This window comes from Chenopodium album, chromosome 24 (genome assembly GCF_948465745.1).
Source record: "Chenopodium album chromosome 24, dcCheAlbu1.1, whole genome shotgun sequence".
NCBI classification, from domain to species: Eukaryota; Viridiplantae; Streptophyta; class Magnoliopsida; order Caryophyllales; family Amaranthaceae; genus Chenopodium; species Chenopodium album.
In genome coordinates this window covers 27,042,763-27,114,851 of record NC_137857.1, presented here as the reverse complement: position 1 = coordinate 27,114,851, position 72,089 = coordinate 27,042,763, and the positions used below count along the sequence as shown (strand labels likewise).

At 34.9% G+C, this 72,089-nt stretch overlaps 4 protein-coding genes and 1 non-coding gene across 6 annotated transcripts; 1 reads left to right on the top strand and 4 right to left on the bottom strand.

The window, feature by feature from the left end:
- Positions 1-1,767: 1,767 nt before the first annotated feature.
- On the top strand, positions 1,768-3,165 carry LOC145610722 (uncharacterized). The gene has a single exon (XM_081666023.1). It carries the CDS (start codon positions 1,768-1,770, stop codon positions 3,163-3,165), a length of 1,398 nt encoding a protein of 465 aa, XP_081522149.1.
- Positions 3,166-17,597: 14,432 nt separating this feature from the next.
- LOC145612159 (prefoldin subunit 6) lies at positions 17,598-30,999 on the bottom strand. 2 transcript variants are annotated; one of them, XM_081667533.1, is made up of 6 exons: positions 30,798-30,999; positions 30,640-30,710; positions 30,419-30,543; positions 28,651-28,711; positions 18,689-18,756; positions 17,598-17,679 (listed from the first exon to the last, which is right to left on the bottom strand). In XM_081667533.1, the coding sequence occupies exons 1-5, from the start codon at positions 30,874-30,876 to the stop codon at positions 18,700-18,702; spliced, it is 393 nt and encodes a 130-aa protein (XP_081523659.1). In that variant the 5' UTR covers positions 30,877-30,999; the 3' UTR covers positions 17,598-17,679; positions 18,689-18,699. The 2 variants fall into 2 exon arrangements, with proteins under 2 accessions (XP_081523659.1, XP_081523658.1); XM_081667532.1 differs by lacking the exon at positions 17,598-17,679 and having other exon boundaries at positions 18,361-18,756.
- A 9,459-nt stretch (positions 31,000-40,458) lies between these two features.
- On the bottom strand, positions 40,459-44,655 carry LOC145610721 (zinc finger BED domain-containing protein RICESLEEPER 2-like). The gene is made up of 5 exons (XM_081666022.1): positions 44,432-44,655; positions 43,078-43,123; positions 40,790-42,796; positions 40,588-40,690; positions 40,459-40,514 (listed from the first exon to the last, which is right to left on the bottom strand). The coding sequence occupies exons 1-5, from the start codon at positions 44,653-44,655 to the stop codon at positions 40,459-40,461; spliced, it is 2,436 nt and encodes an 811-aa protein (XP_081522148.1).
- Positions 44,656-47,853: 3,198 nt separating this feature from the next.
- LOC145612236 (protein BIIDXI-like) lies at positions 47,854-55,157 on the bottom strand. Its single transcript, XM_081667614.1, has 3 exons — positions 54,741-55,157; positions 49,357-49,866; positions 47,854-48,583 (listed from the first exon to the last, which is right to left on the bottom strand). The coding sequence occupies exons 1-3, from the start codon at positions 54,823-54,825 to the stop codon at positions 47,997-47,999; spliced, it is 1,182 nt and encodes a 393-aa protein (XP_081523740.1). The 5' UTR covers positions 54,826-55,157; the 3' UTR covers positions 47,854-47,996.
- A 14,338-nt stretch (positions 55,158-69,495) lies between these two features.
- On the bottom strand, positions 69,496-69,602 carry LOC145612846 (small nucleolar RNA R71). Its single transcript, XR_014106760.1, has one exon. It is a non-coding gene; the product is annotated as a small nucleolar RNA R71 (small nucleolar RNA).
- Positions 69,603-72,089: the final 2,487 nt, after the last annotated feature.

Sequence of the window (72,089 nt, the reverse complement as noted above, 5' to 3'; positions counted from 1 at the left end):
TAATTTGGTTTAGGCTAATGTGATTTTAATTCAAGTGATCGCCAATAATAGTCTTATTTGTGCATTAATATTCAACCAACATAGATAAACAGGGTAGGTTTAATATAATGTTTGCATGTTATTCGAAAAGCGCGCATGAATACGAGCAGAACAAAGTAGAGGCCTATTTTATAGGGCGGGTCCTTTCTTTTGTAGATTGGATTCGTACCCTCATCCCCGGACCCTGTTTGGTTCAAGACCTTATGGAGTAGTTGATGGTCCTTTTGGATTGTCTTTTGGGTTTACAAGTTCCTAAAACTTGTTGGCGACTCTTTTTGCTCTTTGTCTTTCCCTTTGGAACGCCACCGTACTTTAGTGTATGATCACAGTGGGGTTCAAGTTTGGGGTTATCGTAATGCTTGAAATATTCCTTACACTAATATTAATACGACGAATAAGTTAATTGAAAGCATTTTTATTAATTTATTCTAATATTAATACGACGAATTTGTGTTGGACAGCGTCCACCAATTCTTGAGAACTGGGAACATTCTCAAAGAATGGAATCAATCCCTGCTAGTGCTAATCCCAAAGGTCAAAGTCCCAGAGCTGGCTAATCAATTCAGACCTATTAGCCTTTGCAACATGATCTACTAGTGCATCTCTAAGTGCCTTGTCAACAGAATCAAAGTCATCCTGCCAAAGCTAATCTCAGAATACCAGCATGCCTTCATCCCAGGGAGATATATGGAAGATAACATTCTCCTAAGTCATGAACTGATGCATCTTATTAACTCAAAGAAGGGGTCAAACTTCACGACTGTAAAGATTGATATGTCAAAAGCTTATGACAGGGTGGACTGGCTCTTTCTTCTTAAAGTCCTACAGGCTTACGGCTTCTCTTGTCACTGGATCCGAATGATCTCGCAGTGCATTTCAATAGTGAGTTACAAGACAATCATCAATAGGAAAGCAACAGATCACTTTTCCCCCAATTGTGGGTTAAGGCAAGGGGACCCACTATCCCCTTACCTCTTCATTTTTTGTATGGACATTCTATCTAGAATGTTATCTTTGGCAGAAGACATCAACCAGTTTAAAGGTTTGAGGGTCTCTAGAAGGTCTCCCTCCATCTCCCACTTGTTCTTTGCGGATGATGCCATGCTTTTCTTCAAAGCAGACGAAGGATCGTGTAAATGCATCAGGGACATTCTACACAGGTTTGGTAAAGTTTCGGGCCAACAATTAAACCTCCATAAGTCCTTTGTCAAATTTTCCCCATGTGTTGATAACAATACTCGTTTAGAGCTGAAAAGGATCCTGGCTATGTCTGAAACAGATAATATGGGGATCCATTTGGGGGCACCGATTGATATTCAGGGGAAGAAGAAAGATTTGTTCCAATACTTAGTGGACAAAGTTTCGGATAGAATAGTCTCTTGGGCAGCTATGCGTCTCTCACAAGCTGCAAAACTTGTCCTCGTCAACACAGTATTGGTTAGTATCTCGGCTCACGTTATGAAATGCCTTAAACTCCCCCAGAGCATTGCCAACAAGCTTGACTCGCTAATTACTAGATTCTGGTGGTCAAATAACGGAAATAAGGGTATGCACTAGGTAAGTAGGACCATCACCCAGCTCCCCAAAAGCATGGGAGGACTGGGCATTAGGGGTACAACAAGTCTAAATGATGCCCTCCTGTTTAAACAAGCAACAAGGATGCACCTAAACCCGTAGTTACTTATTTCTAGAGTGCACAAAGGATTGCAATCTTGCAGCATTTGCTCAATGGCTAGCAAATATATCAGGGTGGGAACCCCCTCAATGGGAAGAGCTAGCATTCAAAAGGTCACTTGTGCTTTCAAAGAAGGTTTTGCTTGGAAAGTTGGTAACGGGGAGGATATTAAGGCCACAAGTATGCCCTGGGTTAATGGGGAAACCCCAGTTGCTAATTCAAACCAAACTCTAAGGGCCTCGATGAACTGGAAGGTAAGTGATTTTATTGACAGGAATACGGCCACTTGGAAAGCGGGAAAGGTAAGAGAATGTTTTGATTGGGATAGTGCAAGGAATATTTTGGCCATGGAGTTACCCTCGAAAAGGGAGGATGACTTTCTTTATTGGAAATTCCATCCGTCAGGAAGATATACAATTAAAACTGGGTACTACTATCTCACCAAGGGTAATGATTTAGGCCAAGGGGCTAGCAATGATAGAGATCAGAAGCTCATAAAACTTATTTGGGGAATGAGCATCCAGCCAAAATGGAAGATCTTTTTGTGGAAATTGTATCATGATGGTATTGCGGTTAAGGCCAACCTAGCCAATAGAGGGATAGAGATAGACGAGACCTGTGGCTATTTTGGGGTGGATTTGGAAGACAGCCAACACCTTTTTCGATTCTGTAATCTAGCAAAGGAGGTCTGGGCAAGAAGTGCCCTGGCAATCTGCTCTGATATTACTGGATTCACTTCCTTGAGAAGATGGATCCAATACTTTATCCTGCTGTTCAATAGCGAGGATGGTAAGTATAGTACCCGTATTGTTTTGTTTATTGCAACATTATGGGGACTGTGGAAAACTAGGAATGCAAGAAGCTTCAACGACGCAACGGGGGGAACAAGTATGGTGATGGAATTCATCAACCAGGCAATGCAAGATCATGAAACCTTCACCCAAGCTGTAGACTTGCAGCATAATAGAGAGAACGAGGTTATTGATGGGCCTACCCTTCCTCCTGGTTTTAATTATATTCAACTAGGAAAGGAAAAGGAGGGTTTTGACAACTTCATTGTTGAAGTTGATGGCTCGTGGGATAAGAGGACTATGAGGGCAGGGATCGGGTGGTCATCAAAGGATAATGGTGGCATAACACATGAAGGGGGAAGACATGGGGCTGCGAATTCCGCTCTTCAGTGCGAAGCTTGGGCTTGCTTGGAAGCTTTGAAATGGGCCCACATGAAAGGTATGCAGGGAATTCTAGTGCTTTCAGACTCGATCTCTCTTCTCAAAAACCTTCAAGACCAACTAGGTAAGGACATTGAAATTTCATGGATGATAAAAGAAATAAAGGAAGTTGGAGCCTCCTTCAAAACCTACACCGTTCTGAAAACCCAAAGAGACCAAATCCAGAGGGCGAATGATATTGCCAGAAACTGCCGTATTAATTTGCTTAATATTTCATAGGTTTTTGTTCCTTTGCTCTTGTCAAAAAAAAAAAAAAAAAAAAAAAAAAAAAAAAAAAAAAAAACACGACGAATAAGTTAATTGAAAGCATTTCATGGATTCGAACAAAGAAATTTCTTCAATGGCATATGAATTTCTTGTTTCAAAATCAACACACACAATATATGCCTTGATTGCGATATATGTGCACTTGCAATAATAAGGAGAGGAAATATTGTAATATTCATAATTTTGTAATAATTGTTCACATTATTTCAAGATAAATAAAATAAAAGTCATAATTTTTCACATCAATTTACAAAATTGAATCAATTCCTTAGTTATTGTAATTTTCTAAGAGAATATTTTTTATTATCAGAATTCCATAGTTTGTAATTCCTTGATTGTGATATTTTTCAATTGATATCATTATTTAAAGAATTAGTGTCATATTTTACATTGTTGATGATTTCAACATTAGTTTCCATTTCAATTGTGATTAAAATCATAATTTATTTATCTTTCCATCCAAGACATTGATTCAATTTTCCAATATTAGCATTATTGAGCTACAAATGATATAATTGGTATTTCAGAGGGACACATCAACCTCTCCCTTAACCTATATAATATAGCCATTCATTTCTCCAATTATATAGAGAGTACTCTTACAAAATAAGGTCAATCCTGACAGTTTTAAACAACTACGAGTAGCTATTAGATGTATCTAGAGTTTGGAAAAACAACACAAAATGTGACCAATCAATAGGAGAAAGATCTTTGATAACATCTAATATGGATCTAGGTTGATTTTCATAGGTTTGGTGAGCATCGTGAAACAAGTTGAATATGTAGAGCTATTAGTTTTCATATTATTAAAATATCTTTGAGTTGGTATCAATGATTGTTGTAGACAAAAGGTTGTATCCATTAGACCATGTACAGTCCAACTTAATTATTTTATTAAATATGTTGATGTAAGAAATCTAATATATATAAATAAAGTAGGCATTTTAAGAGAACATTTGGCGCGCCACATAAGCAAAGGTATTATTTCGACAAATTAGAAATTAGAATTGTATTTTATTTTAGAATTAAAAAATTCACTTGCCACCTAAGAAAAAGTAACGAATGATAAAAAATTATATTGACACCTAGATAAAAGTAACGAATTATATTTGACATCTAGAATTTTAATGCCACGTGGATTAAAACCACAAATCAAATTTTTGTATAAATTTTTTTGAAAGAAATTTATCTTATATAGTAATGGTAAAAAAAAAATTAAAGATATGCGCATAAGTTTATAAGATAAAATTTGATATGTTATGATTAAAATAAAAATTATTCTTTAATCATGATTTAAATTTTTTTAAAAAATTAAAATTTGGAACACCTATCATTATAAATACGCATCATACGATACCAACAAAATTTTATATCAATACAAATCCACATCAAGTGAATTTTGTGTTAGTTTTAGGTCACGATTTAATTCTTAGCTTGATATTTAAAATTCATGTTTAAATTTACATTTTTAAGTATTACTTAAATTTTGTTTATTGGGATACGTTACGTACGAGTTTCTAGCCTGTTTGACATATTAAACTTCTGCAAATAAGATAACTTAATATGTTTCGATATAGTCCTATTAAACGAGAAGATATTTTTTATGAACTATTTACATTAATTAAATTTTTCCTTAACCTCTTTAGTTTTTTTTACTAATTTATTTTGTAAACAAAAATAGAATTTGTGATTTAAGTGGCTTCATCAAGATATTAAATTAATTAAATTATTTTATTAATAAATTTGTTTATATAAGTGTTAATTTTTGTATATAGTTAAACTTTAATCATAAATTACTTTTTTTTTGTAGGTAAAATATTTTTAAATGAAATGAGAATTATTTCCCTAATATAGTTCACAATCCTATCCCAATATCTCAACATGAGGCACAAAAAAAAAAAAAAAAAAAAAAAAAAAAAAAAAAAAAAAAAAAAAACTGATTTACTGTTTTACATTAAAATCAATTGGAGTGTCGCCCAAAACAGAAAAATACACTACTCTTGATTATTTATACACCGCATTAAGTTGTATCTATCATTGATGAAATAAAGTAACAAATCGGATAGAAAAACACAAGTTTTAAACTTATTTAATTTAAAAATAACTAAATTCCGTGCATCACATAGGCAGCTTCAATTACATAAATTAGTAAAAAATATCTTTTTTAATAGTCAAAAAATAATTTTATCAAAATATTTATTTTTTAATTAATTAAAATAAAGACACATTATTACATAAAAATAATAATATCTTTTCTAATATAATATACAATAGTATTTTAATTAAAATATTATATGATTTAACTAAGAAAATTATCTTTTCTTAGAAATGTATAAAATAACCGTGCATCGCACGGGCTTACATCTAGTTATATATCAGATTAGACCAAATCAAATTAGATCTACACTACATAGAACTTTTTATTTACGTTTATTATTTTAGGTTAAAAATCTTTGAGTTTGTGATAAAATTCTGAAAATTAGCACAAATGTAACATGTTATTTAAAATACATTTTTTTTTTCCTAAGTACTGGTATGCAAATAAATTTAACATTTAACCGAATCAATTGCATAGTATACTACGGAGTATTATATTAACTAGATTCATTTCAAATCAAACCAGATGAATTGAACATCACAGTAGTGTAAATTTCGTTAAAAATTGAAGATGCGACGACATGATAATAAATTAGTAGGAGGCAAAGAAAGTGATAAGCCTGGGCTTTTTGGGTAAGAAAGGATGAAGGGCACTTTACTACAAGGAAAAGGAAAAGGACAAGCAAAACACTGAGGTTTTGTTATAGTAGGAGTTGTAGGACTCTCAACATTTAGTGGAGAAAAAGTAAAGATCTGATGTCTACGACACCAACAAAAGATTTGATGGCATACAACACAAACGAATAATTACCGTACGCTCTTCGGCCAAGTCACGCAGCCAGGCCAGCAACCCTTGTGTTAAGTCGTCAAGGGCAAAATTTGGTCACATATTTCCTTTGTTTGCTTTTAATTTTTATAATACTTCCTTCATTTTGTTATTTGCATTATTTTGATTTTTACGGCTTCCTAGGCAATTTTTAGAGTAGAAAGAGGTAGAGAGAAAAAAAAAATGGGGCCCATGTGATTATAGAGATATAGAGAGAATTAATTAGTTAAAAAGGAAATTAATGCATCTAATTAAAATGAAACTTTCTTATTCAGAAAGTGATGTATCTAAAAAGAAACGGAGGAAATATGTAAAATATGAGCGCATTTTGTGTGCAGCTGGCCACATTATGTGATCGCTAAAGAACAAAGTAATTTCTATAACACTGACCGAATAACCCATGTAGTACTACTGATCGAGGAACCTATATAAGTATATAACATTAACCGAGTAACCCCTATAATGCTGATAGATCGAGTAACCCCTGAAATACTAATTGATGAACAAAGTATCCTTCCTCTTACTTATTTCCTCTTTATTTACTAAAATTTTACAATTGTATTTTATTAAAAGACTACCATAAGGTTTTAAAATAAAACCTTTGAGATTGACTTCCTCTTCCATATTAGCATTTCTTTCTCTCTTTAATATAAAATGTGCGAAATATTAAAAACTTTTATAGTACTTGTGCAATGCACAGTTTACCAATCATATTGTTAAATTTACATATAGTCTAACAAATTCAATTTTACACTTCAATTGTCCCAAATTATTTGCATCATTTTAACTTTGTTTTAATGTTCAACTATCTCAATTTAACCCTCGCTTTTGCTAATATATGAAAACGACTATTACTATGTAGGTGGTGTTTGGTTAAATTCAATGTATATTTTCAAATATTCACTTTTATCTTTCTAATTTTAACAAAGGTAATCGTTAATGGTTCGGCCCACTAGCTCGATCCAACTTAGCCTGAAAAACCGGGGGTTTGGGCAAGCCTAGCTAAAACGCATTTTTAGTTCAAAACCTTTGCCCGGCTCGAGAAAAGCCCGACATAATTTAGTGGATTTGGGTACAAGATTTTATTAAAAGGCTCAACCTGACTCAATTTTTTATCGCCTCTACCTTCTAGTTTCCTTCTATTATAGTATACTAAGGCCCTGTTCTTTTGAGCTTCTGGGCAGAGCAGAGCAGATTTCAGCAGAGCAAAGCAGAGCAGAGCAGAGCAGATTGAAGCAGAGCAGAGCAGAGCAAAGCAGAGCCGAGCAGAGCAGAGCAGATTTCATTAATATTAATATTATTATTATTACTATTATTATTATTATTATTATTATTATTATTATTGTTATTATTTTTACTATTAATATTAATATTATTATTATTATTATTGTTATTATTTTTACTATTATATTATTATTATTATTATTACTATTATTATTATTATTATTATTATTATTATTATTATTATTATTATTATTATTACTACAATTATTATTATTACTACTGCTGCTGCTACTACTACAACTACTACTTATACTACTACTACTACTACTACTATTATAATCATTAAATTTTATTATTAAATATTAATTATAATTAATAATATTTATATTATTAAATATTAATTATATTATTATTATTAATTATTATTATTATCAAATATTAATTATGTTATTATTAATATTATTATTATTAAATATTAATTATATTATTATTAATATTATTATTATTAAATATTAATTATTATTATTATTAAATATTAATATTTAATAATATTATTATTATTAAATATTATATATTATTATTATTAAATATTAATTATATATTATTATTATTAAATATTAATTATATATTATTATTATTAAATATTAATTATATATTATTATTATTATTAAATATTAATTATATATTATTATTATTAAATATTTATTATTATTATTAAATATTATTTATATATTATTATTATTAAATATTAATTATATATTATTATTATTAAATATTTATTATTATTATTAAATATTAATTATATATTATTATTATTAAATATTAATTATATATTATTATTATTAAATATTTATTATTATTATTAAATATTATTTATATATTATTATTATTAAATATTAATTATATATTATTATTATTAAATATTTATTATTATTATTAAATATTAATTATATATTATTATTATTAAATATTAATTATATATTATTATTATTAAATATTTATTATTATTATTAAATATTATTTATTTATTATTATTATTAAATATTAATTATTATTATCATTAAGTATTAATTATTTATTATTAAATATACATTATTATTATAATAATTCAATATTAAGTATTAATTTTAAGCAGAGCAGAGCAGGCAGAGCAGAGCAGAGCAGAGCAGAGCAGAGCAGATTGAAGCAGAGCAGAGCAGATTTCAGCAGAGCAGAGCAGAGCAAAGCAGAGCAGATTTTAGCAGAGCAAAGCAGAGCAGATTTCAGCAGAGCAAAGCAGAGCAGAGCAGCTCTAAAGAACGGGGCCTAAATATTCTTTGAAGATTTGACAAAGCAAAAGTTTTTTTTTTAAAAAAAAAAAAGAAAGAAATTGTGGTTTTTGAGGAAAAAAAAAAGTACCATATTCTTTCTTTCAAAAAAATATGTCATGAAGTGACACGTGTCATTACTGATGTTTGTTTTAGTATTAAGTTATAGATAGATTCAATTTTCTTATTTTTAAAATTCTATTCACTAATTCCAACAATGTTTATTATATTACTGTATTTTTTTAAATTTTTGTTAGTAATTTCGTATATTCAAGTTTTATTTTTACAAATTAAAAGTAAAAACAGAAAAAATAATAATTAGAAAGATTTAATTCTTCTCTTTGTTCTTCATCGTCATTGATCTTCAAAAACAAAAGTCATAATCATGTCTAGGCCTGGTTATTGGGCGAGTCGGGTCAGGTTTGGTGCGGGTTGATTGCGGGCCAGGTCCATGTGGGTCGCCGGTCAATAATGGACATGCCAACAAACTATAAATTACGATAAATATCAGACAAATTCATTATTAAGTACTCCCTCTGTTTTTTTTATATGCATCAGTTTGACCGGCACATTTGCCGAGACGTTATTTTGACCATTAATATCTTTAATTGTGCATTAGTAAAAAAAATTGTAACAAAATTACATTATGAAACTAGACATTATAACAAATCTAATGATACATTATATAATAACATTTATTTATTTTTTAGAGGTGAAAAAATTAAGTCAACCATGGTATGTGAATAGTGCAATTGTCAAAGTGATGCATATAAAAAAAAACGGAGGGTGTACTAGGTAAGGTCTCGTACCATGCACGGTAATTTTCAATACGAGTAACTATTTTTAAAAGAAACATTGTATTATATTTTTTTACTTTCATATGTTATATTCATATTAATTAAATGTTGAAAATCTAAAAAATGGTAAGAAAATTACACCAAGAATAATCAACATGTGTCGTTCTTAGCAAGTATTATTGAAGTCAGGGCCGTAGAAGGGGAGTGCAAAGAGCCCCCTTGCACATGGCCCCCAATTTTTGGAGGGCCCATTTTTTTCCCTATTTTTTAAAATTTATTTTTTTAAAATAATATATTAGCAAAAGCCTTGTTGTTAACGCCCTACATTCAACATATTAACATTTTCCAATCCCCACGCTATTTTTTCCTCTCTTAATTCAAGTCACCTTAAATTCTACAACTTTCTATATTTTTCCATCAATTTAAATTTTTTTTAAGTATCAACATAATTACATCAATACAATTTCATGAAAAAATTGTATTGTCAATTTCTCTGTTCAAGAATTTTCAATGGAAAAAAATTATTTTTAACCAAACTCAAACGATTCTTCTACTGTAATATTGGCAATGAGCAATTTAATTTTTTTAATTTCCAAGATTTTTCTTATCGGAAGGTTATACTTCAATACGTATATACATATGGGTTACCTACTTATTTTCAACCATCTAATTCTCAACTCATACATAATTAAACAAAAAAATGAATTGGGAATTAAATACATAACTCATGTGGTCAAATCAGTCGTATTGATTTGTGAATTATTGATTAAGTGATTCCTCCTTTTGCCAACCTGCGTCTGATTTAAGGTAATATTTGGATGTTTTTGATTTTATTTTTATTTCTTTAATTTTTCTAGTTTTGATAATGTCAATTAATTTATTTAATTATTATGTCTAAATGTATTAGTTTTAAATTAATGGTGTTTGTAAAAAAAAAAAAAATGGTGTAATTGTTGTCACTAAAGGATTTTTTTTTTTACTTTTTTTATTTTATTTTTTATTTTTTATTTGTGAAGGTTGAAATCTTTTGAACCTAATCAAAATAACAAGAATTAAAATAAGTACAAATAGGGAAATTTGGTTTTGCGTAATCGAATATATAATTGTTATACAAAAGCAATTTCATTTGTAATGTATTGGGAAATTGTGTATTGCCTAAATTTTTTTAAAAAAATTATTAAGGCCCCATTTTAATATTAGAACAGGGCCCTTAAAATCATTGCTACGACCCTGATTGAAATATCCATACAGTACTAATTGATTGAAATTCTAATCATAAATTATTCAACAAAAAAACATCATTTAATGATTTGATATTTATTTGCATTTCATTATTCATTCAAGCTTATAATTCTATTAGACAACTAAAAAAATCAAGAAAAATTATATAATCTCGTTGTAATAAACGTATATAAGTAGTACATAATATATCTTTCCTACAAAAAAATAGTCCATAACAAATTATGTTAAGAGTATTATTTTTAATTTTTTTTTTTTTTTTTTTTTTTTTTTTTTTTTTTTTTTTTTTTTTTTTTTTTTTTTGCTTAAGCTTATGATTGTCAAAATGTTTTTTCCTTTTTTTGGAAAGATTCATCAATATTTTCAATTACACTTTTAGGAAATTAATACTTTGTATATTTAAAAAGATTTGTTTCTTAAATAGTTTTTTTTCAAAAAAAAAAAGAAAAAAAAAATTAAAGGACACACCAGGAGATGACACGTGTCATTACTGGTGTGTCTTTTAGTATGTAGTTTTTTTTGAAATAAAATTGATTCATAAATAATTCATATGACATCTACAAAGAGATTTAGATTTAACAAATACATAATAATTAAATCAAATAAAAACATTCCGTAAGCAAAGCTACGATCGTTGTTATTACTGGTGTGTCTTTTAGTATGTAGTATATATATAGTTATTTATATATGAATACGAAAATATTCTTTTTTTTTTTTTTTTTTTTTTTGGCATTAGCTATTTCTTTATCTAATAAATTAGCCAAACATTTTGACCCCTATATTGACCATTCCCAATAAGGGCTTTGTTCAATAAAAGGTCTTGTCCATTAAGAGCCCTTTAAGGTTGGTCATAACCCTATTGGACTACCCTACTCAAGTATCAGGTTTAATCATGTTAAATATGTGATGCTCAATCCTAGTTGGAGTTTAATAAGAGTTAGTCGGCATTAAAATTTGTTTGAAATTTTCATTATTTTCAATTAAAATTCCTTTATCTAATATGTTCTTTATTATTATTATTATTATTATTATTATTATTATTATTATTATTATTATTATTATTATTATTATTATTATTATATCTCAAAAACAAAAGTCATACAACCTACAATAAATTAGTGGGAAGCCGAGATACAATCTGGGCCCCCACTCCTCTAGCTATTGCAAATCCTACCCTAGTGAAGATATGAGCTGCAGCACGATCCTCAATGTCTTGCGTCGTCGAGAACCTCTGAATCCGCTTCAGTAACGCAACAGCCTCTTTCTCTAATTCCCCAAGCGAAGAAAAGGAGAAGGGAATGAAACCATATCCAATCGCCTGACATCGAGCTTCATACTTAACCCGCTTCCAATGAGCTGCATCAGCCACAACCCGCCCAGGAATGAAGTCAGATAGCCCTTATTATTATTATTATTATTATTATTATTATTATTATTATTATTATTATTATTATTATTATTATTATTATTATTATTATTATTATTATTATTATTATTATTATTATTAATGTCGGAATTAGGGTTCTTTATCTCACTCCGCGATCCATGGGAAATCAATGTGTTCTTCATCTTAATATTAGGGTTTTGTAAAACTCCATAATCATACCAATGCCTTCTCCAATTTGCAATCGAAAATTCCATGATTTTTGATGATCCTAACCTTCAGTTGAATAACAATTTGTAACTTGAATTACCCGATGGTAAAGGTTACCTACAAAAATATGTTTTTTGTAGTGTAATTGTGGTAATTAAAGGTACATCGAAAAATTAGAGTTTTCTCATTTGCCCCTCATCAGACCTTAAAGGACCAAAATGACCCAAAATAAAATCTTGAAAGAGCAAGTTTTGGCACGAAAATCGATATTTAAAAAAATGCAACTTCATAGCCGGTTTTCTTAAGAGGTGGTGATCTATATTTTTATTTATTTTTTTTTTTTTTTTTTTGTAGATGGTTAGGTTAAATCTAATTATGGTGTTTTGAGGGGTGGTAAATAAAAATTTCTCAAAATCTTTGTAACACTTTATATGTATTTATTTTATACTTATATGTGGTATAAACATGCATGTGTGTAATTTGATGATTAACTGTTCAATACAATGGCTTTATTAGGCGTAATTTTCTTTATCTTACAATAAGGATATTCAATAAAAATAATCTTAGGTTAGCAATAATATATTAAGTTTAGCTAAAATAAATTTAGTTCAATGTAATAATTTTTAATTATACTTTCAGTTCAATAATAATAATTTATTCAATAAAACTAATTTCAATACAATAAAATTAAATTAGTTTGACAAGAATACGGTGAAGAGAACATATATATATATATATATATATATATATATATATATATATATATATATATATATATAGGGGAGGGATCTGGTGAGAATAGCTTCATATGTGAAAATTCATACTTATATGAGAACTGATTTAAAATTTAGAACATGTGAGTAAAAATTTAGAACATGTGAGTAAAAATTTAGAACATGTGAATAAAAATTTAGAACATGCGAGTTAAAATTTAGAACATGTGACTCAAATAAAAATTTTGAACATATGAGTAATAATTTAGAGCATTTGTGTGAGTAATAAGTTTAGAACATCTGATTTAAGAATTAGAACAAGTGATTAAAAATTTAGAAAATTTTGCTTTATGAAATTTTAAGCATACTAGTAAAATTTAGAACATCTGATTTAAGATTATGAACATGTGAATAAAATTTTAGAACATCTGATTTAAGATTATAAACATGTGAATAAAAATTTAGAACAAACTAATATAGAATATAGAAAGTGTGAGTAAAGTATTTAGAACATACGAGTAAAAAAATAGAACATATGCTTTGAAATCTGGAACATATAATTAAAATTCTTAGAACACATGTTTTAAAATTAAGAACATATAAGTTAAAATTTTGGAACAAGTTATTTAAAATTTATGACATCAAACTTAACTAATTTATGGTTTAGAACATGTGAGTACTAAATTAGAAAATTTGATTCAATTTAGAACACCTCAGAAAAAGTTTAGAACATCAGATTTAAAATTTAGAACATATGAGTAAAAATTTAGAACATATATATATATCCTTAATCTTTCTTTTTGTGTGTGGTATAGTCTTATGTTTGATTTGGGGTTTACCTATGTAATACATTGACTTTCATTGGTTTTGTTTGAGTTTGGTAGAGCCCCTATGTTTACAAATTGTATTAATCCTACTAAGATTTGAATAGTTAAGTTGCTTATAATAGGGTTTGTTTAGTTCACCTTATTTTCACTTATATCAGGTCGATCTAATAAGTTTAGATAAGTTCGGTTAAGTTTATTTAAGTTCAATTCAGGAAAATTAAGTTTTGATAAAGGCTACCCAAGTACAAATTACAACTAAAATAAGTTTTAATAAGTTCAGATAAGTTCAGTTAATATCAAATAAGTGAAAATCAAGGAATAGAAAACATGATGATAAGCTAATAAGCTAGGATACACAATAAGAGTCTGTTATGTTCACCTTTTTTCAGTTATTCCAGGTTTAATAAGTTTAGAAAAGTTTAGTTAAGTTCTGATAATGTCTTCATGTGGATCATGTCTTCATGTGGTGAAATGTTATCAAAATGACTCTATAACTATTACGTAGATATGTTAAGCTTAATACATAGTATTACGATTAACTCGAAAGAGAAGGAATATATAAACTAAGATTCATGTGGATGTGCTTAGTCATCTCAAATGCTCAACTCCCAATCTATTGATTTGGAGAAAAGAGTGTAGACTTTATAGCAGTCATACTCACTGCCAAGCAGGATCTAATGGTCCCTGTTTTATTCTACGCTACTACCACTTAAAATGATGGGTAGAAATTTGATTACTTTCTTTAAATTCTGTCGGACTAAGCATAAATTTATCATGCCAATAGTACTTTCTTTTTTTTAAATTGCATTAGATGTTTCCTATCAAAAAGTCCTTTAGAAGACATACAAGTAAATAAATTTATTGAGCAAATTTTGGTGTAGTGCAGGTTGTGGTATCAAACCCTATTAGAAGCACTTTGAGGTGGGGATTTCCTCCCCCCTCCCCCCCCCCCCCCCCCCACACTCTTAAAGTGCCTAACTCGCGAACCCAGACCGGAAAGACTTGTGGATGATTTCGTCCCAATAAGGTTTTTCGCCTTAACAACCCAAAAAGAAATGTAAATCAACTTATAAAGGGGTTATTTTCGTTTTTTCATGTTATAGATTGGGGTTAAGATTGTAATTTGTAGGTTATCAGTTGAAAAATTTCGTCATTCTTCATTGCCATCGTTGAAGTTTTCCATTCTCTCTTCTCCATCATTCTCTCTTCTGCATCACTGTAATTCGAAGAGTTTCAATGGAGGAATCAAAGCTCGGAAGCACCTTCAATATAGGAGGATGACAAGCCCTTTCCCTTGCGGTTAACCATGTCTTTTATTCTTCAATTCTTTACAGGTTTTTATTCGAATAGCGGATATTCTTATGTCTATTACCACGGACACCCACTAGTTTATTACTTTTATGGTTTTTAGCATGTTACTTGTTAGAGTCATTTCAAAATTAAAGCTTTCGGAATTTAGGGCGTTAGTGAAATAGACACATTAATAGAATGAAGCTAAAGCCCAAAAAAATGGTCCGAATTTCCAAAAGTGAAATGTTTAGCTCAAGTAATTATCTAACCGGTTACAACTTACAAATAACTGAATAAGCACATCAAAGTAAGCACAATTACAACTTACAAATGGAAGTTCTACCTGTTTATTAAAAAAAATGTGTATTCTTCCTTTGGCAAAAACCTACATTTTAGTGTTATATCTTTATCTTCTTTTCATCCCCACCCAAATACTATACTATATTTTTATTATTATTATTTCTATCCACTCATATACCTTGCTTTTAAATAAACATTAACCCTACTATTTTTCTTGTATAATTTTTTAATACTCTAACTACCTCCACTTATCTAATTCAGGCCAATTAATTTGCCTAAAAATATATATCGGTCAAAGTGTAAAACTTAAAAAACAAAGACATAAATAGTATAGTGATATAAATAAGCATCATCAACAAACAAACATTTTTGAAAGGAAAATTAAATATCCTATAGGAATTTTCTACCATCTCTAGTCAATTGATAAATGTTCACAAGTCTTGTATTGTCTTTTTAAAAATGGTTTCTTGACTTCTTCCACTAAAAAAGAGGATCTTAGCCAATTATTTTAATGTGACTTCTAAATTTTTCTAAGGCACATATTTGGGAGTTAAAACTCTCAATCTTTATGGAAACATAAGTTTCAACACCTGGTGATTAAATTTTAACACAAATTAAATAGTTATTCTTCAAATATTATTATGTCTAAAGTTGGTAAGATCATCCATATTTAGAGTAATTTGGAGGCTTTACCTTTATTTTTATTTATTTTTATTTTTTTTTTAATTTTTTTTTTAATTTTTTTTTATGTCCACATCCCGCATTATGAAAACTTTTACATACTCTCTTGATCAAATTAATAGGAGAATTTTCTAAAAATAATCGCCAAATAAGGTATAACTATGACTTTAGGGGATAAAATATGTAAACCTAAAGAATATGGCGGCTTAGGCCTCTGTAAAGCTGAGGTGGTTCGACTTTTTTTGCTAAATTAGGTTGGAAAATAATCTCTGACTCAAACAAATGATCACTACTTCTCTAGATTCGTTATGTTATTACTAAACATCAAGCTTACAAATCCTTATTTGAGTGGTTCTAATAAAAAGATATTCAAATTCGCCCTTCCTGTTTCGTGCCCTTACATGAAAATTTGGTAACAATAATAGCTTTCTTTTCCGATTTGATAAGTAGTACTCTTCTGAAAATTCTACTTCCTCCATTTTTGCTTTCTTATGTCACTCAAACAACTACCCACCTTATCAATTTATCATGAATTTTCAATTTCCCCATTTTGTGTTGTCAACCAACAATACTTAAGACAAATTTGATGTCACAATTAACAAAAGTTACTAAAAAAATACCTCAATTTGAGTGTGATGATAATTTGTGACTACTTATAAAAATGTATCCGTACATTACTACATACGTAAAACTACTTTCATTTCCAAATAATTACAAAAGTGTTTATCTAGTGACATTTTTGTAAATAAGTCAACAACTTTTATTAAATATAGGTCCCACAAATATTGATTTATTTACAAAGGTGTCATGCTGATTGAAGTATTTTGTTGATTTATGTAATGAGATGCCGCTAGATAAACGGTTTTTGTTTATCATTAAGATTAATTAGGGCTCCCTCCAACTTGCCTATTTCATCAATTTCTAAATACTTACTATAAAACCTAATTTATCACATGACTACAACGAAGTGTTACCCTTGCAACTTTTAAATTTTCTTTTTCATAAACAAATAAAAATAACCCCCATTAACCCAGTTGCACGTTTGTTTACTCATTTCCTTGTACACCCTGCTACTTTCCAAACTCAAGTATTGCAAATACTTAGGGCCAAAAGGAGTATCGTTGCGGGGTAATTTCATAAATGACCACCATAGCCATTCGAATGCTACCTAGTCTGGAAGTGGAGCAACTGAGCAAGTGCTTGTCCATGATAATTGTACTGCACGGCCAAATCGTGCGCCAGCCTTTTACAATAACATTCTTGATGCGTTTTGGGATAAGGGGAGATAAGGAAGGAGCATGTAAATGGATGTCAAATGAGCTGACATATGATGTAGCCCCATGAAGAATATGCTTTACATGCTATAACAGAATGACCAATTTTGATTCACATTGGCTGTATAGATTATCATGGATGGAAAACGAAGGTACCAAGAATTCAAGGATTCAAACTGCCAATCATTATACGAGTTACATTCGATGTAAGCAGAACATCTAAAACATGGTGCTTCGCGAAGATGGAAACCAATTGGCTTGAGGTAGGGTTAGGAAATCCAGATTTGATTTCAATTCCTGAAATTGAAATCCTAACATTCAATCCCAATCATAATCTTTGTGAAAGAGTAGAATTTTGAGTACCACAAATTCAGATACAATCACCATGTTTGGGAAATGAGTGAAATTTCAAATCACCAATTATGCAGAGTATATAGAATTATAATATTAATAAATTTAAATCAAACAATGAAACCTGATGGAGTTGAATGTACTTGCAGCAAGTGACTGAGACCTGTAGTTCAGAATTCAGGAAATTTAGCTAATAACCTATACAAATTGATTCTGGGTCTAAGTAGGAAGTGTTTGTCGTTGAAGATGACCAGAATGATTAATCTGTAGATAATGTTGCTGTAATGTTGGAGACAGAAAAGCGGGAAAGGTTTAACAATGGCTGTTAATGGTGGATATATATGAGAGGAGATAGAGCAAGCTAGAGGTGACTGGAGAATGACAATATATTTAGAGGGATGATAGAAGATATGTAAAACGAGAAAATACAAGTGACTATCAGAATTTAAAATGATATAGGTTAATATGAATTATTGAATTTCAAATTCTTTTGGCCTCGTCTGTTCTGGGGAATTAGCTCAAATCCAATACCAAATTCTTTGGATTTACAAACATATGACATAGGCTAAATCCAGCATTTCGAATCAAATGCACATTTCGAAACAGATAATAAGTTTTAACACGCAATAACAAATGGGATGATTGTGTTTTTGCATCCTTTGGCTGTGGATGCAGCACTTTCTAACATTAAAAATATGGTTTGTAACTTAAAAGCCTCTAGGAAGTTAGTTTAGTGTTAATATACAGTAATACAGTCGCTGACTCCTATTATAAAAGTGAACATACTCATCACACAGGCTTTCAGATCTCCGAAAAATACAAAACTTGGAATAGCAACATTCCAATACGTAAACACTTAATAGTAATATACGAAGTATATTTAAAACATCCAATAAAAAGATAATTAAAAAAAATAAGTAACTAGAAAATAGTTTATCTGAAGAAAGACTTCAACCTGCTGTGTGACTATGCCTTGGCCTTCCCAGCTTGAACAGCTTGAATTTTTTGCTGAACCTTCATTATCTACAAGTAATAGAAGAGCCAGATAGAACGTCAGAGATGCCAATAAGTAATGACCATCCCACAAGAGGATTAATAGCTTCCTAAATGTAACCTTGGTACAATATCTCAGTACTGGCTAAATTATGTAAATTTCAGGAATCATAAACCATGTGATTATTAGGTTGATGAGCTACAAGTGCCAAGAGAATAAACTCATGTTAGAATTACATCAGTGCATAAATTAGTAGCAAAACGGACTGACTGCAGAGCTAACTAACAAGCATCCTAGAATCTGCATGAAAAAAATGACAGAAAAACCAGCACACCCAAACATTGATCCTAATCATTTTTTATTTTTTATCTTTTTGGCTCTTTCCAGTCTCACATGCAGATTTAGCCCCTGTCATTAAGTCCAATATTAGCTGCAAATCCTCAGATAGGATAAGTAGCAGAATATATTAGTAGCAGGAGATCTGGCGCAAGCAGCTTATGGCAAGCAAAAGCACTTTCCATACTTTCCAGCAGAAAGGTCATCTTAGGATCTGTGCGAGCAGCCATTAACAGCTCAAAGCATGAAAGACTGGCCCTGATCTAATCACCTTCAGCCAAGATGATTGACTTAGGGGATTCTTACATAGCAGAAATGTTTTTAGATCATTACAAAGTTAAACTATGTTCATTTGCTGCTTTAATCAGCTTATGTGCCAATTTATATTCACAAAATTAAATGTCTTAAGGTTTCCTCCCAAACCATCAGGAGAGAGTCGCTTCAAATACCCTAAACCAATGAGCTCTACAAAGTCCATACACTATTGTCAATTTGTCATCACATTCAGTGGGAAGCTCGGAACAAAATCAAAGATATCATTTCTTGTCCCCATATACATGTTAAAAGTAACAACATTAAAGCATGTAAATAATAGAGCCTGTTGAATTAGACATTCATTTCGGAATAAATAGATTGATAGCTTCTTTCATTGAAAGGAATTGATGATATTAATTTATGGATGATGATAATTTATGCACATGGGATATATCCTCAAGGTTAATGCAAATGCATGCACATGGGAAGTGGGCCAAAATATTGCTAGGAAAGTTCCTTCATGAAGGTCTTTAATTCCTACATAACAAGCAAAACAAACAACCTATTCCTCTCAATTCCTGATAACTCAACCACAGGGCAGAATAGCCAATCCTGTTCCCTTCCAATCTCTTCCCTTCTCTTCCATTCCCTTCCTTTACATGCAAATTATTACACATAACCAATCAAACTGAAAGGGACCTAAACCTTCTTTAAGAAGCAGACTTCTAGCTTTCTAGCACATTATTACCTACAATATATGCAATAGAAGCATAGCAATAGAACGAAGAAAGTTCCAACTTAAGCAAACGAAGAAGACTGTAATTTGATGTCAACAGCATGAAAGCAAAACTAAAGCCTTGAGTAGGTGATAGAACGAGCGGAAAAAAAAAGGTGGAATGAATTGTGAAGTATTTCAAGAATAGCAAAGATACCAGCTGGAAAACAAAGCCCAACTTCTCTGAGTTAGAATTAAAAAAAATGACTGACTGAGTGAGACACACAGGAGAGAGAGATAGAGATCCTAGACAAGCATCTTTCGAGGGTCTAGTGCCTACATTTAACAATCTGTATCAAAGAGAGAAGAGAAAAAAAAAATTCCAAAGTAGTTGAGACTTGAGAATAATAACAAAACAAGAATTGCAATTCTTTTTCTACCCAGAATCACAATAAGATAAGTAACATCCACCTTTGACAAACCATTAAATAGATGATGACTGATTGTTTTAGCTATCTTCCCATAACGAAAGACCCCAAAGTTCTTTGATTACTGCTATATTATTATGGAGGATGATTAATCTAACAGGTTTGCAGAAGATTCCCACCAACTTTGTGTTTGAAACAATGCTAATGGATTTCATTTATGAACATTATGTGGTCATGCTTCACAGGGTCAAGCCCTATAGCTTTCAGCACTGATGTCCACTAGGTTAAGCCTCCTGGTGCACACACACACACCTATGAACGTGTCTCACTGCCACCAGTCACCCTAATATCCCCCCCATCCATCTTCCCTCTTTTATCCGTTCTTCATTGATGCTGGAATCTTTCCCAAATATTAGTACTTAATATGAAAGGCAAAGAGTCAAAACTGACTGCAGAAGGTCCCCACCAATTTGTGGAAGGAGACCACATATTGATGAAAGCTTTACAGATATTGAATATGTGGGCATGCTTCACAGTTTAAATCATCTATCCTGCAGCATCATTGCAGCCACTGATTAAAAAACCTAACCTATGGAGAAGGCACAGAGAGGGCCTAGACTCATTACATCCAGCAATTCTGTATTTCTGGTCACTGCAAGAAATCCAGGATTCAAGGGCATTGAAAATCATGTGTCCAGGGTTCATGGAGTAAAGGATAATGTCCAGGACGTTTAATCCATTGAGAATGCAGACTTCTAATCATATCTGTTAAAGATGATAATCAACAATTGTGGGAAAGAGCCAAAAAAATAACCAACCAATAGCAAGAAAGCATTCTATTAAGATCCTATTTGGCGGTAGCATTTCTAGCGTTTTGACTAGGTTAAAAAACTACATAGAAACATTAAGAATAAGGTAGCAGTTTAAGTAGTGGCTAATGGTAAAAGTAGCGTTTTTCAAACGTTAAATACATTAGCATTTCAAAAGTAGCACTTAGTGTTTGAAAATTTATAGTTACTTTTTAACACCTATAGATGGCTTTTATTGTATTTTAATATCCAAACAACTACTTTTACCAAACACTAATACTCAACAGCTACTCTAATAGCTAACCATCACTCGCTACTAGTTGACACATGCTACTATGCTGCTCAACAGCTAAAAGCTACCGCTAGTTTTGTCAAACAAAGCCTATGTCTTTTAAAGGCATCTTAAAAGTGATGAATAAAAAGAATAGATATGCATTCAAATACTATTAGCCCTGTGCCCCTGTGTTACCTAAAGTCTCCAATTCACCAGTATCATTGTTTATGATGTAGCTGCATTATGGAATATAAGGTCCACAAAATAGAGAATGTTCAAGTTAAATCGATAATCCCTTATTAAAATATATAAAGTAGAAAGCTACTTGGAACCTGATTCAATAAAAGAAATCAAGGACTACTGATATTCTAAATTTCCTAAATTAAGAAACTGTTTCCACTAATCTTGAACGTCCAATAACTTAACATTCTTGTGCTCTGCATCAGATATGCATGATAGAGCAATGATTAGAAGGAAACTTAAAGAGGCAACTCTGACTTATCTTTGCAGAACTTTCATAAAATGTCTTACCACTCCATGTGCCATTTGCATATAAAATGTGGGGGGGGGGGGAAAAAAAGCTAACAATGAATTCTAAGCTAGATTTAAGGAGGAAGACTTGAAAGGATTTAAAATTGGATAATAAATCAAACATAAGCAAATCAAGTTTAGTGACATCACTAGCCAAGTACAACAAAGTTCCAAATTGAACAAGTCACCCAAACAAATGATAATTTAACATATTTACTACCCACAGTCAGATAGACAAAATAAAACTCTATAAAACACAAATTAATGTTGTAATATTGTATGGACAATCACACTATTATAATTCTGCTTTAAAGGAAAACCAAAGTAATGGGTAATTAGACCCATAATATCTCGATATTGATGACAAAAGCGCTGATGAAATTTATACAAAAACAGTTGTGCAAATGAAAGTAAATGATTAATAAAGCACTTTAAGTCTTTAACAAATAATCTCCCTCCTTCAATCCCCCTTCTCCCTCTTGTCACATCACACAACAATATAATTATAGAGGAATTTACTAAACAATATACTCCTCAGTTTTTTATTAGACGCATCACTTTCTAAAAATGAAAGTTTCAATTTAGATGCATCACTTTCCCTTTTAATTAATAAATTCTCTCTATCATTCTCCTATCACATGGGCCCTCATTACTTTTTCTCTCTATCTCTTTCTACTCCAAAATTACCTAGAAGTCCACAATTACAAAAGTGATGCAACTAAAAGAAAAGAGGAATTAAATTAAAATTAATAATTTTTTATTTTCTTTTTTTCAACCGGGGTGACTATCACGTTTGTCAACACACATCTTTGAATATTAATAATCTGTAGTTATCTACAAGTTAAATTTATGAAAAATTATACTTTGAAAGTGTTTATCAAGATGAACCCAAGTTAGGCAGACATGACTAGTTTTCATTGCAATTTACAAAAATAGTTAAATTTTTAAAAAAATTAAAAGTTTATTATTTTTATATAAACTAAAAAAAATAATAAATAAAAAAAAAAGTCAAAGGGGTGTGTGTTAATTGTATCAAAATGAAAATATGAGTAAACTAAAAAAACAAAGGTAGGATACAATTTGGAAAGTTCTGACCCTGAAAGAGGTGTATTACATTGAATTTGGCAAAGAGTAGTGTTTGGATTATAAAGCAAGATTTTATAAGGGAAATAATCTAGTAAATTCCCCTAAGAGTGATACAGTCATCAATTTGAAAAATGAACAAGAACGATAAGAGTCCTCAAAAGCAAGTATAAAATTCAGAGAAACTGAAAAGGTATTTCAGACTCATAATCCAATAGAGCCTTCCTATCCCAATAAATGTCTACAGAAATCTGTAGTAGGAAAACATTTTGTGAAGGCTGACTCATTGAGTACCACAATGCTGAACCAAGACAACAATGGAGGTTGCAAAACAAAACCTAACATAGCTGATATGATTCTACGTCAAACAGACTTCACAAAATCTAGGGCATTAATTTAGAATCGAATTGACCTAAACAAATCGATTTGAACACACGTTCAAACAATAAACCAAACTAGCATCGCTAGGTTAAGCAAATAAGCATCTCACCTACTCTCATAAGTTATTTCACAAAACTTAAAACTTTATTAATCACAATCACACACACACACACAAACTAATATCCTAAGGCCCTTTATATAGGCATATTAATCCTACTAGGTTTCCTAATTGCAATAAAACACCCAGTGGCAGACCCAGCGTTGTTCACGCTGGGTCACAGGACCTAGGAAATTCAAGGGGTATAAGAAATTTGAAAGACAATATATTACCTATGCTTCCCTATGGTTCATTGGTTAGAAGCTATAAGTGACATTTCTAACATAGTTTGGCGCGGGATCAAGTCCCAAACCAAACACTTTAATGTTTTTTTTTTAATTTTTTTTTTTCTTTATTATTTTTTTTTTTTTTTTGAATTAAATTATTTTTTTAAATTATCTTATGCAATACTACTATGAGTAGCAATTGTAGCATGATAAGAGTATTAAGGTGTCTTTTTTTTTTTTTTTTTTCCTCACATTTTATTTTGTGCATAGATGAATTTTATTATATACTATAATTATGTACTAAGGGATGTTCTTTGATTAACCAAGTCTTGTCAAAGTATTTCTATCTAATTTTGGTTGTGATTTTTTGCAATTTAGATCTACCCATTAATCCCAATGCTTATTTTGTCAATCATAACAAGAAATTTCAACTGGGTATACGGAGTACCAAATTTTGTAGGAATTTGACATTTTTTTTACCCATATTTGTGACCAGAGGCTACAAAGCAATATAATGCAACTAGTAGTCTTGTAATTTTTTTTTTTGACAAATAGTAGTCTTGTAATTGGGTATGGTCTTTGTTCAGTTTTACTAGTTGTGATAAATAAATATGCAATTACTCAAGTAAAATTATCTTGGATAGTATTTAACCTCCCACTTTAGGGGTTTGGATTTTGGAGAAACTTAGCGATTGATGGTTGGCGGTGACCCAGCACTCATAAAATCCTGGATCCGCCACTGAAAACACCATCTTTTTAGTCACATGAAAGCCCTATTCTTGAGGAATAAGAAAAACCATGCAACTCCCTAAAGTCTATACTGCTTAAATAAAATCCTGCGTCCCTTATAGATCTGGCTCACACAATGTATAAAATAGCTCAAGAAGGGCTGAAGCGATAAGGGTTATGCAGCGCCTAGGCGCGTGCACCTCTTTGAAGTGAGGCGCAATAAATAAACTGTTAAAAAAAATTGGCAGAAATTTGCTTCAGGTGCGCCTAATTAAAAATACCTCGCCTAGGCCAAAATAAGCGCTTACCCCTATCGCCTTGTGCCTCAGTGCCTAGGTGCGCCTTAGGCACGCTGTTTCAAACACTGGGCTCACATTTATTTGATAAATATAAACTAAATATTAATATACCCTAAATACCATTAATATCCAAATCCTTGATCAATAGCTCATGAAGTCAAGTGTTGTGAAAACTACGGAGCCCAAAACCATTGCAGATCCCAATTTGGCCCCTAAGAAGATCACTTGAGCCTATAGGAAACAGTCAACTTTGTCTTTGTTACTTTCCTAGAAGAGTTAAATCCTTGATAAGTTATTCACGTGCATCCAACTTTTTTTCCCAATGAAAAGACACATAGCCAGCATAGGTCACTAAAATTGGATAAAAGAAACAATTTATCTATGCTGAATTTGTATGCTCCAGCAACCCTCCTCCTTAGAACAACAAAGTCCCCCCCCCCCCAACACACACACACATCCAGAATCTATGACTGACCCTTATACCAGCTGTAATCGAACAAGACGTCTACCTGCGTGCATCCTCACCAATGATCTATATGTCTGCTCTCTCCCCCCCCCCCCCCAAATCCCCAAACCCTTGCAGATCCCAATTTGGATCCTCACACGACCACCTGAGCCTAATGTAAACAGACAGCCTTGTTAATTTTTGAGAAGAGTTAAATTCTATATAAGTTAGTTACATATATTCAACTGCTTCCCCAATGAGAGAGACATAGCCAGCATAGGTCAATAACATACAGAATGATGATGCCAATTTTTCACATCCAACAAGGCAACAGCCCTCCTCAGAAATATAAATCTCTCCCTGTATCCCCACCAAAGATCTATAAGTCTTCTCACACCCCTCTCTACCCCCCACCAAATATATATATTTGGAAGTCCATGATAATTTCCACCCCTTTGCTATAACAAAAAATATCCTAAATAATGATATAAGTATAAAAGAGGATAATTAAGAGAAAGAAAGTTGATTATAAGTTTATAAGAAATATGTCCTAACAAAACAAAATGGTGATGAAATGAAACAGATTTACGCATATACCAATACTTTGTCTTTTCCCTAATCAATCATCACCACTTCCAGTACAACTCTTAGATAGGATGCCAATCTAGCCAGAGAAGTGACATGAGGACATCTAAATCACGACATGTAAGAAAAGATAAATTTAGGAGAAGTAGAATGATGAGGAACTTGAGGACATTTTACAAAGAGCTGAACTCAAGAGAACTGAAATTATTTGAAACACTCCCTGCCATACCCCTTTGAACTTTCTTAACAAAAGTCTTAATAAGGATATCAAACACTAAAGTAGATTAGAAAGGTAGTATGAATGCATAAAACTGTAACCAACCCCAAACAGATATCTCATATCCTACAATCCTATGATTTGCACTATTCTGATGTCTTAGACTAAAGCTAGACACAAGCCCAAGTGTCTCTGAATAAATGCCAGCACTCATCTTACTCATCCTTTGACTAATAACATCAACCACCATATCATATGCTTTGCTAAAGTCATATTTGAGGACAAACCCCTTCCTTACTTTTTCTCCCAGCACCAATCACCAGCTCAGGATTAAGATATTGTCATCCAACCCACACTAGGTGTAAAATATTGTCTTCTACTAAGACTCATATATGCCAATAAAAAAATAGATTTTAGCTAAATATTGGGCACTAGATACTAGCTTCATCAATGTGAAATTCTATCCTAATCATAAATCCCTCTCTAAAGTCTAAACAAAGGTCTTGAAAATGGAATAGCTCCAGTCTACATTAGATACTGGCCTTGTCAATGTGAAATCCTTTCCCTAGAATCCTTAGTCCCAAACAATGGTCTTGAAAATGTAAACTGCAGTCCCTACATAATAAATATCATGAATGTTTATTCATAAGTAAAACCATTAGGACATGTTTTATTGTTTCCAACTCAAAAGAAAGTAAAATAAATAAATTGAATTGTAAATTTATAATGTTCTGCTCAGAGATGAGGGGCCAACATTTGAACACTTTGACTATTAATTATACTAAAGTTAGTTTTACCATTATGCCACCTTTTTCAACCTGAATAAAACACTACACCAAATTGCTAACTTTCTTCTCATGCTTTTAATGGGTTAATAACTAAATTTTATACATTGTATACTGGGAAAAGAAATTAGAGGGGCCAGAACCCAACTCGTCATTGAAATGTTCCACCAGTAGATATTTGTGCATATGCAGTATCTAGCCAAAGAGGACTAATTCCAAAGAGGATCATACACATATCCTTCCAGGGGAAAAAAATTCTCTAATCATATTCACATGAGCCAGATACATACCACGTTAACTCATGCTTATGATACATTTACCGAAGCAGCAAATTAAGTCTCAGACCCGAGGTCCCAACTATGCCAAAAGAAAATCCACCATCTCCTAAATCAATACTTTATGACATAGATACAGACCATACAGTGGAGTCCACACAAGAATATTTTTTTTAATGCCTTTCAACCACGAAAGATATTCAAAGACTATAATGAATAATGAAAATAATGATGAGTGATGACATGAGTATAAAACCTTATGAGTTTTTGTTCACTTTGTTATGGAATCTTAAACAGAAATAATAGAATAAGAAAGAAGAGATTTGGAAAAGGAATGATAGTAGTTTGTATATAATGTAATTAAAATACTAAATAGGGCACACAATACCAGCTTAAGAGGCCTGACACATTCACTAAGAAAAAGCTAAAGAGCATCTCCAATGGTTCAATTATAAGGACTTGCTTGCAATTTAAATAAGTTTCCTAGCTACATGCTTACCATTGGAGAACAAAAAATTGAGCAACATGAAAGCAACTGTAGCCCAAACAAACTACATGCTTGATTGAAAAAGAGACAAACAAACTCCACTCATATTGTAACATGTGTACAATTATTTATTTATTTTTTAAAATTTTATTTTTTGCAAACTACAATATGTTGTGGCTTACCATTGGAACAATTTGTTGCTTAAAAGTGTTGTAGCTTAGAAATTGATGTGGAAAAGCAAGCTACAAAGCATTGTAGCTTGCCATTGGAGATGCTCTTATAAAAATTCTCATTAATATACATCATAATTCGTGTTTCCCTAAACCCCTAGTTTTGTAGGCTAATTCCCCTCTTCTTGTTACTCAAGCTACCTGCAGTGACAATTTCTAATGTGCCTTTCCCTTATGCTCAATGCATTACACACTTCCTAATTAAATTGAACACGATAAATTTCATTAGATCCCCTGGTAGTTGCCATAGTTCCTCCATATAAAGTCATTAATATACAAGAACTTGCAAATACTCTAAAATAGGTACAAGTAACGGGTTAAAAAGTACTCAGATAGATACTAGCCGTTATGAATGATTCTCAAAAAGTTTCTCCTCCATTTGTTTCAAGCAAAGAGAGGATGACACCCCATCGCCCATCCTTTAAGCTTCTAGCATTACAACTGTTTTCAACTCACCCAATTACAACCAGTTCCATTATATCCTTCCAGGGTACATCCATGATGTATACTCAATAATTTTACTGAGACATTAAGTGTGTTCCAAATCATCAATGGATAGGAAGCTAAAGCTTCTAGTACGTTAAGACTCCAAGCCTCCAAAATGTTAACTCAGTTTTCAATAAAGCCTTAAGTTTATGGTGATTGAAAGCCAGCTATAAAAAGGCACTACAATGACAAGATATAAGACTTTCGAATGTATTTAAAAAGAGAAAATCGACTGATAAAAATACATACCCCCTCCTTCTTGCTATTTTGCTTGTCTTCCATATCTTGTAGGGTAGCATCAAGACGTTTCCTGAAATAAAATTGAAAATGGATAAGACACCACATAAGAGAGTACAAATATATAGAATTCGATAGGAAATATTTCTCCTAAGTTTCTCAGACTACAGCAATAATGGGTTAAACAGTATAGCATGAGTGGTGTATCAACATATTTTGAGCATGTGCATTGGTTAAGTTTATCCTTTTTGTTAATTTATATCAATCTACTGTTTTTCTTCCTTTTTGAATAGTAAATCTTCGGTTTTACTTTGAAGGAATAATGATTAGCAATCGGATCAATTATGAGGAATCCATATTCCATGGACATACACTTTCTAAATGCTGAAGAATACTCAAGTAGCATTAGAAATAAAATCAAATGTCGCACATGCAAATTGGATAAAAGGGGGTGATGGGGAAACATATTTACTTGCACGGTTCGCACATGAAAGGTATAGAGGGGGCATCTGCATATCAATGTAAAAAAAGGCTCAAGGCGCAATGAGGCGATGAAAGTCCTTCTGCGCCTTGGTGCGCCTCTTTTGAAGTGAGGCACACAATATAAAACAATTAAAGAAATTTGCCTATGAGCTCCTCGTGCGCCTCTTTTTATGCACCTTGCTTAGAGCTAAAATGGCACTCTACCTAATTGCCTAGACGCGCCTTGGGCGTGCCTTTTTATACACTTTCATTTCCCCTCCCCCTCAAATATGTTTGTGGTGCTTTAAATACGCAACAAATGACACTTGCATATCTTTTATTATCTAAAAAATTATAGTCTACAGATTCCGCAATCACTGGCCATGATTCTTGAAGAACATAATGAAAACTACTTAGAGAAACAAATCCTCAATCTTCATTCTGAACTAAAATTCTTCAATCAAACACTTATTGAGATGTTTATGAATAACAATAAGTTTCCCTTAAAGAGAAAAATTAACAAGGCTTCTGTTAAATGTCATGCAAAGGCATTTCAGACATTTGTTGAATTTTATAGAATAAAGATTACTACAACTCCCTGCATAGCTAGATTGATGGTTATGATGTTAACACACATGTAATGTCATTTCATATTATCTAATTAATAATTGCAAACATGCTACATGATTACTAAACTGTCTTTAAACACTTGGATAAACACATGTTCGACTACAAATAGACCTACAAACTGTAATTGTTAATAATGCTTACATACCACAGACTTGTATTTAGGTTATCTAAACTACACAACCAGGCACGAAATAGAACATGAAAACTATAGCACTTTTCTTCCACTTCTATCCTTGGGAGATAAAGAAGGTATATGGACAATATGGTGTAACCAGTTTATTAATTTTTTCGAGTCACAACTCGTAACAACATCCAAATGATAATTACAGAAAATCCTCTACATTTGATGCATAATTGATAACATACTACGTCCCATTATAACATAGAGCTAGGTCATATCTTTTGGGTAAAAAATAAGCATGATCAAATACTAATTCATTTCAAAATTAATTCGAAATTAAATATCCAAACCAGTAAAATAATTATAAGGCTACTAGACCTAAAATTAATCAAATTAACGAGCATGACCAAAAAAGAAAAACACAAAGAATGCAGCAAGCACGACTCGACTAACTATAGTGCAACAAAGCATTCTTTATTCAATTCTATCATACATCAACTCAATAATTATACCAAAAAAAGGCGAAAACAGCGTAAAATTTCAGTGATAAAAGAAAAGAGCACATACAATTCAGCAGAAATATACTCAATCCTCTTGCGCACATTAGCATTTGCCTCCGCCAAATCCTGCTTTACTAAAACTGGACCTATCAATTTGTACACATTCGCATCTTCACTCAACAAATCCAACTCCTATATCAAATTCATCAACAAATTCATACACCAATTAATACATAAAACCCAAATTCACAACAATAATCATACAAAATCAGTATAGTAGTAAGATACCTTGAGAACGAGCTCATTTTCGCCAAGTTGAACGGTGTATTTCTTTCGGATTTCGTGGTTTTTTGCAATATCTGATTTTCCAGAAAATAATACAATTAAGGAGAAAGCTAAGATTATATTAGATGAATAAAGGAGAAAATTAGAGAGTACGAGTTTGCCTTTTTGGAGTTTGCGAAGATCGTTGGCTTTGGATTCTAGGTCGCGCTGTAAGTCTCTGGTTGCTGCTGAAGACGCCATTGTTTTTGGAAGTGATTGCTCCTATCAACCTTTTGATTTTTGAATGCGGAGTTCAGAATTTTGCACCGGGGGAAGGAAGGAGGGGGAAAGGTGAAAGGGGAAGGTAATGGAGTGGACTCGGGTTTAAGGTTTGACAAATGGATCGTTCGGATTAAATGAGAGAAAATACAAGTTTATTTTCATGATAAGCTTGAACCGTTTATCTAAGGGTATAATTGTCTGTTCATGCATTTAAGTGTGGGCAAGTTTGGAATTTTAGATATAACAAAAGTTAACGTCGTTAAGCTTAAGAAACGTTGTTAATGGAGAAGCTCGAATTCGAGAGCTTCAATAGAAATGTCAGAAGATTTAACGGAGAATTTCAAGCTCAAAGGAAGATTCGGGTTGACCTTACCCTTGATAACTCTTTTTTTTATTTTTAGGGTTTCGTTTTAATCAACGGTGAAGCTGCCGAAAATAGTGGTGAAGGTGGGTAATCAAGGGTGAAGAAGATGAAGGTGGAGGAAAGCTCGAGCTACTTCACTGAGATAGTGGTGTCGGTAGAATCACTTGCTTAAATTTCATAACGGTGGTGTGGATTGGTGGGGGGGGTGGAGGGGGGGATAGAGGTGCTAATTGAGCTTAGCAGCTCGAATTTGCCTCGATCAAAACTCAACTGGAGTTGGCTCGTGCTCGGTCGAATCAACTCGAAAACTCGTGAAATGTACAAGAAATTCTATTTATATATGCTCTCCTATCTTTAAAACATAAATTTACATTGACACTTAATAAATTTAACTAGTGTGTAGCCGGTGTTGCACCAGGCTGCTAGTTTAATTATTCCTTGTGATTATATGTACTGCGAATTTCATATTTACTAGCTTAGGTCCCGTGCAACGCACGGTTATATTAAATTCAAGCCCGTATCTGACCCGGACCCACGGATGGGAAGGGCCCAGTTTTCAACTTTTAAGTGTAGAAGTACAGTTATCTTTATTTAGAGATGCATTTGTTAACATGTTTTTGTGTAGCTTGGTGGTTAGAGTTATTTAGTGAGGTTAAAGTTCACACCTTAGTCAGAAGTTCGAACTCCAGTAGCTTAAGTTTGTGTTTTTTTTTTCCCTTAACTTTTTATTTCTTTGTTAATTTTTACTTGTAGCCTAAATTATCTAACTATTTTTATAAAAACATAATTATTATGGCTATTGATTATGAACAATGATCAATTTCATTTACAAGAGAGAATCGATCTTAACATTATCACGTGATTTTGTTTCTTTCATATATTCTATTTTACATACCATATATATAGCTGTAGAAGTACATACTCCCTCCATGTTTTTTTAAGTGTTACAGTTTGACCGGTACATAGTTTTAGGCAATTTAATTGACTTAAATAAAATAAGAGGTAAGTGGTGGTAGTTGGAGTATTAAAAAATTGTAAAAGAAGATAGTGAGGTTAATAGTTTATTAAAAAGCAATGAATGTGAAAGGAAAAATATAATAAAAAAAGTAGTGTTGGGTTTGAGTGGGGACCATGAGAGGAGAGAGATATAATATTTTAATGTAGCTTTTTGCCAAAATAGGACATGGATTAATTCCTCAGCCCATAAGCCACCGGCTCTTTCAATTTTCTTCTTAATGCCGTCTGAGATCAGTTTGTTGAAGGCTTCAACTTGGCCGTTTTCTTGGGGACGGCCTACTGATGCAAAACAAGTTGAGATCCCTTGATCTCCCAACCAAGTTTTTAGCTGAGGCGTCTCAAACTGAGGACCATTATCAAACACCATGGACATAGGAACCCCATACCGGGTGATGACATTCTTCCAGATGAAAGAAATGACGTCTGACGTCTTGATATTCTTTACCGCCTCAACCTCTACCCATTTGGTAAAGTAATCCACAGCCACCAAGATGTACCGCTTTCCGCCTGGTGTCTATGTGAAGAATGTAGTTCGGTTGCATGGAGTTCCTAAGGACATAGTGTCAGATAGAGATTCGAGGTTTCTATCAAAGTTTTGGCAAAAAGTGCAGGAGAACCTTGGGACAACACTGAAGATGAGTACTGCTTTTCATCCTGCAACAGATGGTCAGACTGAGAGAACAAACCAAACTATGGAGGATATGTTACGAGCTTGTGCTTTAGATTTCCAAGGAAATTGGGAGGATCACCTACCTTTGATAGAATTCTCCTACAATAACAGTTACCATGCAAGCATCAAGATGGCACCTTTTGAAGCACTATATGGAAGGAAGTGCAGAAGTCCAGTTTGCTGGAATGACTACAGTGAACGGGTTACTTTGGGTACAGATTTCATTGAGGATATGGTGGGCAAGGTGAGACTAATCCAGTCGCGTATCAAGGCAGCACAAGATAGACAGAAAAGTTATGCTGACTTAAAGAGAAGAGATGATGAGTTTAATGTTGGGGACAAGGTCTTTCTGAAAGTTTCTCCAACAAAAGGTGTGATGCGATTTGGCAAGAAAGGGAAACTTAGTGCTAAGTATGTAGGGCCATATGAAATCCTCCAACGTGTGGGAAAGGTGGCTTACAGATTGGCTTTGCCAATGGAGTTTGAGAAAATGCATGATGTGTTCCACATTTCCCAGCTAAAGAAGTATGTGCCTAGTGAAACCCATGTTTTGCAACCGGAGACTATTCAATTAGATGAGTCTCTAACTTATGAAGAAAGACCAGTAAAGATACTAGATCACAAAGTGCGCAGTACTAGAAACAAAGATGTGAAGATAGTGAAGGTCCTTTGGTCTAATCAGGAATATGAAGAAGCCACTTGGGAGGCCGAGGAAGAAATGAGGAACAAGTATCCCGAGTTATTTGACGAGGTGAGTTACGAGGGCGTAACTCTTTTCTTTTGAGGGGGGAAGAATGCGATGTAATTTCGCGCTTTTACCTTAATTATACCATTTATTGCTTGATTTTGCACGTTTTTGCATGTTTTTGGTTATCATTATGCATTATTATTGCGTTTACATACAATAAAAAGTATGTACACTTAAGCCAAATATGAGTTCATTGAGTACAAAGTCCGATTTGTTAAGTATGTTTGTTAAGAAGCAAGCAAGTTACAGCAATACAAAACACAAAAGTTTGAACGATTTTGAAAAAAAAATTATGGTTTTTGGGTTAAGTTTCGAGGGCGAAACTTCTTTTAAGAGGGGTAGATTGTAATCCCCCACATTTTAATTTAATTACAATTTAATTATATGTTATTCTTGTAATTATATTTATGGTAATTTTATTAAATAAATTATTTTATGGAAGTTTTTAAAATAAAGTAGTGTTTTTTTTATTATTGATTTACAAATAATCCTAGTCTATTTAGGAATACCACTCCTAATTTAATTAGGAAATTAATAAGCCCAAAATAAAAACCCTTATACCCCTCCTCCCTCATTCTATCTCACGTAAAAAAAAAAAAAAAAAAAAAAAAAAAAAAAAAAAAACACTCTCCTACTTCCTACTGCTTTCACGAAGAGAAGAAGAAGAGAAAAAAAAAAAAAAAAAACCTGCTGCTGCCGCCACTGCCCTGCTGCTGCCGCCACTGCCCTGCCGCTGCTGCCGCCACTGCCTGCCGCCGACCACCAGCAGTTTGCCCCTTCCTCCTTTCTCCTTCCCTTATTTCTCCTTCTCTTATTCTTGTTATTTTTAATTAAAGTTTTAATCTTTGTTCTTAAATTGTTATTATTATGGTTTGATTATACATATGAAGTATAAAAGATTATAAATTTATGAGTTTTAACATGTTTAGTTTATTATTGAAAATTTCAGATTTTGTATTATGTAAAAATTAGGGTTTATACCTTGAATTTTCATGTTTTAGGGCTTGAAAACGTGTTTAGCAAGTTAGTCATCAATACTATGATTTCATAATAATAAAACCCATAATTTCATAATTAAAATTAATTTTCAGATTATGTATTTTGTGAAATTGGAGTTTTATGTTGGTTATTTGAAGGATTTGAAGGTTTTAATGTGAAATATACTATTATAGTTATTGATTTATGTATGTAGATCTTTAAAAGCTTGAATCTTGCAATTTAATTTATTTTTCAGATTTTATATAATCTGATTTTTATTAGTTTTGAGTCAAAAATAAAGGTCTAGTATGCTTCCTTATGTTTTAAACAACTATTTATGAAATATGATGAGTATAGATTATTTGAATTGCAAAAACTACTAATAAAGTAAATTTTCAGCATATTCTGGTGAATTGAACTTGCTGGAATTTTATATTATACACTATATTTTCATAATTTTGACATATAAACTTATAGTTGGAATGTTATATTACTACTAATGGCTATTGGGGACAATTTAAAGGCTTTATTTTGACGATTTAAGAGGTTTTAAAGTAATTTAGTATTGCTGTAAATTTATTTGCTTGGGTATTGATTTATTCCTTATTATTTGGTTTAGGAGAGGACTTTGTAGAAGGTGATTTCTAGTCTTTAAAGTGGCCAATCGAATTGTTTACTCAAGGTACGTACAAGTTACAAAACCTTGCTTTTAGGTGCATGTTTAAGGATGGATCGAGAACTTAGTACCATGTCTAGGGATGACTGGGTTAAATTGTTTGGTTATACATTGTGAATTTCATTTGATGTGCATTATTTATTATTGCAATTATTGGTTATGTACTAATTATGCAAGGTGTGCTTAGAGGCAAAGGTATGTGATTGGTGGAATGATTCAATTATTACTCATTCATGATTTAATGAAATAGGATGAGTAAAGGAATGGTTCATGTCTTATAAGACAAGGTTAAGAGTTTGGGGTGCCTTATGCACTCAAGGTGCTTATACACCGAGGTAGTAAAGGAATAAATAATAAATGTTGCTTGCCACTAATAAATCAAGAATTGAAATTGAAAAGTTGTTTTACTTGATTGAATTGATATTGGATTGATTGAATTGTTATGCATGTGAGTCATCACCAAGTCTAAACCTGTAAATCACGTAAAGTGCAAGATGGATGAGCAATAAAACTCTGGATTGGTGCACTTCTGGAGTAATGACAATCAGGGGTTGGGGTACATGGGGTATTAGCCGTGTACTTTTCTCGAGGCCGTCTGATCTACGAGTCTCTTATTTCAAATACTTTTTTTTATAAAACTAGGAGTTAGGTGAGATCTCATACTAACTACGGTCACGGAGTCGCGCCCGTGGTCGTTGGATGTTTATTGATGTTTCCGAAAGGAGGCATGGGGTTTTTCTTTATTGATGTTCCAAATGGGACATGGGTTGGACAACCTTGTCTATTGCTAAATCCAAAGAATAAATTGGAATGAGTTAGCTACTATTAGCTAGTGGAGTCCTAATAAATTAAATAATCGAGTCGTGTGTTGAGTTTGTGATTTAATTATGCGTATGATTGATTATTAGTAGCATGTTAAGTACTTCCTTATTTTACTTTGCAGCTTGTATGTACTCAGCTTTGCTGATTGCGTGCTTTTGTGTGTGTGTCCTTCTTTGGTCATGGCCTTCGCCTTCAAATGACCCTGTGACGATCCAATTTTTACACTTGTAATATTGGGGAGCAGAATAACCACAGGTTCTCTCACATGCAGCATTCATCAGGGTTGTGGGATCTTGAGTAGAGAGTTGGTTGCTTGTTTTCGCTTTTCTTGCAAGTTTGATTTTATTTAACTCGATTTTATTTGACACCATTTCTCTTGGTTTAAGTTTGTTTTAACACTGAATTTTAATTACTTACTTTTACTTTTGGGTTTTGAATAAGGGCCTTAAAGGTTCCAACTTGTAATACTTATTTTGATTTAAATACTTTGCTTTGAGGTTTATTTAAACTGTTTTGGTTTTCCGCTGCTAACTTCTGAGATAGCCTTAACGTTTGAACACGTGGCGGTAGCACACCAGTAATTCTCTTGGATTTGTTCAGGTTATTTACAGGTTTCTCACAGGTTTTTAAGAGAGAATTATTGGGGTGTTACACCGGGAGCTGAACGCCGTCTCGCTCAGCAAGGAGAACGGCACTGAGAGCATGATCTGAGATGGCCAAATACATGTATAACGTCTCCCTAGGCAGAGGACTGACTAGCCTAGGCAGAGAATGCAAGTGCTCTTTTAGCTTCTGGAATGCCGTCTCAGCATCGTCTCCCCATTCAAACCTGGTTTTCTTCCTGATTGCTTGGAAGAAGTAAAGGCATTTGTCGCCTGACCGGCTGAGGAACCTTCCCAAGGCGGCCAGGCAACCAGTTAGTCTCTGAACTTCCTTGACAGAACGGGGTGACTTCATGTCAATTACCGCCTGTATCTTTTCGGGGTTAGCCTCTATCCCCCTTTGATCAATCAGGAATCCGAGAAACTTCCCAGACTCAACACCAAAGACGCATTTCTTGGGGTTTAACATGACCTTATGCCGCCTGAGTGTGGTGAATGTTTCTCGGAGATCAGCAAGGTGATCCGTCTGTTGCTTGGATTTGACTATCATGTCATCGATGTACGCCTCCACATTCCTCCCAATTTGATTAATGAAGACCGTATTAATCATCCGTTGGAAGGTGGCAGACGCATTCTTCAAGCCAAACGGCATCACAGTATAACAGAATAACCCCAAATCAGTGACGAAGGCCGTCTTCTCTTGATCTTTCTTCCAGAGGGGTATCTGATGGAAGCCGGAGTAGGCATCCATAAAGCTCATCAAGGCGTGACCGGTTGTAGAGTCGACCAGACTGTCGATCTTTGGAAGCGAGTAACTGTCCTTTGGACACGCCTTGTTGAGGTCTGTGTAATCAACACACATACGCCAGGTCCCATTCGGTTTCTTAACAAGGACCACATTGGCCACCCAGTCGGGGAAATTACAAGGCCGAATGAACCTGGCGTCTAGCAGCTTTTTGACTTCGGCAGCTGCCGCCTGACTTCTTTCCTCGCCATGGTTTCTTTTCGTTTGCCGGATGGGCTTCTTTTTAGGATCCACGGCGAGTTTGTGGACAGCGAGATCCGGGCTGACGCCTGGCATCTCTTCCACTTCAAAGGCAAAGATGTCTTTGAATTCTTTCAGCAGAAGGTGCAAGCTTGCACCCAGAGTAGCATAAGCAACCGTCCCAACCTTCACAGTATGCTCTGGACGGCTGTCGTCCAGAACGAGATCAATATTTTCACCAGCCGGTTGGGGACGGAGCTTGTCTGACCGTTCCCCGGTCAGTGATTGCTATTTTTTCTCTTTCTTCACCTCCACCAGCAGAGGCGCTTTTCTTTTCTTACCAACGGCTGGTGGGGCAAGATTGGCATCCTTGACTTCGTCAAGGTCTATTGGTTCCTTCTCTTGGCCGTCTGAGGCCACAGTGTCTTTAACGGCTGAGAGGTAGCACTCCCGAGCCGTCTTCTGATCCCCGTTCAGGGAACCAACAGAGCCATCATCCCGCTCATACTTGATGAGCATGAGAGACGGGATGATCACCGCCTTGGCTTCGTTGAGGGTTGGCCTACCAAGGATGATATTGTAGGCGGTCAACTCCTCCACGACCAAGAATCTGACGACAATATGTCGTCCCTGGCCTTTTTCTCCCAGCCGGATGGGCAAGTCAATTCTGCCGGCTGGGTAGACCATCCCACCCCCAAAACCAACCAAGGGGTGAGTGACAGGATGCATGCAGCTGACATTGTATTTCAGCTTCTGCAGGCACCGGAGGCTGATAATGTCCGACGAGCTGCCGGTGTCAATAAGGATCCGTCCAACTAGGTGGTTGGCAACCGTACATTCAATGACGACCGGGTCGTCATGCGGACGGCGGACGCTGCCCCTGTCCTTCTCAGTTATGAGGACGTCTGGGAAGGTGGAACTGGCATACGCCTGCTCATCATCATCATCCTTGTCCATCTTTTGAAGATGGCTCTTGGTGCCCCGGATGGTAGGGCCACCACATGAAAATCCGCCTGCTATGGTGTAGACCGGATCCTTGTCGGTATCCGAACTACTAGTAGGCCGATAGGTAGTCTTGGGGGACTGACCCTTGCTTTTCTTCTTTGCCCCAACTGGGGACTTAGAAATGTAGGACTTTTGAAGCCCTTTGTCATCCAGACTGTCCAACGTCCGCTGTAGACTGAAACAGTCGTTGGTGTCATGGCCAACCTCCTCATGGAACTGGCAAAATTTATTTTTGTTCCATGACTGGACGAAACTCTTCATTGGATTCGGCTTCTCAATAGACAGCCGGTCCTTTACCTCCATGAGGATGGAGTTGCAGTCTTTGTTAAACTCGTACTTGGGGACGTACGGTTTAAACTCTCTCTTTTTCTTCTGGGATGGATGGTCAGAATCACTAACCGCCTAGACTTCTTTTCTCTTTTTGCTCTCTTCTTTTTTGTTACCCGGCTGAGCAGACCGGCTTTCTTTTTGTTTGTCAGACTTCTTGGAGTCCGACTGGCTACCAGGCGTGCAGAGGTCGGTAGCTTGAATGTAGCTCTCCGCCTCCCTCAGGGCCGCCTGTAGCGTAAATGCCCCCTTTCTGACAAGGTCGAACTTAAAAGCCGACCCGTCTCTCAGACCCTTGAAAAAGTCTGTAAAAGCTACCTCGTCAGACAGTCCCTAGATCTGGATTCTGACTAGGTTGAACCGCCTGACATATGAGCGTAGCCTTTCCTTCTCACCCTGCTTAACGGTGCTCAAATCAAGGCTCGTTTTCTTAGCAGGGATGTTCATTGAGAAGTTGGTGGCAAACAAGAAGGCTAGCTTCTTGAAGCAATCAATTGAGCCGGCTGGCAAGTTGCCAAACCACTGTTGGGCAATGCCCTTCAGTGTAGCCAGGAAACATCGACACCAGGTGGCATCGTCCCAACCCTGTAGGCACATGAGGTTGGTGTATGCCATCAGGTGGTCTTCTTGGTTGGTGGTACCATCATAAGTTCCCACCAACACATTCTTAACCTTGGACGGCTGAGCCACCTCGATTATATTCTTGGCAAACGCAGAAGGTTGTTCACCAAGTTTGAGCAGCCGGAGCTGCCAGTCCAGAGGCTGGACGGGGGTGTATGCCTAGGGCTGTGCACCGGTCCAAAACCGGACCGGTCCGGACCGGGACCGGCAGGGACCGGAACCCGGAATTAGCAATTTTTATGAACCGGAAACCGGACCGTATTCTGCCGGTCCGGTTCCGGTCTGGACCTGTTTAATACGATCCATTCCGGTTTTGGACCGGTTGGGACCGACTGTACCTTTTTTTTTTCCTGCATTTTAACCTGTTTTTTTAACGATTTAACCTGTATACTTTTTTTATCATTTTTTTTAACCTGTGTACTTTTTCCCCAAAAATATATAAATCACAAAATTAAAAAAAAAACCAAACATCATACACACTCAATAGTCAATACATCCGAATATCCGATTATCCAAATACAAACCAAAACAAGTCCCAAGTTAAATACAACACCAAAGTAATACAAGTTTAATGAAAAAGAGCTAAGTTCTTCAATCTTTGATAATTTCTCCTCTCCATTTTTCTATCAATTCTCAATCACCACTCTAGCAAAAAAAAAAAAAAAAATCATCAACGTTAGAGATTAGAAGTTTAAAGATACTTTAAATGAAAATAAAAGTTGGAAACATTACCTCCAAATCTTAAATCATGCAAAATAGTCCACAAAAATGACCTCATGATCTCCATCATCAACTTCCACCTCTAATCAAATGAAAAAAATAAATATTTAAAATTTCAAAACAATTGAAAATGCAAGTAATAGTGTAAGAAATACCTTTCTCAATCTCCTCTAAATCTTTTACTTTTTCTTCAACATCAACTTCCATCATTCCCTTTGGTTTAAGCCAATCTTGAGAGCAAATCAAAGCTTGAACCATCTTTCATATAAAAAAAATAAAAATTAAATAACAAAGCCTACATAGAATATAAGAATATCAATATGTAAAAATAAAATAACTTAAAGCAAAAAACATTACCTTAGGTGTCAAAGAACTCCGAAAAGGATCGAGATGGCGACCTCCCGTACTAAAGGCGGATTCCGATGCAACGGTAGACAATGGAATGGCTAATATGTCACGTGCCATACGTGAAACAATAGGATAACGATGTCCATTTTGTGCCCACCAAGATAAAGCATCCATTTCTTCTTCCTCTGGCCCTAATTGTTCATTGATGTATCTATCAAACTCACTATTTGCAAATGAATTATCCGCTCTCATCTTTTTATTAACTCTACCCTTAACTTTTGCAAAATACGCCTTATTCTTACTCTTATCCGCCACATCAACATCTACATCAATTGGCACATGATCTTCACTGTTGCCACTTTGAGGAATGAAGGAAGAATACAAATTTTTATACTCTTCAAATAAAGAGTAAGTAAATTGCTTTACTTGAACACCAAGTCTTGTCCCTTCTTCCTCTCCATACATATCCCTAAGTATTTCCTCAACAATACGAAATTTGGATTGATGATCAAGAATGGCAGCAACATATATAAACATATTCATATTAGCCACTTTTCCCCAATACTTATCAAATTTTTTCTTCATTGAAATGGCCATAGCTTGAAAATTCAAATCATCACTTTTTTCCCATTCCTTTAGCAAATCATAAACATATGCAATGTCAAACAAACCTTTATTACTTGTCACATAAAGAGAACCAGAGACATTACGAGTCAAATGATAAAACTCCTCCAAAAACAAAACTAACCTTCCCACCTTGACCCAATCATCATGGTCAGGAGGTTTTTCATTATCTTTCACACCTTCTCCATCGGGAAGTGACACCCCACCAATAACTTTTTGAAATTTCAAAGCTGTTTCCAACATCATGTAAGTTGAATTCCATCGAGTAGGAACATCAAAGCATAAAGAAGATTTGCTTTGTATATTAGCCTTTTGAGCAAGATCTTTGAACCTAGCAATTCTAGCAGGAGAATTCTTGATATATTTTACAGCATGTCTAACCCTATCAATGCACACACCATGCTCTCTAATACCATCCCAAACAATAAGATTAATAATATGAGCTATGCATCGAACATGAAGAGAATTTCCATTATTAACACATCCGGTTCGTTGAACCATTTTTTTCAAATGTGCACAAGCAAGATCATTAGAGCTAGCATTATCAACTGTAACAGTGTACAACTTATCCTCAATACCCCAATACTCTAAACATGCCTCCACTGCTTTACCAATGGCCTCACCCTTATGACTAGAAATAGGACAAAAATTTATAATTTTTTTATTCAATTTCCAATCACTATCTATGTAATGAGCTGTGAGACACATATAGTTGATTCTTTGAATTGAGGTCCAAGTATCAGTTGTGACACAAATTTTTTGACATCCCTCAAATGATTTTTTAAGTATTTCTTTTTCACGATAATAAAGGCGTAAACAATCACGAGCAATAGTAGTACGACTAGGGATGGTAAACCCAGGACAAGCAACTTCCACAAAATACTTAAAACCAGGTTTTTCAACATGTTTGAATGGCAATTCATCAGTAATGACCATACGAATCAATGCTTCTGTAACCTCTTTAAAATTAACAACCCCACACTTCAGTTTTCCAGCCTCATTTTCATTATCCCCGGGTTGAAAATTCAATTGACTTTGCTTACCCTTACCCTTGTCTTTATTTTCAGGATTACCAAAACAATTTTCAGAATGATTTTTAACATTTTTAGTACCATTAACATTGCCATCAGCAGCAAAAGTTTTTGTACAAAACTTACATTCAGCACGTAGTTTGCCATCATCATCTAAGTACTCAATGTAGTTCTTCCAATATTCAGCCTTCCTCTTGGTTTTTGTTCTAACCAAATACTTCCGTCCCTCCGTAAGTGTCTTGTCCGGAGGCAAGGATTGCCGCAATAAATCAATATCAGTGTTGTTAGCAGCATCCGAAAGTGTATGTGCCGTTTGATCAGAAGAGTATATAGGTGCCCTTTTGGATTGGGAGCTCGCCATCTACAACATTATATTTAATTATATGTTAAGAATAGAATGCATTATATGGCGAAACCGCAGAATCATAAAACATTATATTGAACATGCAACTGAATACAACATTATATTTAATACTCTGACATTATATAACATTATATGGCAGAAACCGCAGAATACAACATTATATTTGAATATATATCCCAAAAATATGGCAGAATCATATATTCATATGAATAAAACATATTAAAATCAAAAACAATTTTGTAAAAGAATTGAACATGCAACTGATGCAAGCAACTTACATTGCATGAATATGAATCCGTTGTTGAACAATTGAATGGTAATACTCTGAAAACAAATTAAATACACACAATTACATGATTTACATCCAATAATGCCTATCAATTTATTAAGTAACAAAAACAGAAGAAAAAAAATTAAAAAAAAAAAATCACAAACCTGACTTTCGAACTAGAACAGGAGCAATTTCCGGTGAGGGCTGTCAGGCGTCGACGGCTGGAGTCATCGGAGGAGGAGGCTGAGTCATACAAATTGAATTTAATTAAACAAAAAAAAAAAAACCGAAGAGATGAGGCTGGAACATACATGCGGAGGGCTGTAGGCTGGAAGTCGAAGAAGAGGGCGGTGCGGCCTGCGGAGATGAAGGCGGTGCCGCGGCGGCTTCGGGCAGTGAGTGAGAACGGGAAAGAGGTTAGAGGAGGACAGAGAGTGAGAGTGAAGAATGAAGAGGCTGTGAATGAGATTGATAGAAATTAGGGTTTTTAGGAAATTGTTAAAAAAAAAATAAAAATATACATTTTTCCCGGGTTTCCGGTCCAGCCCGGAATTTACCGGGTTTTACCCGGACCGGACCGGGAACCCGGAATGACTGATTTCAAAGGACCGAGGACCGACCCGGAAGGCTACGGTCCGGTCCGGGTCCGGTCCGGTCCCGGTCGGTTTCACGGTCCAGGTCTAAAAGTGCACAGCCCTATGTATGCCGCCTGTCCTCCAAAAGGAGGAGGCTGCATGAACTGTAGGCCATATTGCCCATATTGCGCCTGAGGCGCATATGGGACAGACCCAATCATCAGCTGAGGTTCGGTATTGACGGTTTTGCCGCCTGTCCGACTCTCAAGTAAGGACTGTGAGTTCCTTACAGAAGTTTCTTTGAAGCTGTCTGGAAAGCTCGAAGTAGAGGCTGACTTAGACAGCTGCTGGTTTCTCCTCCGCTCGATGATGTGTCGAGCGTCGGAGGCTGTTTTCTTGTTGGTCCCCGGCTGTTCTTGCCGAGGCTGCCTCTGAGGACCAGTAGGCAGTAGAATTTTCGACCAGTCAAGTCTGGAGGCCATCCTCTCCTTCTCCCTTTCTTTGTCTTTGGGATGGGGAGTTGGACGCCTGTCCTTGACGGGCTTTTTCTTCCCAGGAGTGGGAGACTTCTTAGCCGGCGGACTCTTGCTAGAGCCTGCCTTGTTTTTGTTGATCATGGCCTTGATTTCACCTTTGAAAGAGGTCCTGAATTTCATGAGCTCATCTCGGGTGACTGGGGCTTGGCCTTTGGCCTTCTGGGTTTCCCCTTCTGGCCTTCCAGAGGGGCGCCTGCTAGGGCCCGCCTGGTCGAGATTGCGCTCCAATCTGTCTTTGGAACACTTGTACTTTGACATGAAGGACCCATCCTTTGTGGTATAGGTCTCCACGTCATCATCATCTTCATCATCAGCTTCATCCTCAGTGACAACCTCAGGTGGAGGCCGAGGGAACGACTGAGGGATTCCAGAACCTCCCGGCTGAGGTGCCGGTTGAGGGTTTTCTTGATTTTCCGGTTGTATAACCGGCTGTAAGTTGGTAAGATCGGGAAGGGGTACAGACTCTCCAACCATCTTTGAGGTACTCTCCCCATAAACGGCGCCAAATGTTTTGGGTGTTTTTTGTCCCTCGGGAGAGTTACAGCTCAAAGACTGGTCCGGTGCGGCCTGTACCTGCAAGACAAACAGAGACACCAGTTGGTAGGTGCTCCGCCTCCGACGATCAAGTTAGTAACTTGAAAGGAGAGAAAAAGGTGCGGAAATTTAGGTGGAGATCTGCTCGGATTCCAAGCTCACTTGTCTCTATCAAAGGGACAGTTTGTAATGAATGGAAAAACGTGCCCTCCAAAAGAGGGGAATCTCCCTATTTATAGGGTCCTTGGGAATTGTGCCCCAGATTAGGTCACAAAACCCTAATCAGTGGTGGGCTGCGCCGCATTGCGGCTTTCTCGGGATTTGGGCCTGAAGGCCGTCTTTTTCCCAAATATCTGGGATGACACGTGTCAAGCAGGGATAGGTCCACTTTGGACCATCCTTGGGCTGACACGTGTCGCCCTCTGGTTGGTCCACATGGCGGGGTGAAATTACCCTAAACATAAACCATGCCTAGGGTTGCATGACACAACAATTGACACACAGTGAATCGTCACACTAGCAACCAAAAGTTCCCAAAACCCTAGCTTAGTTCTCTCTCTCTCCACCCGGCTCTCTCTCTCTCTCTCCTCCCTTTCTGTACGGCCTTCCTCCTTGGGTGGCCCGTGACTCACATCTCTGAAGAAGGTTGATTGAAGAGTTCGGTCACGAATAACTAGCATTAGTGGAGGTTTAATCCGTACTCGTGGACTTAGTAGAGGAATCACACGTGGGGTTCTTGTTCTCCTAATTGTTATTACTCGATCATACGTGAAATCACGCTTCAAAGGTATAATTCTTACTACTTTATGTGTTATGCATGAGATCCTTGGTTTAGGTGCTTTATGAATACGATTCATGTCTATTCCGCTGCGTAGTACCTATAAACTCCTACAGTGGTATCAGTTAGCCTCTTGCAATTACATATATTGAGAATTAATTCTTTGATAATCCACAATTTTAATTCAATTCGGAGGGAGAATAATTAATTATGGGTCAATTATTATATTAAATGTGATTTAACGATATAGAATCATTAAAAGTTGTTTAATTTGCTCCGAATTAGCCTTGAATTGATCCGAATATTGCCCTAATCAATTCGAAAATTTCGAACCCCCTAACCCTAGTTTCGAAAATTTCGAAACCCTATAACCTAATTTGTGAAATTTGTGTTCTTAGTTTTGATGTGTGCTTGCTACAAACGGAAAGAGGATGAGCAAATGGCTCTTAATGGACCCACATCCATATTTTTGGTGGTGTGATGTAGCTCACACTTGATGGGATTCACCTAATTAGGTGTGGAAGTGTGGCCGCTTCCTATGAGTATTAGGTGGGCTAATACTCTAGAGCACCTATGAGCATCTAGGCTGGACGCATGGCCAGTATAATGCGTCATCTTTATTCGCGAAATTTCAGAATATTATACATGTTAATTGTGTGGCTCAAAGTGACGAGTCCCTAACTCCCTATTGAGTTCAAGACGAAGGTCACTTGGTAGGTGAGGGATCATAGCTTGATGTCCATTATGTGTTGATTCAAGTCGTGAGACATTGACACTTATGCAATTGTTTTGTTTTGCCCAGAAATCATTTTTTCTTCTTTTCTTTTTCCTCATCTTTGAATCTGTGGGGGATTGTTGGAAATTCTTGATGAAAAAACAAGAAAAGAGTGGTATTAAAGTGAGGTACAAGTCCCACATTAAAAGAACCTAGACACTTGGTTTAACTAACCTAGACACCTTTGTGTTTGTAACGTATCTAGTCACTTGGCTAAATGAACCTAGACACCTTCGTGTTTGTGACGTATCTAGTCATTTGGCTGAATGAACCTAGACACATTTGTATGGTTACCATGCGTTGTTTTTCCCTATAAATACCCTTGCTCTCATCAGTCATTTTGACTACAAGAATCACTTTCTCTTTTCACAAAATTGCTAAACATGGGTTTAATCCCTTCGGGTTTTTGGGCAAGTATTCTGAATTCCAGTCGGGTTTGTGAGTGCACATGCACTGGGTAGTGCGGAATCAAGCATTGAGGGTATTATTATGGTGTCAAAATCTAGAGTGTACATGGTTTTTTTAGAGTAAAGAGACAAAGGCGGCAAGACCAACAACAAGTCCTTAACTCTTTTCGAAAAAGCAAATCTAACCCATCTGTTAATATGAGGTGCAGTACATACAAGATAGTGAAATCGAACCCTGAACTTATTGATAGACTGGCCACTGTGCAGCCTTAATTACTTCGAATGGTTTTGGACAGTACGAACAGTATGGGTGCTCCTGATCTTTACATTTTGGGAGTATTATTGATTCATCAAAGTCAAGATCAGTCATTTTGGTCCACAGATGCCTCCATCCTTTTGAAAGGACACTGGTTCTGGCTAGCTCTTTCATCTCTAGTTGAGATAGGATTGTCAACATAATATCTGCCGGCAATTTGCTGATTTGGTCCTCATCCTCTCCTTCATATATAATGGTCCTAAGATACTCCGCATAAGGTAAGAAATAAAACAAAGTATACATTTAGATAAAACAGACACAGAGGACAATTATCGACCAAATAACAAATTAGTATCATTGGGCTTCCAAGAAGGTAGAGCGAGTACTCATTGTTGATTAAAGTATAATGCCTGAATTGGATCAACATAAAGAATAAGGTTCAAGTTAAAATTATCACAAGTTCACAACAAATTTCGTCTAAGCTATCCTGTTCTTCAGGTGAGTAAAATAAGCTAAGCCGCACACAATAACATTAGGCTGCAGCTGCACCTTCTTCCCCAGTCACAATCTGAAAATCCTTAGTCTCCCTAAACCATGCATGATACATTTGTATGGCATTAATAGAACAGATGGTAGTTTTAGTACAAGTGAATGTTGGTGAAAGATCAAGATCTGACAAGACAAGGGCAATAACAAATACGAACGTTTACTGCGCTTGTTGTTATGGTATACCAGTAGTCATTGACTCATTGCTGCCTGGTTGCCCCCAATAAAATCGATACGAGTGGTAGCTGAGTGTTAATTAGCTCAGCACCATTCAATTAGTGGTAGAAAGGGTAACTACTAACTAAGCTATTACATTATTCTAACTTCAACTTGATGGATTAATTAATACAAGTACAAGACTCACTACAACTATATATATAATTAAAGCTTACATATTTATCACTAGCAGCTGTTATCTAATAGCCTTCGCTATAGTTCGAAAAGTTACAACCTTCTCATAATCATAAATATATATTTATAAATAACACCCCACTTAATAACTAACCTCTTAACTAAAATCTAGACCAAAATGAGGACAACAATCCAAAACCCAAGACCAAACATTCCAACACCAATTTTGGAAGAACCAGAAGCTCCCCACACCTTTATATCGTCCAACATTGGACCGCAAAGAGAGCTCATATGATCAGTCTGTGTGTTGTAGTACACACTGTAGAAGGCAATCCGGGTCCTGTCAGCCTTGGCAGTGAAGTTGAGGCCTTCTCGACGGAAGGTGGAGTTGGAGTCGGGTGTGTAATGGAAGTTTTGTGCTTGATCCCCGGCAAATGCCATGATAGCTAGGGGCTCTTTGCACTTATCTCCGCCTTGTCCCATTGAGAAGCTTAAGGTGTATTCTTTCTTTGGTGTTGTCTCAACCATTTGTGATATGATGCCTTCTTTTCCTGAAAGGAGTTCAATGGCTCTCTTTCCCTCAGGCACATCAAAGTGGTATGAATCCACGTATCGAACTGCACGGTTTGATTCGACAATCCAGCCTGGTAGTGGAGTGGTTTCCTCGTCGAGATTGGTTGGAATGAGGATGCCGAGGGACTCGTTCTTGAACAGCCATGGGCCTTCTTCGAAGTCACCATTTAGCACTACGTTACCTGTAAGCACAAAAATAATGTAAGAAGTGCAATGATTTTATATTTCCTCTGTTTTGAAATTAATATTTTCCCTAGTAATGGAATTAGTTGAAACTTGAAAGAGAATTATTCTCTATACATGCCATACTAATGTACTGTAACACATCGATGTGACAAATAATATAGGACTAAACTTAAAGACCTCATAAAAGTGATCAACTTGGAGTAAAAATTTGTTACAAACTAACAAGTTACAATACATACACATATCTAAATTTCATTATTATTAATTAGATTTTTAATTTAGTTTTATTAGTTTCTTCTTTATTTAAGGGAAAAAAAACACAATACAGGATTATAGTTCTCTGCCAGTTAAGGGGTTTGTTCATATTTACTGAACTGAGCTGAACTAAACTGATTGGAGCTGGACTGAACTGAACTAAACTAAATAGAGTTGAAATGAATATTTTATAAGAGAAGGAAATTAGGAACTGAACTGATTAGAGCTGAATTGAAATGAACTGGATTGAAGTGAACAGGCCCTAACTCTCTATGTCACCTTATTGTACACTTACCGTTTTACAAGTTAAAACATTCGTATGGAGTAAAATTTAACTTTATGCAAAATTTACACGAAGCATAATCCATACTTGAACAAGATTCACATAATATGATTTTAATGCTTATATAGTGATATGTTATAGTCAAATTTAGAAATCTTTGGGCCTAATCAAGTGAGTAAAGTGCATGCAAAAAAGTGAAAAAAGCAAAAGCAAAAGCAAAAAAAAATATACCTTTGGGCTTATCAGGAACAAACATCTTCTTAATAGCAACATCATCAATAATAGGTCCGCAAGTGGGGTCCTCTTCCATACCAGTATTCATCAACACCAACTTAACATCCTCATCATCAGCTTCAAAAGCCCAAGCATACGAATCCCACCCTTGATCAGTATACACTGTTTGTAGATCAACGGCCGAGGATGCACGAGTTGGAACCACAGAAACATTAAGTGACTCAAGTTGAGCACAAGTACGTGCAGCACTAAATGTAACAGCATACACCGAGCCTTTTTCGACCTTTAGATCTTGTGTTATTTGAGCCTCGTTGCCTAATCGGACGGCGTGTGTTCCTCCTGGGATGATTAGGATCATAGCACCTTGTTTTTGACCTGAGGAGACTAGCTCTACTGTGCCATTTGATTGCCATCCTGGGATTGTTGTTGGTCCGTCTACTATGCCATCGTTTGTGCTTAGGAATCCTCCTGCTGGTTGGGTCTCAAAATCTCCATTTACTAATAGACCTACAGAATTTAAATTAAAGGGTTAGTTTAATTTAAGTATACGTTAATCATACTTAATTTACATAAATTAGTCGTACAAGTATTAAGGAAAATTTGTCACAAATAATTTTTTACTCGTATAATAACTTTTTCAACTTCGTATAACTATTACATGATATACTCCGTATAAAAGAAAAATGTAATGTACTTTGTATTCACATGGGATCCTACTAAAGTTGTCTTACGAAGGAGTTACGGAGTAATAACTATTTTTAAAAAATTTACTAATATAAGTTAAAAGGTTGAGTCTTACATCAATAATCATAAAATAACTAATACTATCTCCATTTCATATTATTTATAACAATTAAACATTTTCTACTCACAATATGTTAAATCGTTGTAAAATTTGAAATGGAGGTAATATAATATCTTTTACTTGTCGCCCTTAGCTTAAAAACTCCACGTATACTCACAATACTTTTCAATAGTGAGAACAAGAAAGCATTTGAGCAAACGACGAGTAAATAATACTACCTCTGGTTTTTATTACTCGCAACAAAGGGGTATTATTTGTGAGATATAAAATACTACCTCCGCTTCTTATTACTCGCAACAAAGTATAAATTTGCGGAGGCCGAGGCAAAATATTGAAAGCTTGATTATGGAAATATAAGGGTATATGTTTAACTATTAATCCAACAAAAAAAAAGGGAAAACAAATCCAACCTTAATTAAACTAAATACCCCACCACCACCCACACCACCAAGCAGCAACCCAAGCCACCCACCACCACCCCAGCATCACCGAAACCACCCACCCACCACCACCACCCAGCACTGAAATCGACGAACCTAACACCACAAGCACCACCGACGCACCCCAGCACCACCACGCCACGAACTGAGCAAAACCCAGCCGCAGCAACACACCATACCATCCTTGAAAACCCACACAACCACGAAAACCGTAGAAACCACCACCACCAACCAAGCGAAACCACACAATCTTGAACACACCAACACGAAAATCCTAAAACCCAACACCACCGACCCACAAACCATGAAAATTAAATACCCCACCACCACCAACCCACAAACCACGATTATCCTAAAACCCACCACCACCACCACCAACCCAACGAAACCACTCAACCTTAACCCACCACCAACCCACAAACCCATGACGCCACCACAACCACGAACTAACTTACCACAAACCCAAAAACCCTTCTCTATCATCAATTACAACATTAATTGGTCAAATTTAACCATCAAAACTCTAGAACTCTAGATCTAGAGTTTTGATGGTTAAATTTGACAAAAAAACCTTCAAATTTGGGTTTTATAGCCAAATGAGGAAACAAAAGGCAAAGGAAGAGAGAGAAAACAAAGGCGGCGATGTAGGTGGTGGTTTCCATTGAAGATGTTGGTGGTGGTGGTCGGTGGTAGTGGTGGTGGTGATGGTAGTGGTTTCCATTGAAGGTGGTGATTATGAAGGAAGAGAGAGAAAACTTATGAAAGAAGATGTTGGATGTAGATGGAGGGGAATGAATTAGGAAGGATATGGTGATAAGGTGAAATTAATTAACCTTAGAGATTAAGGTAATAAGAAAAAATTTATAATTTAATTAGGATGTTTATAAAAAAAGTAAGGGTAAAATTGTCATTTTATGGTCAAAAACTTACTAAAAAAGGAAAGAAAGTAACTTGTTGCGAGTAATGTGAACCTTCTAAAAAAGGAATTTGTTGCGAGTAATAAGAAGCGGAGGTAGTATTTCTTTGTTGCGAGTAATAAGAACCGGAGGTAGTACTACGAAGTAATATCTCATAGTAAAAGATAAACATTCGAGTGTATAATGGCTAATGAAGCATGGAATCCAAGACAAAAAAGTGATATGATAGTGCCGTACAGAGCAAGGCGTATGGGACCAATGTTTGTCACATAGTCGTAAACTCATTCCCCGTTTTTCTGCCTGTCATTGACCATTAACTTCATCATTTTATTTTACTAGTATTTGATTTTATTGGACAAACTAAAGCTAGTTCATCATCTAATTTCCGCTTAAAAGGTAGTACTCGAATCTCCATAACAACCTTTGTTTTTATCGGCTCTTCATAGAAAGAGACTTGCCCTTTACTGTGTTGTTCATCATTGTTAAAGATAAATTTACTAAAAAAATTTGGCGGGAAACTCTACTATTTTCTGTTTGGCTTCTTTTTTAATCAGCACTTTTGGTCCTACTGCATAGTGGTCGAGATCCAAAATCTATTTCTAATCGATATCACTGAAGAAAATCAAATTTGAGCAAGAAATTAAGGCCGAAAAAGGTCTTATTTCACGAAAAAGGGAGCCTATTCTATGAATTGTTCGTACTTAACTAAAATTCTTATTCTGTAACACTTAATATTTTTGTTCTTTTTTAGAAGTTCTTTACACATTTGAGAGCTTTTATCTACGGAAGTAGTATTAAGGAGCATATACGATACACCCCTTAAAGACCAACTTCGGCAACTAGGTCTAGTTACACAGGCAAGGCCCAGGGAGAAATAGACGCAAAATTAAAGTGCAACATGAAAAATTGCGTATGGACTCATATCTATCAAACTTTTCTAACTCAATCAACAAAAACATATAACAATAATTTCAAGGTACTATTGATGGTATGTACTCTATAGTTACTAGTATATGAGCAACAAGTCAACAAGCAACACAGCCGTGCTTAACATGGCATATAACAGCTGATTCAACACGAAGATTATTAAAGTGTTGGGCGAGTACTATCATATCATAATGTTAAATGTTTAATGCGAAGTACATTGGACTCAAACCAAAGATCATGTCTGCAAATTCTTTTATGCCTTTGTACATACTTTGAAGTCCTCTAGAGGCAACTTTGGTAAATTGACATATCAAAATTTATGACTTGAATGTACCTTAATGATTTGGTGAATCAAACACTTGGGAGTTTTCAGTTTTGGACCACAAAAACATTGAAGGATATGCAACCACTCTCTGTTGCCCTTCAAAGAAGGTTGCGAAAGTCAATTACGAAGTACTTAGATTCTTTACCTACTGTTATATAGAAAGAAATGCAATTGACAGCTACTTTGAAACTTAAGAATTTTAGAGTACTACGAGGTTAAAATGGAAATGCAATTGACATCAACATTTATGATCACTTCGCAATAATGCATCACTAACTTCCCATTTCACCCATAAATGGGTGTAAAGAATCACCAAACGAGATTCTAAGCTATACTATGACTCTCTATGGTCCTACAATCTTTAAGAATTTGAGTTTTCAACTTTCTAAATTTAAATGCATTGATGTTGTTGCGATGGAGACTACCCGAACAAACTTGATAATGCAGGAATAAGTTTTATGCCTACCAGTCTCGTTATTGCCTCAACTAATCTTCCACTTGACACCCAACTAATCTTGTCATATTCAGCTAAATGTCCTTCATTTGAATCAGTCTCTAGACTCTCTTCCTCCATTTTGCGATCTCAACTTTCGAGTAAAATCAGATTTTAACAGGACTACATTAATACGAAGTACATTGTACACCAAAGGAGTAAGAACATTTGGGGGCAACAACCAACAAGTTATATCCAACTATACTGTTGTACGAGTATGTGTACGCGACTCATTGTGTTTCAGTGAGTAGCCTTAATCAAGAAAAGTAACAATAAACGAACTCCCAAGTAAACACGGTTTGAGCTAATTTGACAGGACACTTAGAACTTTATCATCAATCCAAGATTGAAAATTTATACATGGTCCACTTAGCTTGAAAATTTACGACAAAAATCACTTCCATTTGCTGAAAGATCATCACACATGACACACAACAGAGTATTGCTCGTATTTTACAATAATGTTTGGTTGGATTTATACTATGATGTGAAAAGTTTTGGCTTCTTTCTGTAGTTAAGCATAGTACTTCAAAGAAGTTGGTCTATCCAGTATCCACTACTATCAAGTTGTATCAAACTATCAATGCCTAAATAATCTAGACAAATGTAAAAATTATAGTACCTCCGGTCCAATTTACTCGCAACAAAAGAGTATTATTTGTGAGACATTAAATATTCCTTTATTGCGAGTAAATTGGACCGGAAGTAGTAAATTAGAATTTGAAAATTTTATACCAATACAATCTTATTATTTTATTAAGTAACAAGATGGACATTTTAGGGTAGCATTTTTGTACTAGCTTGAGTTAATATGATACGAAGTATTAGTCGAACTACGTCGTACAAACAATGTGGTGGTCCAAAACTATGTAATACGGAGTAAATTAGACCTGATAAATTGATAATAACCACAATGACACAATTTATACAACCTACAAAATATTGGTTTTGGACCATACAATAATTTTTCGTTAGATAAAGGTCAGACTATTATCATCCAAAGTATGTGTAAAATAGAACAGGAGTAACACAGTTTATCAGCTATAAGACCACAACAAGCACCAACCATATTCAAGCCATATACTCTTAACAAAATTGCTCACACTATAAACAAATACTAGTATAGAAAATTAAGCACTTTATCAATTTACTTACAGTGTTATCACGAGTACTGTACTGAAAATCGGAAACTCAAAAGCTCTAAAACACAAACATACTACCCCATTTGAGCGCAATATGCTCCGAAATTAAAACATAATCAAATACAACAATAGCCATTAAGAAATGTGACAATACTTTGACATATATTCCCGACATTCTAAAATAGTATACGCGACAACTTTTTTCGAACACACATTGCATTCATACATTGTTATCCCAGCTAATATATAAGAGTAGATCTTCACCATTAAAAATGCAAAGAACTAATTGAAAACACAAAAAAAGCAAAAAACAGAGGATTTAAAAGGCGTACCATCTTCAATAGCTGAAGCAAAATTAGCAACCAAGAAGAAAAGAATAGCAGCAGCAGCAGCAACACAGCAGGTTGTAAGTGCCATTTTGTGTAGTGAGCGGCAGGAGAAGAGTGAGTGTGAAGAGTGAGAAAAAAAATGGGGCAAAAAGAGTGTCGTTTTATATCATCAAAGATTCCATGCTTAATGACCACTATTATGATTAATGTTTAATTAATTAACTTTAACTAAAGGGTTTAAGAATAACTTTTTAATTTTTATTTTTTAATAATATTTGGTTTTGGGATTAATTTAGAAATGGGTTTGAAAAGAAAAGGATTTTGTTAGGGGTATTCTCGAGTTGATGAATGGATGAATAAACACAAAGGAAAAGTTGAAAGTTGGTATTAGTGTTCCCACTTTCGAAGTTGATGAATGAGGATCATTTTTTCGGTGGAATAATAATATTATAAGTTAAAATTTTTGTGAGTCTCCGTGTTTTCAGAATTGGGACCTACTTGCGGGGTTTCACCTTCTTGGCTTCTTGGAGAATGGGTCCCGGTGCACGAATGAATACGATATTTTTTGACAGCTATCATTTTTGTCGCTGCCCAGAAAATATGTCTCAAGTAACGTTACATTCCCTCCGGATTTTGGTAACTTTACCAATTTTTAATTATTACCGGTTAACTTTTCTTTGCCCTACAAAAATTACTACCTCTGTTTTTAATTATAGAGTATGGCCCTGTTTGATTCACCTTAATTTTGCTGAACTGAAATTATTTTTATTGAACTGAACTTAATTTTACTGAGCTGCAATTATTTTTACTGAAATTAAATTATTTTTACTGAACTGAAATTATTTTTTGTGATTTTCTATTATAATTCTTCTTTAAGAAAACTGAATTTTACTGAACTGAACTTATTTTTACTGAACTGAAATTATTTTTGCTGAACTGAAATTAATTTTACTGAACTGAACTTATTTTTACTGAACTGAAATTATTTTTACTTAATATTATTTATTTTAAGGTGAAAAGAACAGGGCCTAAGGGTCTGTTCTGATTTAATGAACTGAAATGAACTGAATATTTTATAAGAGCAAGATATTAGAAACTGAATTGAATTGAACAAAACTGATAATAATCTGAAGAAAACATACCCTAAAGTACAGATATTGACATATTGTCCCTATACTTTGACAAAAATTAAATGAAAGTCCCTCAAATTCAAAAAGTTTGAAATTGGTCCCTCAGACACCACTTAGTAGTAATTTCGGTAGCTTTTATGACAAAACACGATAACTGGGCAAAGTTTAGGGACTTAATAGATGAGTTGGCAAACAAAAGAATGAAAGATTAGGGACCTTGCCTAGGTGACGTGGCACTGATTTAAATTAATGTGAAAGTTTAGGAACTTATAGGCATAGCCGCATAGGTGGCATTAGATATAATCACCCAGCAAAGTTCAGGAACCTACAGGTATAAGTGGCAAAAGACATCATTATTTTATTAAATGGTATATTATATTTTCGAAAATTAACCATGACTTTTAAAAATTAAAAAATTTTATGAATATTTAAAATAAAAAATAAATAAATAATTAATTAAAAAAAAATGACCACACCACCAGCCCAGCCACCTCTTCCCCCGACACTGCCATTCCCTCATCGCCGCCGGTGTCTAGCCCACCTTCCCTATGGGCGCAAAAGTGGCAAGACTAGGCGACCTCCACCCCGACATCCCCAACCCCCGCCTCCCCCTTTCCCTAAATCGACCCCATCCTTTCCCCCGTCTCGAGTCGCACCCCCCAAGACCTCCACCTGAAACAACCCAAACCCCTACGAGAAAGCAAACCCATTAGGGTTTGAATGGTTTCAGGTGGAGGTTTTGGGTTTAGAGGCGCTTTTTGGGTAGGGGAAGGGGACGAGGTTGATTCAACGGAAAGGGGGGAGTTGTTGAGGTATGAATTGCGCGCGCGACGAGAAAGTGTAAGTCGACGCCCCGACAAGGAGGAGGTTGGCAATGGAAGGGGTGTTTTTCAAAACAAATTATTTTATTCTTATTAAAAAAAAAAACTTAACTATAATTAAACATATAATTAAAATAAAATAAAATTTTAAAAAAAAAGTATGAGAAATATAATAAGTAACTTACTAAATAATTTTCCCATAAAAACAACTTCCATTTTAGTTGTATCTGAAGGGACTAAATAACTTTCCAAAAATTATCAAAGTGCTGAGAAGTCATTGGGGATGGAAGTTGTTGTTGTAACATTACATATCCAGTTTTAACCGAATATGTCCCTAAAGGAGTACGAGACCAGTATTGAAAATCTTGTTTTGTTTCCACCGGTGGTTCTATAGCAAGTATTGTAGCCGCAGAATCTGATTGGAAGCATGACCTAACCTTAGCAGCATCCCAAGATTCAGTTTGGGGATTAGAGAAATAATTAACCGTCCAATCCTTTGACACATGACAGGGTTTTCCGCTCAGACTCTTCACCTCCTCGACCAATCCTTTTGCAAGTTCTGGAAGTACTTCGATCACATACTCTCCTTATACAGGGTGATCCTACTATTACACCTTTTCACACTCCTTGCTCAATTCCTACCTACACAACGTCACCAGGATTTTATGCAGGACAATTGGGGGAATATGTTGATACACCAGGGATGATTTCAATTCAAATAGACAGTTCGTGGTTTGCAGATTCAAATATAGCAGGGATGGGTTGGTGCATGGATAATCAGGACGTGACTAATAAGAGGATTAGAGGCGGCAGTAATTTTGGGTTATGTACTACGGCGTTACACTCAGAGGCTTTAGCTTGTTTGTATGGCCTTCGTTGGGCTTTAGGCGCGGATATTCAGTCAGTCACCATTTTTACTGATTCTTATAATCTGGTTACTCTCCTTAGTGGTGATGGTCAAGGTGACATTAATCTACTTTGGATCATTCACAAAATTAAGCTGATGTGGGCTTCTTTCAGACACTGCGATATTCATAAGGTGGGTTCACTGAGCTCGCCAAATAGCGGCTGAAGCAGCGCAACTTTCAATTTGTTTTTCTATTAATAATATGTAATTTGTTTAAACCTTTGGCCCAAAAAAAAAATTATTATTAAATAATTCATGATTATCAAAGATAACACTTATTTTTGTACCAATTCACAGGAAAAATAAAAAATTGGGTGTTATCAAAGAAAATTTCCCTTTATAAAATAAGATAATGAATTTTACTAATTTTCCAGTCCATCTTGTGTGCGATTGGCCACACCATGTGGTCGTTTGTAAAAGAACAAAGTAACTCTTATAACATTAACCAAGTAATCGTAAGCCCTAATAATACTGGTCAAGTAACCCCAATAACAGCGGCGGAGCCAGGAATTTAAACGGGAGGGACGGACTACAAACGTCCCATAATTTGACAAAAAAAAATAAAAGATACTTGAACGCTGCACATAAAATGTTTATTATGGAGTACTTAAATTCTAAATAAAAATCCAAAATGCTTAGTCATATATATGATCAAAGAAAGATGAAAAATAATTACCTAATTTTTGGGGTTTCATTCTTTTAAACATGATTTGTCATGAATCGGACCGATTTTCCATTAGTTAGACTAGTTCAAATTAGATGAACTATTTTACATTTTATAATTTAATTGAGAAATATAAATCAATAACCAAATAGTATGTTTAAAACTATGGATTTTGCATAATGTGTAAATATGAAAATTTCAATTATAATAACTTAACAAAACATTAAAAATTATTAACAACCTTAACAAAATAACAATATTTAATTCAATATTTCAAAAAAATAACTCAATTAATCCGGTGGTAAGAAACTTGTTATAGAGTTATAATTTGACTGCTATTAGATGTAACAAAGTATAGTCTCATTTAGGGCATGTTCACATTTATTGAAATGAGCTAAATTTAACTAATTGGAGCTGAACTGAGCTGAAATGAATATTATATGAGAGAAGAAAATAAGGAGCTGCATTGAACTGATTGGAGCTTAACTAAACTGAACTGAACTGGTTAGAGCTGAACTGAACTGAACTTAAATTAAGTAAATGTGAACAGACCCTTAATTATCATTAAGCAAACAAATTAAAACTAAAATTACCATGGTAATCCACAAACTATGAGGAATTAGTCCATACATAACATTGTAGAACCAAACCATACACATCTATATCTATACTTATATATTAAAAAGCGTTCCTATAATCGTTTATGTGTCACATAAATCTGCACCACATTGCGTCATGTCATCATTTAACTATCATTATGCCATGTCACTTCTAGCATTGCAACATTTATTCCATGCCATTATTAATAAGAAAAAAACATCCCACAAGGTTTGAACATTGTATCTCATGGTTACAACATCACACACCTTACCATCTGAGCCACGACCAATTTATGTTCTCTATATACAAATAAATAAATATATGTATAAGTAAGCACAAAAAAAATAAATATGTAGCCAGAAAAAAATAAATAAAGAGGAATAGCCTCAACAATTCCTAAACAATGGAAATGTAATGTCTTCAACAATGGGATTTTGGATTACATTTTGTTTTGAAGTAGTAATCCGGTGCAACGCCCGGGGTACACACTAGTTACTACATTAATATCAGGCATAACTTAGTAGTCACTTATTTACTAACATACATATAATTCCAAGTAATTAATCTAATAATTTTAACCCAATAGAAATAAAACAAATTATACAAAAATCTAAAAGATCAAGATAAAAAAAAACACTTTTTATTTTATTTCTATCTCTTCTTTCTCTTTCTCTTTCTCTCTCTTCAAAGAATTCCACTAGTTTGTGATTTTTGATTTCTCAGTGACTGTCATACCTCCTCTTCTCCCTCCTTATGTATCCACCAACTCTCCTCCTCCTACTTACTATCTCCTCCTACTACTACTTATGTATCCCTCTTTGTTTTTCAACTAGTGTAGATCCCATGCATGCACGGATAGTACTAAGATTTTTATTTAATATTAATTCAAAGATTATCATAATTAAACTTTAATGAAATTAATTGACACATAAATATGTATCGCCTTTGAATTTATAGTACTGACATTAATTTTATAAGAAATTATTATGTATAATATTTTTTAAAAAAAATTGATTATAGATTATAGATTTTCCTTGTTTGTTGATTAGTAGAAATTTTATAAATTATTGATTTAATTGAATAATGTTTTTCCAACTTTAGATTTGTTGTAATAAAAAAAGGAAATTTATTGTTATTAATAGTTAATGAAATAGGCAATGAAATATCGTGTATGTACTTATCCTTGAAAATGATAATTTAAGTTATGATAAGATTTAGTAACAACCGCACTAAAAAGAAAATTTTGGAAAGTAAAATTAGGCGGGAAAATATTTTAACACAAAATGATATGTGTCATTTGAGATTCACCTTTAGCTCCCATGTCCCCCTCTTCCTCCGCCCCTGCCCAATAACACTGATCGGGTAACCCCTATACACTGACGAAGTAACTACTATAACATTAACCGAGTAACCCCTATAACATTAGCGAAGTAATCCTCACTGTGACTGTCACACCATGTGGTCAGCCACATATAAGAATTTGTGCTAATTTTTTGCTATTTTTCAGTTGAATTTGATATGATTTTTTTTTTAAATCTAATTAATTTCTTGCAATTTAATACTTGCTCCATTTCTTTTTAATTGACATGTTTCTTTAGTCACGTTTTCCATGCCAATGCATAAATTCAACCATTAATATCTTTAATTACCGATAAGAAAAAATTATAAAAAAGTTGATATTGTGAAACTATATATTGTCATGAATCTAACAAGATCCCACATGACTACATTATTCATTATGTATAAATCACAAAACATGGTCAAAGACAAGTGTGTGAATATATTCATTATAAAGACAAGTATGTGAATATAATAACAAGGTCCCTGAAATTTCAGACTTTTGGAAGTTAAGGGACTAGAGCAAGGGCGGAGCCAGGATATTTATGCTGGGGGGGGGCGACGGTTGAATCAATATATAAATATATGGCTTATTATTATACATAACAATTTTCTTTAAATAGCAATTTAAGATTTTTCATATTAAAAAAATGTCAATAATAGATTACATATTAAAATTATTGGCAATCTATTTTCCTGTATATGTATAAAATTATGTAAATCCACTCGTTAACTATCAATCACTCACTTTAAAAATTAAGAGTTTCTTATTTCATGATTATATCAATCATATCATCCAAAAAAAAGAGATCTATAGACAACTTATTACTGAATAATTAGAAAAAAGGAAAAATTTTGATTTTTTATAAAATAAAGGCGGATATTTATAAAAATAATCAAAAAATTACCGATCGAATGCAAGTAGAAGATTGAAGAATTGAAAAGACAAATCACTTATAGAAGAGTAAAAAAAATATAGGTACAATAAGTGAATCGAGCCTTAGACCTAAAGAAATTATTGTAAGCCTAATTACCACTAAGCCACAAGAATTTCAACAACATATTTATGAAATCATCACGTAGTATATATACTGTAATACCCCAATAATTCTCCCTTTTCCAAACCACTTAATTTAAATAAAATAGTGGAGAACCATTGGCATGTTACTACCACGTGTTAAAACGTTAAGGCTTTATCAAAGTATCGCAGCGGAAAATCAAACTCAAGTCTTTAAAATAACATAGTTTAGAAAACTAATAAGTCAAAGCTTAAAAATTAGAACCATATAAGGCCCTTATTTAAAACAAAACTAATAAATAAACCAAAACATAAACGAATAACAAAGCATAACTAAGTTCAACACAAAGAACGACTACTCTCAATCGCACCATCCCTTAACAATGCGTTTGTCAAATCCCAGAACTTCATATCATCAAGCTAACTTGTGCAATACTGCTCCCCAATAATACAAGTATAATAATTGGATCATCACAGGGTCATTGAAAAGCGAAGACCATGACCAAAAGAAAACACACAAAAGCACGCAATCAGCAAAGCTGAGTACATACAAGCTACAACGTACAAAACCTAAGCATGCTCAACTAATTAAAGTAAATAAGCGTACACACGAGTTCACTAATCAAGACTCTACACTTAAACAATTCAATTGACTCACCATACTTACTAATCAATTCCAAACACTTGACTCTTTTTATTTAATTTAATTAATTTAATTTGGAGTAAGCAAACCAATCCACTAAATCATTTTGGTCCCAAATGACCATTTAAAATAAAAGTTTAGCGCGATGCAAGAATGGGCGCGACTCCATTCTCACCAAGTTAGTCTAGGATCCCAATCTAACTTTCATTATAAAATAAAAATGAAAATTCCAAAAGAAAAGAGGACATGTTGATCAAACAAGCCACGGGCTACCACCGTGTACCCCAACCCATAATTGTCAATACTCTAGAAGTGCATGCTTTCCAGAGTTTTATTGCCCATCCATGTTTCACTTTACGTGATTACACTTTTTTTTAATAGCCGACTGTAGGCGTCATTCGAAGTGCGCCTACGAAAAGCATGTTGTGAATATGCTTGGCACTTATAGGAAGTGGAAATTGACATATACGATTAGGGACACGGTTAGGGACAAAGCAAAGTAGGGAGCCACCAACAAGTTTTAAAGGAACTTGTAAACCGTTCACGGATCATAAAAGACAACCACAATAAAGGGACAACGATAGGCACCAATGATTGACCCATGAGGTTACTAACTCCATATGGTTCGGAACCACGAAATGAGGATCGGGGTTGATGGTACGAAGTGAGTCATGGAGTCACATTCGCCCGTATTGGCCTCTACTCGATTCTTATAGTGAAAAGTATTCATGTGATCTCAAAGGCATACAAACAAATATTTAATTTGCTCTAAACTATTATTATGCTAAATTGGTTGAATATTAATGCAACATATAATTCAAAAATATTAGTGATCACTTGATTAAATACCAAGATTAAAAAGGAAACTAAACCGGCTGTCCAAATTATCTAATTAAGTGTGATATTCAATTACATATTCTCTTTAAACATGCAATATAGTGATCATAATAATAGAATAAACATTAAAATTGGAAGCAATTTAACAATAATAGTGTTAGTCAAATCAAATAATAATAATAATAATAATCATGATACTGGCAATATAAAATAAAATAAGTAATTAAATTAATTAATTACTTACATTCCGCGTATTCCCTTAAATTGCTATATCATGAATTAGGGCTTGTTCACATTTACTTAATTTCAGTTCAGTTCAGCTCCAATCAGTGCAGTTCAGTTCAGTTAAGCTCCAATCAGTTCAGTTCAGTTACGTTCAGTTCAGTTCAGCTCTTAATTTCCCTCTCTCATAAAATATTTATTTCAGCCCAATTCAGTTCAGTTCAGTTCAGTTCAGCTGTAATCAGTTCAGTTCAGTTCAGCTCAGTTCAGTAAATGTGAACAAGCCCTAAATTATTAGTAACTTCAAAAAAAAAAAATCAAATTGAAATAATTAAATTAAATTAAAGTAGAGTTGATTTGGTCCAAACCCTCAGTTATTTGTACCTTTTACGCCTTGGTTTAAGGACGTACCCTCGGTTCAAGTATAGACTCCTTGGAGTGCTTAAGGGAAGAAATGATGCAATTAGAAATATAGGTCTAAGGCTTAGAATATGGGAGAAAGAGAAGAGAAATGATTTTTAGTGTAAAAGAGAGGAAGAGAGAATGATTATGTGCCCTGAATTGCAAAAATGAGGGTCTTATATAGGGAAAATGAGTAGGGGGAACGCACGGAACCCTAAAAAGGATAAAAACCCTAAAAGACTACCGTGACACGGCAAATAACTCCGCAAAACGGCAAAATATCCCGTGACACGGGAGAACCTTGTGTGACGCGGGACAGTTTGGAATGACGCAGGAAATAATTAACCTACGGGAGATAAAACGCGTAAAGGGTTTACACGAGATAAACGCGGAAAAATCCCGTGACACGGCAAAGCCCACTGTGGCACAGTAGAGTACACCGTATCACGGTGAAATAAGCACGTGAAAATGCGGAAATGGTGACCGTGACACGGCAAAGAATGTCGCGACACGGCAAATCCCACCACGGCACGGTACAGTACACCGTATCACGGTGAAATATTCACGTGTGAAAAGCACCACAGACTGTCGAGACACAGTACAAAGCCCCGTGCCACATCATTCTCTCCCGCGACGCGGTAGTTTTGTTGTTTGCGCGGCAATTCAAGTTTTTGTAACTACGATAACTTTTGATCCGTAACTCGGAATAAAACATATAATATATCATTGGAAAGCTTATCAAGTCTACTTTTCAACACAATTAAAATCAGGTAAAAATCATTTGTAGATTTTAAGATATGCTCGTTTTAGTAGAAGGGTGTCGGTTTTGGGCCGAGTTTAGTGTTTTGCTCATATCTTCTTCATTTTTAATCGGAAATGGGCTTATGAAAAGTATTGAATGAAAATATTAATTTAGCACTCTAAAGGTTAAATACTCAACCTGACCAATAATGGCGGTGAAAGGTTGTTCATCATCGGGTTTGGTTTTGGGGAGACATTTTTAGGTGTCTACACCGACTCATTCAAATAAACCATGCATAACAATCATACATCAATTGACTTTCAATCTTATTTAGGACAATGATGATCACATCACAAATTGACCTTTAATTCCATTAAACTTCCAAATTATCCAAAATTGTTGAACATAGTCAACTCACCTAGCCATTTCCTCTTAATCCACCTTAACTCAACATACTAACAAGTCATGATCGAGTAATAAATAAATAAATAAATAACCTTGTGAAATAATTAATAAATTCATTCCACTTAAACCATTCAATTCCAATCCTTTAATAATCCAAATATGGTTAACAAACTAGTCCAATAAAAGATGCTTGTATCAACATTACATACAAACAATTAATCTAATTAATCTAACAAACCAGTCCAATAAAAGAGTCATGTATCAACATGCTTGCATCCACAATCCCATACAACATTATAATCAGTTCATCAAAACATGTCTCATAAGCATAAGCCATGGATTAAATAAATGTATAACCAAACAATTTCTATCCAAGTGTTCTCTAAACATGAAACTAAGTTCTTTCCTTTTGGTACCTAAACATGATACTACTTACAACAAAGTAGACATGTACGTACCTCGTGTAAACAATCCTTTGTGCCACTTTCAATCACTTAAAAGTCTCCTAAGGAATAATCACTTCCTAGAAAACAACCAACAACAATAAATTAATACTTAACCAAATTTCCAGCAATATAAATTAGATTAAAAGTCCTTAAAACTTCCTCTAAAACATGTTTTTATGCTTAATTAATCAATAGAAATTTAATAGGAACAAAAGCCCCAAATTAATTGATCATAAGAACCCTAAAATCCCAATTAAAATAAATTGAAACCCTAGGTTTTATAATTACAAAATCTGAAAAATTAAAACCAATATGAAATTATAACTTTAAATCACCAAAATATAGTTTTTCATACTAATTAAATTAATTTCAAACAATAAAAATTAAATCCAAAACAATTTAATAACATTAAACAAAATAATGAAAACAAAGGAGGAGGAAGAAGAAGGGGCGGCCACGGCTGGGTGACCGCTGGTGGTCTGGCGGCGGTGGCAGGTTGGTGCGCCGGAGGTGGCTGGCGGCAGGAGCCATGAACAGGGGAAACAGTGAGTACTACTCACGTAGGAAGGAGGAGAGGAAAGAAGGGGAAAAAAAAGAAAGAAAAAATAAATAAAAGAAAATAAAGAGAAAAGAAAATAAGACTAACCTTTTGTGTGGGGAAAATTTTGGGGATGTATGGGGTATTTATAGGAGAGAGAGTTGTAGGGTAAGTAGGGATATTTGGCCTCATAAAAATAATGGGTCAATTAAGGAATAAAAATAGACTAAGCTTTGTTTATTAGACATAAATTAAAGAAGGAAGGTTTATAAAAAGTTCTTTATAATAAAATCGTTTATCAACCCAAAAATAATTTGAAACTTGTAGAATAAATTCCGGAAAAATACAAATAAATATATAAATAAAATAAAACTTCATTTATAATATATTTAAAAATACGGGGGATTACATATACTAAAAGCTACATGGGCCAAATTAATAAAAGTATGGGCTGCAAGTTTGGGCTACAGGGGTCGGGCCTTTGCTAGCCCCCTTGTAGCTCCGCCCTTGGACTAAAGCCTAACTTTTGTCAAAGTACCGGATGCATTTGTACTTTACTCCTTTTTCTTATTTTTCGAGGGAATTGTACTTTATACCTTAACTAGTAAAATCCCGTGCAATGCACGGTCGTTAAATATTTTTGACAATAATATTAAAAAAATATAAAGTATATAAAAGATATTCAAAAATATTTTATTTGGGTATATATGGAATATGATTGTCAAATTAGAAAGAAAATATCATAAGGTTTATATAGTTTGCTTAAAGATTTTGCAAAAAAAAAAAAAAAAAAAAAAAAAAGAAGCGAAAAAGGCGGGAATTTTTTGTTACAAGGTAATGACAAGTGTTATGGAAGGATTTACTTTTAGTATAGATTAATTAATAGATTATGTGTTTGTTTGGGTTTTTTTTCCTCATGAATTAAAAGAAATTGAAGATTTAAGTATAACAATGGGGATTAAAAATTGGTATTTTTTCACTTTTGGGGCTTGTCATTTTTTTTTTCACTCTTTGGAATCCATCTAAGGTTAACAATCCGCTTATTTAAGTCAACATTAACCAACTGTAGCCATGTCAAGGACAATTCGCTCACTGTTTGCAAGAAAGAGGCCAAGGAAAGCGGTAGTCAATGGTGGATCCTATAAAATTTCTTTATGGGTTCGGAGTCCTTAAACACGTGCAGTGTAGGAAAGCGGTAGTCAATGGTGGAATGCACTTGTTAAATATTGTAATGAAACCTGACGAATTTTCATGTTTTAAAAGTAATCTATTACATCATCATCCATTCATTCTCAAATTTTTAAAATTAAATGAAACGTAACGAGTTTTCATGTAGTAAAACGATTTACTTTTACCCTAAATCCTATAATCTTAAATGTGTAGTATAACATTATTCTATTGTTCATTTTCTCAACCAAATAAAGATTAAATAGTACTTTAAACTACAAAAAAACACTTCACGTGAAAGCGAGTAGGAGAAATGGTGAATGGTTACTTTGGTTAGTTTAGGAAATGGTTAATTGGTATTGAGCGAGGAATTTTGGGACTTGTGCAGTAAAAGAAAAAAAGAAATTAAAATTAAAAAATGTGAAGATGCATGCACATGGTCGAACTTGCGGACCACCCACCAACGGACCGAAACCTCCTTCCCCCACCCTTCACTAGTCCCGAAACCCTCACCCAGTCCCCTACCCTTCACAAGTCCCGAAACCCTCACCTAGCCCTCCCACCCTTCACTAGTCCTGAAACCCGACCCTCACCCATCCCCCCTAGTCTGAAGCCCCTTCCCCACCTCTCCGCAAGCCTCTCAACCCTACCCCATCCACCACCATTGTCGAAACCCCATGAAATAGGGGCGGGATCGAGGTTAAGGGTGTATGAGAACACGGTTGGGGTCAAGGTTGATAAGTCCATTTTATATTGTATTTTACCCCCGTCCCTTGGTCATAATTAGTAGTGTTTTTGGCTCTTTAGAGCCACTTTTATTACTAATATGTGTTCTTTAGTGTTTTCATAGTATTGCTTGAGTTTTGTAGGAAATTGCACTTGTGGAGCATTTTCCCGGGTTTTCATGGAGCAACTACGAGCGTTGGAGGAACACGACCATTCTCTATAGCCCAAGATCGGTTAGAGTCATCGAACCGGTGAATAAGGGCTCGGCTTATGTGAAGACGAGGCATTTGGATCGGATGATTAAAGCCCCAAGGAGGATATTTCGTTTGGGTCAAGTTACGAGCCCAAACAAGGAGTCCAAATCGCCCGAATTACTACCGCCCGGTGTAAGGGTCACCGCCCGAAGGCGCGCCCGATCGGGCAGAGAAGAATAAGGTCGCAGCATTACTTCGCCCGAAGGCGCGCCCGATCGGGCGCGGGAAGAGAAGCCCACGAGCAAGAAAAAGGCGCGCCCGATCGGGCGCGACATTTTGAAGGCACCTGACGAGCGAAAGGCGCGCCCGATCGGGCGAGCCACCGCCCGATCGGGCGCGTGTTTTACGAGCTATTTCAGCGTCATCTTTTAGTTTGCTTTTACTTAGGATTCTTTGGAGTTTTATAAATACTCTTTTGTTTGTTTAGTTTTAGTTATCAAGGTTGATTGCGTGAGACAATCTTCTTTAGATCAATTTCTTTTCTCCCTTAACTCAAACTTTTACTCTTTCTCTTTCTCCCTATGATCTTGGATAATTGAGTGACACAGTTGTCTTTGATTTCCCTTTAATGATTTATTTAATTGCTTTATTTAGTTTAGATTTAATTATGTCTGAGTAGTTTCTTTCTAGGGATTATTGGGGATCCATAATTAATATGAAGGGATAATTTGTTATTATTGATTATTGATATTGCTTAATAATTTCTTATTGAATTGTTTTAATTCTTTGCAATTAGATTATGAATCGAGCAGATGTAATTTGATTGTGAATGTTTAGCAATATTGAATTGATGAATCGAGCAGATGTTAATTCTATATTAAAGGCTATTTTCAATAGGAACTTAGATCTAGTAAATTGCGAGAGCCTGTTAGATCTATGTTGGTTAGTAAATTGCGAGAGCCTGTTAATCATGTTATTTGTGCAATGTTAATTATTGATTGTTATGTTTTATCCCGGAATATTAATTATTGGTGAACCTGTGACCCTAGATTCTTCTTATCATTGATTTTCTCCCTAAACTTAATCTCCGTAGCATAGTTTCATATTAAATATAAATATTGGTTACCTTAATAATTTAGATTATAATTATTTAATTAGGAATAAAAAGACTTGTTTCCCTGTGGAGATCGACCCTACTTCCCTATCTACTGTAGTTAGAGGACTTAGGTAATTACTTTTGATTTGGTGATACGACTTTAGCCTGTCAAAATTTGGCGCCGTTGCCGGGGAAACGGTTTTATTTTTATTTCTGATTGCTTTTGTAGTCTAGATTATTTTCCTTCGTCCCAGAGTACGGAAGTTCTTTGGGACAGTTCTCATATTTGTCGTCTAGTTCTTTGTTTATGCCCAGGTGTTCCAGATCAGGTTACATTCCATTCGATCCTGAGATCGAGCGCTCTTTTCATAGGCAAAAGAATCTATACAGGCAAATACTGACGAGTTCTGGGGGTGATTTTCCTAGAGACCCTCCATCTGATTCTAGTGATTCGGAATTTTCTTATGAACTAGAATCAGACATGACAGCACCTAAAAAGCTCAGCGATTATTCGCAGCCGTCTCTGACGGATTTTCCTCACCTTATTCCTACTCCAGCACTTGAAGGAGTCCAATTCGAAATCAAACCCCAGTTTATTATGATGATAGAAAGGAAGCAATTTAGTGGAGCCAAGGGTGAAGACCCAAATCTTCATGTTGCAGATTACTGTCAGTATTGCAATACTATAAGGCAAGCTGGGGTCACACAAGACCAAATCAGGGAGATTCTCTTTCCTTTCTCTCTATGTGGAAAAGCTAAATTGTGGTTTAATAGTTTAAATAGAACTGCACTTGGTATTACTAACTGAGAGACTCTTGTTTTAAATTTTTATAATAAATATTACCCTGCAGAAAGGACAGCCTTATTGAGGAGTGCCATTCAGAACTTTGCTCAAGAGCCAGATGAGCCACTTTATGAGGCTTGGGAGAGATTCAAGGATCTGCAGAGAGAGTGTCCCCATCATAACTTAGCGCAGTGGCAATTAATACAAGCTTTTTACAATGGGATTGGAAATTCATCTCGAGCAATTTTAGATTCTGCAGCTAATGGGAGATTTATGAATTTAAACGTTGATAATGCAGGTCAAGTTATCGAAGATATGGCAATTCACAATTCCAAATATGGGAATCCTAGAGGTTTTGCTAACAAAGGGAAACAAAGTGCTGACTCCGTATCCTTTTTGCAAGCACAATTGACCTCTATTTGTCAGAAATTGGATAATCTTAGCACTGCTAATTCTAATGTAGCTAATATTTCTGCAATTAATAATAATGTTAATGATGCTTTTTGTGAGAATTGTGGAATTGTAGGTCATTGGGAGCAGGAGTGTAGGAGTTCCATGGAGCAGGTTAACGCTTTTCAAACCTATAAGCAAAATAACCCATACTCCAACACCTATAATCCTGGGTATCGGGATCATCCATACCTTTCCTACCGGAGCACCAATGTACAAAATCCTTCACCTCCGCAACAACCGCAACATGCACCACCATCCCAATTCTAGCCAAAATTCTCAACCACAAATTCCTCCACCCTCTGACCCAGCCTTAACAGAAATTAAAGCGATGATAGGAAATATGCAAAAGCGTATGGAGAGTAGGGATGCTCAAATTGATACAATTTTAGCTCATAATAAAATCTTAGATAATCAAATTGCGCAGATTTCCTCTTCTCTACAAGCTCGCCAACAGGGAACCCTACCATCACAACCAGTACAACCCACAGATCAGGCGTTTGCAATTACCCTCAGGAGTGGTTCACATGATGATGAACCTGTTATAACAGAAATTGCTAATCCTGATCCCTTTATACCAAAGGATATTAATCCTAGCCCTGCAGGGCTAAAGGGTAGTACTAATATTTCTGATGATTCATTGCAGGGTACAACCTCAGGGAAGGATGCACCCCAGGGGAAGAGTAGGGAAGCACCACCAGTTATTAAACTACCATTCCCAAATCGACATTTGAAGACTAAATCGGATGCACAGTTTGGTAAGTTTCTGGAGGTGGTGAAAGATTTGCAGGTAACGATCCCTTTCACAGAGTTAATTACACAAATACCTGCATATGCAAAATTTTTGAAAGAAATATTGACTAGGAAAAGATCTATTAGTTAGGTAGAGACTCTTGCATTTACTGCAGAATGTAGTGCCATACTACAAAATAAATCTCCACCTAAACTAAAAGATCCGGGTAGTTTTTCTATCCCTTGTCATATTGGCAATCTTAAGATTGATAGTGCATTATGTGATCTGGGTGCTAGTGTTAGTGTCATGCCATTATCTGTGTGTTCCAAGCTTAATATGGGTAAATTAAAATCTACTAATATTACTCTGCAAATGGCCGATCATTCTTTTAAATACCCTTTAGGTGTCTTAGAGGATGTTCCCGTCTGAGTAGGTAAATTTTATATACCTGTTGACTTTGTTGTTCTTGACATGGATGAGGATTTGAAAACTCATATTATTTTGGGTAGACCTTTCCTTAATACCGCGGGAGCAATTATAGATGTGCAAAGTGGTAAATTGACATTTTCAGTAGGGGATGAAAATATTGTTTTAAACTTGAATAATGCCCCTAAATGCCCCATGATTGAGGAAGAATGTTTTAACATTGATGTGGTTAGAAATAATTGTTCTAATGAGCCCCAAGCTCTTGTTCAGGATCCCTTGGTGGCGGTATCTTGTGTTGCATCTTCTACAGGTAGAAAGAAGACATGGAAGGAAGAAGTGGATGCAATAGAGCGATCCTTATACTGTGAAGGGCTTGGTTTTGATGATGAGGATGAGGAGCAAGGTGAACAGGTTGCGATAAATGAACCCTTAATGAGAGCCCCGCCTGATCGAGTAGCAATAACTCCGTTGAGTGGGGAACCAAGGCAATTTGATCCTGAGAAGGTGTCCCTTGCATTTAGTGTTAAAGAGCCCCCAGAACAAGCTATGAATCTTCCGCCCGACCGGGTGAAGTCGCGCCCGATCGGGCGCAAGACGAAGCAAAAACGTGGCCTCAAGCTCGCCCGATCAGGCGAGATTCCGCCCGATCGGGCGCGTGTAGAGGTCCGTATACGACGAGTTTCGCCCGATCGGGCGAAGGAGCGCCCGATCGGGCGCGTGAAGCGACGATTTCGAGGACGCATAGTTGCCCGACCGGGCAAAGATCCGCCCGATCGGGCGCGAGGTTTATAATGTTCGAGTTCCTTTTTCTCGCCCGATCGGGCGAGGGCGGGCTCGATCGGGCGCGCTATACTCCCCCCTTTTACTGCTTTCTTTTTCTTTGTTTTCTTTCTTTTTTTTTTTTATTTTTCTTTTTCTTTCTCTCTTTGCTTTGTCTCTTTCTGAACCAGGTAACGTCTAGCCACGCGGGCTTCACTCTTGAGTCAATGAGGACATTGTCTGGTTTTGGCTTGGGGGAGTTTTTGGTTTGGATTGAGGTATGGTTTCTTTCTTTTATTGCTTT

Excerpts from the sequence above, each read along its gene's own strand:
- LOC145610722 (XM_081666023.1), top strand. The coding sequence starts at position 1,768 with ATGGCTAGCAAATATATCAGGGTGGGAACCCCCTCAATGGGAAGAGCT.
- LOC145612159 (XM_081667533.1), bottom strand. The coding sequence starts at position 30,876 with ATGGCGTCTTCAGCAGCAACCAGAGACTTACAGCGCGACCTAGAATCC. Across the intron at positions 30,544-30,639 it reads AAAATGAGCTCGTTCTCAAG|GAGTTGGATTTGTTGAGTGA; the intron begins GTATCTTACTAC and ends AATTTGATATAG. Across the intron at positions 18,757-28,650 it reads AAAATAGCAAGAAGGAGGGG|ATAATGAAGGTTCAGCAAAA; the intron begins GTATGTATTTTT and ends TATTACTTGTAG.
- LOC145610721 (XM_081666022.1), bottom strand. The coding sequence starts at position 44,655 with ATGGTTGGAGAGTCTGTACCCCTTCCCGATCTTACCAACTTACAGCCG. Across the intron at positions 43,124-44,431 it reads GATGGGTCCTTCATGTCAAA|AGTATTACCATTCAATTGTT; the intron begins GTACAAGTGTTC and ends ATTTGTTTTCAG. Across the intron at positions 40,691-40,789 it reads GGAGTTCTTTGACACCTAAG|ATGGTTCAAGCTTTGATTTG; the intron begins GTAATGTTTTTT and ends TTTATATGAAAG.
- LOC145612236 (XM_081667614.1), bottom strand. The coding sequence starts at position 54,825 with ATGGCACTTACAACCTGCTGTGTTGCTGCTGCTGCTGCTATTCTTTTC. Across the intron at positions 49,867-54,740 it reads TGCTTCAGCTATTGAAGATG|GTCTATTAGTAAATGGAGAT; the intron begins GTACGCCTTTTA and ends TAAATTCTGTAG. Across the intron at positions 48,584-49,356 it reads TGTTCCTGATAAGCCCAAAG|GTAACGTAGTGCTAAATGGT; the intron begins GTATATTTTTTT and ends TTGTGCTTACAG.